The sequence below is a fragment of the Salvelinus sp. IW2-2015 genome, linkage group LG28 (genome assembly GCF_002910315.2).
Source record: "Salvelinus sp. IW2-2015 linkage group LG28, ASM291031v2, whole genome shotgun sequence".
In the NCBI taxonomy this organism is placed as follows: Eukaryota; Metazoa; Chordata; class Actinopteri; order Salmoniformes; family Salmonidae; genus Salvelinus; species Salvelinus sp. IW2-2015.
In genome coordinates this window covers 6741714-6813802 of record NC_036868.1, presented here as the reverse complement: position 1 = coordinate 6813802, position 72089 = coordinate 6741714, and the positions used below count along the sequence as shown (strand labels likewise).

Here is a 72089-nt window from a genome sequence, read left to right as displayed (position 1 = left end):
CATGTTCACAATGTAAAACCAGGATTTGTAGCTATAAATATGCACATTTTCGAACAAAACATAAATATATGTTGTTTTCGCTGTAAAACATTTTAAAAATCGGACATGTTGGCTGGATTCACAAGATGTTATCTTTAATTATGTGTACAACATGTATTTTTCATAAATGTTTTATGATGAGTATTTCTGTATTTCACGTTGCTTTCTGTAATTATTCTGGCTGTTTTGGTGCCATTTATGATCATGGCACTAATGTAAAACCAGGATTTGTAGCTATAAATATGCACATTTTCGAACAAAACATAAATGTATTGTATAACATGATGTTATAAGACTGTCATCTGATGAAGTTGTTCAAAGGTTAGTGATTATTTTTATCTCTATTTGTGGGTTTTGTGAAAGCTATCTTTGCGGTGAAAAAATGGGCGTTGTGTGTTGCGCTATTGTGGTGAGCTAACATAAATATATGTTGTGTTTTCGCTGTAAAACATTTTAAAAATCGGACATGTTGGCTGGATTCACAAGATGTTTATCTTTCATTTGCTGTATTGGACTTGTGATTTCATGAAATTATATTATATGATATTCCCTGTGGCGCTAGGCTAGGCTATGCTAGTCAGCGTTTCTGATGAGGAGGATCCCGGATCCGGGAGGGTGATTCGGTAGAGGTAAAAAAAAACTGGTTTTATTGCTAGCTTGATTTACCTGGGGTGGCATACAGTTCCATATAGTCATGGCTCTATTTAATACTGTGCGTTTCCCAGCCTTGGTTCTGAACCTGGGGACTGTGAAGCACAGGAGGTTGGTGGCACCTTAATTGGGGAGGATGGGCTTGGGGTAATGGCTGGAGCGCAATTAGTGGAATGGTATCAAACACATGGTTTCTATGTGTTTGATGCCATTCCATTTGCGCCGTTACAGCCATTATTATGAGCCGTCCTCCCTTCAGCACCCTCCACTGCTGTGAAGAGACCTCTGGTTGCATGTCTTGTGTTGTACCGATGAGTGTCTGAACTGTGTGCCAACTGCTTGAACAGACAGATCGGTACCTTCAGCACATCAATACCTCACACAAAGACCAATAGTGATGCAGTCAAGCTCTCCTCAACTTTGAGCCAGGAGAGACTGACATGCACATTTGGAAAGTTTTCAGACCCCATGACTTTTTCCACATTTTGTTACGTTACAGCCTTATTCTAAAATGGATCAAATAGTCCCCCCCCCTCATCAATCTACACACAATAACTCCTGATGACAAAGCAATAAAAAAAAGTTATTTTTCTTCCCGTTGGAAGGTGAACCTTCGCCCCAGTCTGAGGTCCTGAGTGCTCTGGAGAAGGTTTTCATCTAGGATCTCTCTGTACTTTGCTCCGTTCATCTTTCCTTCGATCCTGACTAGTCTCCCAGTCCCTGCCACTGAAAAACTTCCCCACAGCATGATGCTGCCACCACCATGCTTCACCGTAGGGATGGGCCAGGTTTCCTCCAGACATGACACTTGGCATTCAGGCCAAAGAGTTCAATCTTGGTTTCATCAGACCAGAGAATCTTGTTTCTCATGGACAGAGTCCTTAGGTGCCTTTTGGCAAACTGTAAGCGGGCCTTCATGTGTCTTTTACTGAGGAGCGGCTTCTGTCTACGAACAATTCCTTCGACCTCATGGCTTGGTTTTTGCTCTGGCATGCACTGTAACTGTGGGACCTTATATAGACAGCCTTTCCACATCATGCCCAATCAATTGAATTTACCACAGGTGGACTCCTATCAAGCTGTAGAAACATCACAAGGATGATCAATGGAAACAGGATGCACCTGAGCTCAATTTTGAGTCTCATAGCAAAGGGTCTGAATACTTGTAAATAAGGTATTTCTGTTTTTGATTTTGAATAAATTTGCTAACATTTCTAAAAACCTGTTTTTCTTTGTCATTATAGGGTATTGTGTGTAGATTGATGAGGGAAAAATATATTTAATCCATTTTAGAAGAAGGCTGTAACCTAACAAAATGTGGAAAATGTCAAGGTGTCTGAATACTTTCCGAATGCACTGTAAGTGTGATACGTGTCTCTTTGTTCTGGACCAACTGCAATTTACCTATGTCCTTCTTTGCCGCACATGACCACACACCTGGGCAGTAGTCCAGATGCTACAAAACTAGGGCCTGTAGGACCTGTCTTGTCGACTGAGATGTCAAGAAGGCAGAGCAACGCCCTATCGTGGACAGACCTCTTCCCATTTTAGCAACCATTGAGTCTATATGTTTTGACCATGACAGCTTGCTATTTAGGGTTACAGCTAGCAGTTTAGTCTCCTCAACTTGCTCAATAGCCACATTATTCAATAATAGATCTAAACAAGGTTTAGCGTTGAGCGAGGGATTTGTTGCAAAAATGAGGCTTTTCATTTTTTTGATATTTAGCACCAGCTTATCGCTAGCTACCCATTCTAAAACTGACTGGAGCTCTATGTTAAGGGTGTCAGTTATTTATTTTATTGTTGTAGCCAACGTTTATAGTGTTGAGTCGTCAGCGTACATAAACACATGATGGGTCACATGATGAAACTAATTCCATTTCAGTCAGAAGTAAATTGAAGAGAAAAGGGATGTGAGGGACCCCATAACACAAAAGCTTTTCAGTGTCCTCGCCATTTCACTTAGTTGTGTGGCTTATTAACATATAATCACAGAGTCAGAGTGGAAACGAAAGCCCCAAATTGCTTTAGATAAATTAAAACAGAATTTCAGTTCGGTGGGTGTCATGCTCTCTTGCTAAATTGAAAAACTGAATCAAGGGAATTTTTGAAGTGGTCATTTATACAAAAGGCATTTTGTGTCAGAGACAAAAACAACATAGAGCTCAGTGGTGGAGTGAGAAGAACCTTCTTATTAAGCAACCTGAACTCTCATGGACGACATTATAATTTATGACCGATTAGTGCTGTTTGTGATCTTCCAACCAAACCCTGTTTTTGAAGCACCACTGCCCACTAATTAACGACAAGAGTGGGCTAATTCCAACACATACTGCCTCTGCAACAGTATCAAAAATTTAATGGAAACATAATACACATTTTGGCAACAATGTCAAAAGTAATGCACTATATAGGGAATAGTGTTTCATTTGGGACGCATTGCCTGTTTTGTATGGGGAGCAGCAGATCATGTCATTATAACTGAATAGCAGCTGTTTCATTAGGGTCGTGATGAATCATCCAGGGAGCTTTAAAACACAAAGGTCACAAACAGGAGTGTAACAGGATGGAGGTTCTGCCCCTGCAGAAGCGCAGGGCCCAGTTTTTCAAAAGCCATCTATCTGGATTTCGTCTATCGGATATGATTAAACACATAGAAATAGAATGAATAGAACTGACAAATCATTGACTTGAATGGGCACTCTTGTTATATTCAAATCTATTTCTAGGAATTTAATCCTATCCGATAGCCGAAATAGATCATTTTTGAAAAACTGGTCCCTGGTGTATTGGGACAACCGGACATGGCAGTAAATGAGGTACAGCCACTGCAGATGTCGGAATGACTTTAACACACCAGTAAAAACGAATTCCTTGAGGCCCCCACACGTCACATTTTCCCCCTCGAGGCCCCCATTATTAACCAAATAATGATAATTCTGTGTAACCCTCCTAATTTAGGCAGGCCCACGGGGCTAAAGATGGACCAGCCCATCTGGACAGTCCGTTTCTGTAGACAGCACCAGTGCACACCATCTAATGCACAGCTCTCTGGATCTTTAGGTTAAACTAGTGCGTCACACATTACTGTCTACCCTAAGAACCTGAGTTCCATTATAAGAACACTACAATGTACAAGGTTCCAGTTTGAAAGTCATGTCAGCACACACATAGGTTGTTGAGTTTTTGTAATTGGAAGCTCATTTTCCTATTTGGTCTGTAAACCTCTGACCGGGTCAAAAGTAGTGCACTATGTAGGGGATAAGGTGTTATTTGGAACACACACACATCCTAAGAATAACTATTCTTATGAGTTAACAAAGAGAGGGTTAGAATGAAAGACGTTCTAGGACATATATTATTATTATCATCATCATATTATTATTATTATATTTCTCACAAAATATGACCTATTGTTGGAGCAGGTTTATCCCCACAACTGTATTCTCAGTAGTCCTGCTGGAACTTAATTGATCAATTACTGTGAAGAATTAGCGAGAAGATGCCAACATCTGGTTTCCCTGATCTAAATCAGTCCCGTTGAAAATCAAGATCCAAAACTAGCAAACACACTGGAAAACTCCAGTCAGTCATCATCATGGATTTTCCTTTTAGCATGACTTATTAATCATTACGTCAGATAACTGCAAACAAGCCGGAGAATCAACATTGTTCACAGTGGTGTTAAGTTCCATCCATAAATCCTCATAATGTACCTGTCCAATATGACCCATTGGAGTGTGAAGAACTGAAGACGGCCCTCATTTCCTTATATGAAGATTGATGGACATGTGTAGCTCCTCCTGAGTACTCGGACTGTGGGCACCCTAATCCCATTATAGTGCACTACTTTTGACCATGGCCATATAAAGGGAATAGGGCACCATTTGGGATGCAGACACTGTGTTCCGCTTCCACTGAGATGTCATATTTCAGAATGTAGAGGGAAAATAATGCTGTCATCTTGGCAGAGATGCCAAAACATGTAGAATTAAGACAAATGAGGATAAGTCAGCCTCAATTTACACCTTGTCAAAATACTGTATATTACATTAATCTCCCTGATTCCAACACATTCATAAGTAGGAGTGTGTGTATGTGTGTGAGTGAGTGAGTGAGTGAGTGAGTGAGTGAGAGAGTGATAGAGAGAGAGAGAAAGCGAAAGCGATAGAGAACGAAAGCGATAGAGAAAGCGAAAAAGAAAGCTATCGAGAGAAAGAGAGAGACAGAGAGAGAGGGGGCTTGCAGTTGAAATAGCAAGAGAGGACATTTAAACACTATTAACAGTGGGTTTATTTATACACTATCATTCATTATACATTTTACCGGAGGGCATCAATGACAAGTGTCACATAACAGTATTCCAGAGCACAGAAAGATGATGTACTTTTCACAATTTGAGTGTCAGCAAGAGAGTCATTCAGGGGAATACTTAAGGATTGACAAGGCCATTCTTCTTTTCTCCTATCGATAAAATTAGCAAATGGCAAACAATGGAATATGCTGAGGAGGACATTTAATCCCTCCTCTGAAATGTCCTGACATGGAGACATCTGGGAGGGACAGGCATGCTTACTAATGGCATCTTAATAATCCTTCTGTACTATATAACCTTGACAAGGTATGTGTGTGAGTACAAGAGGGGAGAGTGTGATTTCATGGGATATGCATGGTTGGGATCCTCAGTGATTTTTCACTGTCTGTATAACATTCCTGCTTTATGTGGTATTCCAGGGGCTCTTCTAACTTTTCTAAAATAAAAGTTGTAACTAAACCTGGTTTCACAAGTCAGAGAAAGAGACTTGATACTGCAACAGCATGAAGTTCAGATGAGAGTTAAAGTGGCAATTTGGGATTTCTACATCAATTTTTGGACGTTACGTTTCTCCAGCCTTCAGCTGTTCACCAAAAAAGTGACAGGGTCACTGCTTTGTTTTAGTTTGATACCCAGATTGCCCCTTCATACTAACATGAACGTAATTCCTACATACATGAACCCAGAGTAGCTCGTCAAACGTTTCATTACTTTTATCAAGCGTGAAGATGGCTCAGACACCGTCAAAGAAATTGCATTAACACTGTTACGACGGACGCATCATCGCCACAACTCAAGCGTGACATGTGGGCTGTGGGCTCAAGGGCAGTGCTGTGATCTATGACACAGACCCAGGATGACTCCAACACAACACCCTTAGGGCACTGACGTAAACCGACCGGGCACCACTTTATGACTAAGTAAGAGTGCTAACTGCTAACCATTCAGAGGCAATAAGAGGGTTGTAAGTAATATACTGCATCATCAGTAATATACTGTATAGTCAGTAATATACTGTATAGTAAGAAATACTGTATATATATATATATATACAGTGGGGAGAACAAGTATTTGTACACCTGCCGATTTGGCAGGTTTTCCTACTTACAAAGCATTTAGAGGTCTGTAATTTTTATCATATGTACACTTCAACTGTGAGAGACGGAATCTAAAACAAAAATCCAGAAAATCACATTGTATGATTTTTAAGTAATTAATTTGCATTTTATTGCATGACATAAGTTTGATACATCAGAAAAGCAGAACTTAATATTTGGTACAGAAACCTTTGTTTGCAATTACAGAGATCATATGTTTCCTGTAGTTCTTGACCAGGTTTGCACACACTGCAGCAGGGATTTTGGCCCACTCCTCCATACAGACTTCTCTCCAGATCCTTCAGGTTTGGGGCTGTCGCTGGGCAATACGGACTTTCAGCTCCCTTCAAATATTTTCTATTGGGTTCAGGTCTGGAGACTGGCTAGGCCACTCCAGGACCTTGAGATGCTTCTTAAGGAGCCACTCCTTAGTTGCCCTGGCTGTGTGTTTCGGGTCGTTGTCATGCTGGAAGACCCAGCCACGACCCATCTTCAATGCTCTTACTGAGGGAAGGAGGTTGTTGGCCAAGATCTCGCGATACATGGCCCCATCCATCCTCCCCTCAATACGGTGCGTCGTCCTGTCCCCTTTGCAGAAAAGCATCCCCAAGAATGATGTTTCCACCTCCATGCTTCACGGTTGGGATGGTGTTCTTGGGGTTTACTCATCCTTCTTCTTCCTCCAAACACGGCGAGTGGAGTTTAGACCAAAAAGCTCTATTTTTGTCTCATCAGACCACATGCCTTCTCCCATTCCTCCTCTGGATCATCCAGATGGTCATTGGCAAACTTCAGACGGGCCTGGACATGCGCTGGCTTGAGCAGGGGGACCTTGCGTGCGCTGCAGGATTTTAATCCATGACGGAGTAGTGTGTTACTAATGGTTTTCTTTGAGACTGTGGTCCCAGCTCTCTTCAGGTCATTGACCAGGTCCTGCCGTGTAGTTCTGGGCTGATCCCTCACATTCCTCATGATCATTGATGCCCCACGAGGTGAGATCCTGCATGGAGCCCCAGACCGAGGGTGATTGACCGTCATTTTGAACTTCTTCCATTTTCTAATAATTGCGCCAACAGTTGTTGCCTTCTTACCAAGCTGCTTGCCTATTGTCCTGTAGCCCATCCCAGCCTTGTGCAGGTCTACAATTTTACACCCTGATGTCCTTACACAGCTCTCTGGTCTTGGCCATGGAGAGGTTGGAGTCTGTTTGATTGAGTGTGTGGACAGGTGTCTTTTATACAGGTAACGAGTTCAAACAGGTGCAGTTAATACAGGTAATGAGTGGAGAACAGGAGGGCTTCTTAAAGAAAAACTAACAGGTCTGTGAGAGCCAGAATTCTTACTGGTTGGTAGGTGATCAAATACTTATGTCATGCAATAAAATGCTAATTAATTACTTAAAATCCTACAATGTGATTTTCTGGATTTTTGTTTTAGATTCCGTCTCTCACAGTTGAAGTGTACCTATGATAAAATTACAGACCTCTAAATGCTTTGTAAGTAGGAAAACCTGCAAAATCGGCAGTGTATCAAATACTTGTTCTCCCCACTGTATATATATACACACAGTTGAAGTGGGAAGTTTACGTACACCTTAGCCAAATACATTTGAACTAAGTTTTTCACAATTCCTGACATTTAATCCTTGTAAAAATGCCCTGTCTTAGGTCAGTTAGGATCACCACTTTATTGTAAGAACGTGAAATGTCAGAATAATAGTAGAGAGAATTTTTATTTCAGCTTTCATTTCTTTCATCACATTCCCAGTGGGTCGACGTTTATATACAGTCAATTAGTATTTGGTAGCATTGCCTTTAATTGTTTAACTTGGGTAAAATGTTTCGGGTAGACTTCCCCAAGCTTCCACAATAAGTTGGGTGATTTGGCCTTCCTCCTGACAGGCTGGTGTAACTGAGTCAGGTTTGTAGGCCTCCTTGCTCGCACACGCCTTTTCAGTTCTGCCCACAAATTTTCTATGATTGAGGTCAGGGCTTTGTGATGGCCACTCCAATACCTTGACTTTGTTGTCCTTAAGCCATTTTGCCACACTTTGGAAGTATGCTTGGGGTCATTGTCCATTTGGAAGACCCATTTGCGACCAAGCTTTAACTTCCTGACTGATGTCTTGAGATGTTCTTCAATATATCCACATAATTTTCCATCCCTCATGATGCCAACTATTTTGTGAAGTGCACCAGTCCCTCCTGCAGCAAAGCACCCCCACAACATGATGCTGCCACCTCCGTGCTTCACGGTTGGGATAGTGTTCTCCGGCTTGCAAGCCTCCCCCTTTTTCCTCCAAACATAACGATGGCCATTATGGCCAAACAGTTCTATTTTTGTTTCATCAGACCAGAGAACATTTCTCCAAAAAGTACAATCTTTGTCTCCATGTGCAGTTGCAAACCGTAGTCTGTCTTTTTTTTATGGCGGTTTTGGAGCAGTGGCTTCTTCCTTGCTGAGCGGCCTTTCAGGTTATTTCGATATAGGACTCGTTTTACTGTGGATATAGATACTTTTGTACCTGTTTCCTCCAGCATCTTCACAAGGTCCTTTGCTGTTGTTCTGGGATTGATTTGCACTTTTCGCACCAAAGTATGGTCATCTCTAGGAGACAGACACGTCTCCTTCCTGAGCGGTATGACGGCTGCGTGGTCCCATGGTGTTTATACTTGCATACTATTGTTTGTACAAGATGAACATAGGACCTTCAGGCGTTTGGAAATTTCACCCAAGGATGAACCAGACCTGTGGTCTACAATTTGTTTTCTGAGGTCTTGGCTGATTTCTTTTGATTTTCCCATGATGTCAAGCAAAGAGGCACTGAGTTTGAAGGTAGGCCTTGAAATACATCACAGGTACACCTCCAATTGACTCAAATGATGTCAATTAGCCTATCAGAAGCTTCTAAAGCCATGACATAATTTTCTGGAATTTTCCAAGCTGTTTAAAGGCACAGTGAACTTAGTGTATGTAAACTTCTGACCAAAGGAATTGTGATATAGTGAATTATAAGTGAAATAATCTGTCTTTAAACAATTGTTGGAAAAAGTACTTGTGTCATGCACAAAGTAGATGTCCTAACCGACTTGCCAAAACTACAGTTTGTTAACAAGAAATTTGGGGAGTGGTTGAAAAACGAGTTTTAATGACTCCAACCTAAGTGTATGTAAACTTCTGACTTCAACTGTAAGTGGTAAGCCATGACTTCCTGTTTCACTGAGGTATAAATATGAGGTGACACACAGACCAAGTTCCCATAGTCATCCATCACTATGGCAAAGACCCGAGAATAGAGTAATGATGTGCGACAAAAGGTTGTTGAGCTGCACAAATCAGGAAATGGCTATGAGAAAATAGCTAAATGGTTGAAAATGCCCATTTCCACTAGCAGGACAATACTTAAGAAGTTTAAAGCAACTGGAGATTTTAACAATCGGCCTGGAGGAGGATGTGTGTCTATATTGACCCCACGCACAGTGAGGAGGATGGTTTGAGTAGCCAAAAAATCTCCAAGGATCACAGCTGGAGAATTGCAGACGTTAGTTGGGTCTTGGGGTCAGAAAGTCTCCAAAACTACAATCAGATGCCACCCACATAACCACAAGTTGTTTAGGAGGGTTGCCATAAAAATGCCTTTGCTGTCATCAAACAATCTCAAGAGCCTACAGTTTGCTAAATGTTACTGGAACTTTCAATGGGACCGGGTTCTATGGTCAGATGAGACCAAAATAAAGCTTATTGGAAACAAACACCAGAGGTGGGTTTGGCGTAGACAGAAAGATAGCCATGCAGAAAAGTACCTCATCCCTACTGTGAAGTATGGTGGTGGATCATTGATGTTGGGGCTGTTTTTCTTCCAAAGGCCCTGGACAACTTGTTAGGATACATGGTATCATGGACTCTATGGTATCATGCCAGCAGATATTAAATCAAAACCTGACTGCCTCTGCCAGGAAGCTTAAACTGGGCCATGGTTGGATTTTCTAGCAGGACAATGATCCAAAACACACCTCAAAATCAACACAAAAAGGGTTCACTGACCACAGAATCAAGGTTTTGCCATGGCCATCCTAGTCCCTTGGCCTAAACCCCATTGAAAACCTGTGGGATGAGCTGAAGAGGAGAGTCCACAAGTGTGGACCTCGGAATCTGAAGGATCTGGAGAGATTCTGTATGGAGGAATGGTCTCAGATCCCTTGCCATGTGTTCTCCAACCTCATTACACATTATAGGAGAAGACTCAGACCTGTTATCTTGGCAAAGGGAGGTTGCACAAAGTATTGAATGAAGGGGTGCCAATAATTGTGGCACACATATATTTGAGAAAAATATTTGTTTCATGATAATACATTTCATTTTTATTTTACTTGAATTAAAGGTTCGATTTTTTGAATGAAAGACCAAGAGGATAAACAATAAATAAAAATTCATAGCCCGTTTTTCTCATATTTACCAAGGGTGCCAATATTAGTGGAGGGCACTGTAGTAAGTAATATACTGTATAGTCAGTAATATATGTATAGTCAGTAATATACTGTATAGTCAGTAATATACTGTATAGTAGGTAATATACTGTATAGTAGGTAATATACTGTATAGTCAGTAATAAACTATATCTCAGAGTTGACTTAAGAGTAGTACTGTACTGTATTTCTCCTTTATAATGTTGATGTATGTTGTTTATGGCCTGTACAGTAAGTTTAATATAAATGGAACCATTTGATTATTATAAATTGTATAGATTGTTTCTAACCTCATAGGTATTTTCTTGATTAAATAAAGATAAAATAAAATTGTATTCTACAGATTATTATAAAAATAAATATCTCTCCACCACTTTATATTGCAACTTTTCAAAGTAGAGAGACTTTTGATCTGCTGGTTCACATTCAACTGACATTTCCTGAGGTTCATAATCCTTTCTCTGACCCCTAATGAATGGGTTTTAATGTTTCAACTCAGGATGGTAATAGCTTTGTAGTAATTAAAGAATTACATTCAGTAAATATATTATTGTTGACATCCAAAACAGCTGCCAAATAAAATGTGTTATCTATAACGTAAAAAAAAACAAGCATATGGACCAAGCAGACATCAATGACTTGGCAATGACATCAGTCTTATAAGTTAATCAGGGTTGCAAAAAGTAAATTTTAAGTGCTTGGCCTTGGAGTCATTTTTGTCATCAACTCATATAGTAATTACACTATGTTAAATGGATAGTTCAACCAAATTACATATTGGGTTCCATACCCTGTAAGCAGTACAAAGCAAAACCAAAACCAATGTCATTTTGTCATTTGGGTGAACTATCTCTTAAGGATCGGACCTCGTAGCTCAGGACCTGAAGCAAGGATATGCATATTATTGATACCATTTGAAAGGAAAGACTTTGAAGTTTGTGGAAATGTGAAATTAATGTTGGAGAATATAACACATTAGATCTGGTAAAATATTTTTTTTTTTTTTGTTGTCCCATCATCTTTGAAATGCAAGAGAATAGCCATAATGTACTATTCCAGGTTAGGTGCAATTTAGATTCTGGCCACTAGATGGCAGCAGTGTATGTGCAAAGTTCTAGACTGATTCAACCATTGCATTTCTGTTCAAAATGTTGTATCAAGACTGCCCAAATGTGCCTAATTGGTTTATTAATACATTTTCAAGTTCATAACTGTGCACTCTCCTCAAACAATAGCATGGTATTAATTCACTGTAATAGCTACTGTAAATTGGACAGTGCAGTTAGATTAACAAGAATTAAAGCTATATGCCCATATCAGATATGTCTATGTTCTGGGAAATGTTCTTGTTATTTACAACCTCATGCTAATCACATTAGCCTACGTTAGCTCATGGGTGGGAAACCGATCCCATAGAGGTTTTAAAGATTAGTCTAATAAATACTGTACGTGAAACCTTGCTGAAAAATATGTTTTAGAGGAGTCATCTTTTTCATTATCAACATTTTAGTAATCTTATAGCCTAATTGGTTGAACATTAAACATTGATCTCACATTAGAGATGAGGGAATCATTCAGTGTCTCTTTTGTGTGTCAAGGTTAAATCCTCTACTCTGATAACAGAGTATTTGCGCCCGTCGACAGTGATCTATAAACAGAGATGTATGGTTCACCTGGAGCTGTGCATGCACCTTTAGGTGCTGTGTCCCAAATGGCACACTATTCCCTTTATAGTGCACTATCCTAGTTGTGACCTTTAAGGTACGAGGAAAATCCTCTAGGACAAGTAGAGCTGCCTGCCTGTGTGTGAGTGTGCGTGTGTATATAGGTGCTACATTGTATTTCGGTCACTTTAACCCTAGAGCTACCATTACCTCTAGGGTTAAAGTGACTGAAACTAAAAGACAAACTGGCTGGATAAAGTCTCACTATAACATGGATATAAGCTGGACATAACCTTGGCCAGGATCTGGAGTCAGATGGGGATGTAGTAACAAAGTATTATACACTACCGGTCAAAAGTTTTAGAACACCTACTCATTCAAGGGTTTTATATTTTTACTATTTGCTTAGCTCCATTCCATTAATTTATCATCCTGAAAAAATTCCCAGTCCTTAATGATAACAAGCATACACATAACATAACGTGATGCAGCCACCACTATGCAAAAAAATATTGAGAGTGGTACTCAGTAACATACCACATTGTATTCAGGACAAAAAGTTAATTGCTTTGACACATTTTTTGCTGTATTTAGTTCCTTGTTGCAAACAGGATGCATGTTCTGTAATATTTGTATTCTGTACAGACTTCCTTCTTTTCACTTTGTCAATTAGTTTAGTATTGTGGAGTAACTAGTGTTGTTGATCCATCCATTTTTCTCCTATCACAGGCATTAAACTCTGTAACTGATTTAAAGTCACCATTGGCCTCATGGTGAAATCCCTGATTGGTTTCCTTCCTCTCTGGCAAGTGAGTTAGGAAGGATGGCTGTATCTATGTAGTGACTGGGTGCATTGATACACCATCCAAAGTGTTATAAATAATTTCACTATGCTAAAAGAAATATTCAAAGTCTGTTTGTTTTTTTACTCACCTACTAATAGGTGCCCTTCTTTACGAGGCACTGGAAAACCTCCCTCGTCTTTGTGGTTGAATCCGTGTTTGAAATTCACTGCTTGACTGAGGGACCTTAAAGATAACTGTATGTGTAGGGTACAGAGATGAGGTAGTCATTAAAAATGTTATTAATCACTATTATTGCACACAGAGTGAGTCCATGCAACATATTATGTAACTTCAGCACTTCTTACTCCTGAATTAAAAATTAGGCTTGCCATAACAAAGGGGTTGAATACTTATCGACTCAAGATAATTTCAGCTTACATTTTTTTATTCAATTGTAAAAATGTCTAAAAACAGTGACACAAAATGTAAATGTTTTCCATTTAAAATTCTGGCTGTAACAACATTTTGAAAAAGAGGTGTGAATACTTGAAGGCACTGTATTCCAGGCTTTGCATCTGGTTACCTTGACATTCAGCATGTCTTAGTGCAGCATCACCTGTCCGATGACTCTACCACAGAATTAGAATGATAATAGAATTCATTATCTTTGTAAATTCTACGGACTCCACCTTCACTGCACTGTGGTTTGCTTTTGACGTATTAACGGAAGATAATGCCTCTGCACAAAGAGAGCGCCATAGAGATCATGCAGTTCAGTGTTCTATGTAATTCTAAGAAGAGTGTGTCCTAACAATGACGCAAGTAGCAACCATGTACGTCTTTTTCCCATAGAGATGTGTTTTATCTTAGCGCCTTGGTCATTGCATGTACGTATGCAATGAGATATTTCTGCCTGCCTCCTTTATATTTCTGTTTCCCTTTGAACCAAAACACATTAGATGTCTAGGCACGTAAAAGCTGTCGTTTTTTTCTCTGCAGGCGAATCCTTCCCGGCCCTGCTAGCAACAGGATATGAAAGATGAGGAGATCACAGGCAGTGAGGCAGGCAGGGACACAGAGACAGAAACAATGGGAGTAATGCCTACCAGCAGAGCCAGGGCTTCTCAGAGAGCTAGTCATTCTCCATGCACCGCCTCAAACTGCACACTATTCCCTATATACTTTTGACAAGAGCCCTGGTAGTGCACTATATAGGGAATACACTCTTAGCATCTTTTTTCCCTATCTAAGGTATTCGGCTTTCCCCTACACTCTTAGAAAAAAAGGCTTCTGAGGCTGTCCCCATATGAAGAATTCTCCCTCCTGTTGGGACAGCCCAGAACCCTTTTGGAACCCTTTTTTCTAAGAGAGTAGGGTGCCATTTGAGATGCAAATGTATTAAGTTGTACAGCCATTTGGACTCATGACCATTAATTACACACAACACGGGTTACAGCCGGGGCATACATAGCAGAGCTGGCAGTCATCACAGGCGGTCTGCCTCACCTCCCCTCCCCTCCACAGCTATTTAGATGAGGATAACAAACTGGGGAGGGTCATGCAGCACTAATATAACCTGTTCAGTCTGTTAGGACACAGCCATCGCTGCTATAGAACATGGCAGTAAATCAGACTTACTGTATCCTACCTATAGAACACTACAACAAGTCAGACTTACTGTATCGCTGCACTAGAACACTACAAGTCAGACTCTAATGTCACTGACAATCTCTATACAATCATGTCTTAAATATCAGTACATATTTCTATAAACACTTATTTAATCGATCAATCAAAGTCCAGTAACTAAATATTTACATGGACTTGAATCAAGGATGCAATCTGGAATATGAACATTTTGGGTTTTATTTATTTTCAAATCCATTTGTTAAAATACTTCACTACATCTTGCTAATAGAATCAACAAATGAAAATGTAAATGCCTAAAAACTTTCTGGACATACCTTACTTACAGTAAGATATTCCTGCTCATACAGCACTCAGTATGTCCATTCTACATTCACACAGTCTGTAAAAAAAATATTATAATAATCATAAAAAATGCAATGCTTTCCATTGTAATTCTAATGCCAGCCACAGTAGTCTATTTCACATTATAAACTGTGTGGTTCGAGCCCTGAATGCTGATTGGCTGAAAGCCATGGTATATAAGACAGTATACCACAGGCATGTCAAAACAATTATTTTTACTGCTCTAATTACCTTGGTAACCAGTTTATAATAGCAGTAAGGAACCTTGGGGGTTTGTGATATATGGCAAATATACCACGGCTACGGGCTGTATCCAGGCACTCCATGTTGAGTTGTGCTTAAGAACAGCCCTTAGACATGGTGTATTGGCCATATAATGTACCACTCCCCCTCGGGTCTTATTGTTTAATTGCCACACTTTTCCCAACAAGAATAATGACAGGCTTTGGTTTAGCGCCACACTATTTATAGATTATTCTTCTGAAGAGGTAGCCAACCTCAATGAATAACGCACCTCCCACCATCTCCTTCTCCAGTCTTGTTAAGTCCTGTCTCTTCAATCCTGTCATGTCAGTCAAATTGACTGTATCTGCACCAACTTCTGCAGCCCTTTGAAGTGGAATCATCCTGGAGGTGGAATTACACGCCTGTGTGGCCGTGGTGGCGCCATGCTCGTTCCTGGAACGCCAGTCTCGGGTCTGGGTGGTGGTGTCGGAAAAGGGGGTGAGGAGAGCCCCTATCCTCCACATGTAGAGGCTAAACAGGGGGAAGTCAGACAGGAGAAGGACGCTGTGTTCCAGGCTGCCCAGCAGGGCCCTCTGCTCCTACGTCCAGTGGTGACCTGGCCCCACTGCGGCCCCTGGAGGTCCATGTAGGAGCTGCTCCAGGAGCCAGACCAGGTAGAGGTTTTCATACTGGGACACGTCAAACTGGACAGACCCCTTGCTGCTCTCCCCCTGGGAAACACACATCACACAGGAAAGGAAAGTACATGTCTGGAATAAAGAACAAGCTAACGGCATCTCGCTCTTCATTGTTAATATTTGTACTCAACTTCCTCTCAAGCAAAGCTGCAATAAAAGATACAGTTCGGCTATATAACTGTACAGGCTAGTAAAAAGGGCAATGAAATTAATATCTACTCAACTGAAGTTAAAGGCAGAAAAACAGACAAAGAACTACAAAAAGTTGGACTTATGCAAGACGTGTACTTTGAGGCAATAAGAAGTCACTGTGTGCATATGTGTGTGTGTGTGTGTGAGTGCTATGTGTTTGTTGTGTATGTGACTGTTGTGTGTGTGTGTCCGTGGTTAGCGTTTGCGTGTGTGTGCATGTGTGTGTGTCGAGTGTCAGTGAATACATTAGCAGCCAGATGGCTGTCGGGTGCGGCTCCAGGCGAGCAGCCTCCAGAGAGCTGACAGGATGTGGCATACTTTGTCCTTCCAGGCTCACTCAGAGCCCATCAGGGTTAGAGCACGTACATACACCTCACCTCCCTGGGGTGCTAATATTTTATTCTCAATATTGCCGCCGCCATGACGTCTCCTGTCACATCTCAAGTGGTTGTCCTACTGTTAAAAGGTGCATCCCCAAACCACAACAACCTGGGAAAGTATGATCAAATGTCTACAGAATTCATAACGCTTAGAAATGTTTCACAACACAATCCATTCCCCTAATTGGTTGCATCATAGAAAACAAGATTGTACATTTGTCCATTAATATTACAGCAGGTTGGGAAACAAAATTTAGAGGAAGTCCCGAAATGTACTGCAACACCTCGATCAGTGGGGGTTCTGTGCACTATTCTGTCACTCCTCTCGACAGTTCTGCTACTGTCGTTAGTAGGGCCTTGGATTGGTCTCCTGGTGCTTCTATAAAAGGGAGCACCAGGAAACCTACCTCTCAACACAGCACTGTGAGGGGCCTTCAGTGTTGCACTGGATCCATCTGTCCGTCTACTCTACAGTAGGCTTGGTCGATACACCGTTTACTAAATCTGGATATCGCCCAACCCTACTCTACAGGGATTCTCATCATTATGTGCTTAAACCTTGATAGCATCAGAGGATTGAGGTAATGAAGTGGACTCTGAACGGAATTCAAATCGGCTCATTATCTTTAGGACAGTACATACGGTCCCTCTCTCTGATTGCAGAGCCAGCTATCAAAATCTGAGAGAGAACACGAGAGAAAGCGAGAAAGAGCACGAGAGAAAGCACGAGAAAGCGAGAAAGAGTGTGAGAGAAAGCGAGAAAGAGCACGAGAAAGAGCGCGAGAGAGAGCAAGAGAGAAGAGAAAAAAAAAGAGAATTGGTGAGACGATGGGGAAGACAGAGAGCGAACGAGACATATTGCGAGAGAAAGAGAGATACATTTGTGAAATTGTGAGCGTAGGCCTAATAATAAATGTAAAAAATGTTGATGTAATTGTATTTTCATTGTGAATTCATGCAACATATCTTGACAGGCTATATAGAATTTCCCCGTATCAGTGCATTTGTTACGATAATAAGTACAATAAATTTGTTAAATTCAAATCGTCCGTTTGATTAGACCTGGGGCTCGTTACCATTAGAGAGAGGGACAGTATGTAGTCTCCTGATTGCAGAGCCAGCTTTCACAATCTCAGAGAGAGCGAGAGACAGAGAGCTGAATAAAGACAGATTGAGAGAGAGATTGAGAGAGCGAGAGACAGAGAGCTGAATAAAGACAGATTGAGAGAGAGATTGAGAGAGACAGAGACAGAGAGCTGAATAAAGACAGATTGAGAGAGAGAATATGAGAGAGACAGAGACAGAGAGCGAATAAAGACAGATTGAGAGAGAGATTGAGAGAGACAGAGACAGAGAGCTGAATAAAGACAGATTGAGAGAGAGATTGAGAGAGACAGACAGAGAGCTGAATAAAGACAGATTGAGAGAGATTGAGAGAGCGAGAGACAGAGAGCTGAATAAAGACAGATTGAGAGAGAGATTGACAGAGACAGAGAGAAACACAGTGATGTGGGAGGCACAATAGAGCTGTGCTTAGAGGTCTAAAGGGTATAGAATGGGAAAATATATACAGTACCAGTAAAAAGTATGGACACACCTACTCATTCCAGGGTTTTTCTTTATTTTTACTATTTTCTACTTTTTATATTTGAGATTCTTCAAAGTAGCCACCCTTTGCCTTGATGACAGCTTTGAACACTCTCTTGGTATACCAGCTTCATGAGGTAGTCACCAGGAATGCATTTTAATTAACTTTGAAAGTTTCTTCAAGAGCAGTCGCAAAAATCAAATCAAAGTTTATTTGTCACGTGCGCCGAATACAACAGGTATAGACCTTACAGTGAAATGCTTACTTACAGGCTCTAACCAATAGTGCGGGGGGAAAAAAGAAGGTATGTGTGTGTGTGTAGGTAAGTAAGTAAAGAAATAAAAACAACAGTAAAAATACATTTGAAAAAAAGAGTAGCAAGGCTATATACAGACACCTGTTAGTCAGGCTTATTGAGGTAGTATGTACATGTAGGTATCGTTAAAGTGACTATGCATATATGAACAGAGAATAGCAGAAGCGTGAAAAGAGGTGTTGGCGGGTGGTGGGACACAATGCAGATAGCCCGGTTAGCCAATGTGCGGGAGCACTGGTTGGTCGGGCCAATTTAGGTAGTATGTACATGAATGTATAGTTAAAGTGACTATGCATATAAGATAAACAGAGAGTAGCAGCAGCGTAAAAGAGGGGTTGGGGGGGGGGCACACAATGCAAATAGTCCGGGTAACCATTTGGTTACCTGTTCAGGAATCTTATGGCTTGGGGGTAAAAACTGTTGAGAAGCCTTTTTGTCCTAGACTTGGCACTCCGGTACCGCTTGCCATGTGGTAGTAGAGAACAGTCTATGACTGGGGTGGCTGGGGTCTTTGACAATTTTTAGGGCCTTCCTCTGATACCGCCTGGTATAGAGGTCCTGGATGGCAGGCAGCTTTGCCCCAGTGATGTACTGGGCCGTACGCACTACCCTCTGTAGTGCCTTGCGGTCGGAGGCCGAGCAATTGCCGTACCAGGCAGTGATGCAACCGGTCAGGATGGACCATCAAGCGCTGTGATGAAACTGGCTCTCATGAGGACAGCCACAGGAATAGAAGACCCAGAGTTACCTCTGCTGTAAAGGATACGTTCATTAGAGTTACCAGCCTCAGAAATTGCAGCCCAAATAAATACTTAAAGTAATAGACATATCGCAACATCAACTGTTCAGAGGAGACTCTCACAGGGCACGTGTGAAAGTGAAACCATTGTTGAAATACTATAAAAGACTGAGATAATGGGAAATGAGAGATGGCTGATATTGCTCTGTTGGAAGATTTGGCACACACTGCATTTCGCAGAAAGCGTGTTTTTAGAGACAGGTGGGACTTTGTTGCAGAGGGTACGGATTGGCTCATAAGATACCGTTTCCCAAAACCAATCATATAGGATCTTTGTGAGGATTTCAGAAACATATGCTATTCTGGTGCACATCAAAGTGCTATCGGCATCTCACATCCCTCGATGAGCTAATGTTTTGGATGCAATCTTCGCCAAAATGAACTAACATACAATTTCCAAACACCATCGCACAGCAGGTTAAAATCAAGGGGGGTTTCTCTGCCATCAATGGGTTCCAAAATAGCCTACAAACGAAGCAACAGATGACGCCCACATCGCCATAAAAGCACCATCCCAAAACGAACAGAAAAGGCTTCCACTATGTGCAGGTTATGTGATGCTCAAAAAAATGCTGCTGAATGTGGTGGCAAGGTGACCAGGTGTAATGTACGACTCGTTTATTCTGCAGAACAGCAATATGCCTACAGCAGGGAGCTGTCTCTACAGCTGGATGGATGGCTTATTGGTGTGTTGCCTACTCATTTGAAGTATATTTGCCATTGCTAAAGCAACTTGAATTGTCCTAATGGTCCTCTCGTTGTAGCAGTTTTACTGGTCAAACCACAACTGAGCGAGCCAAATCAAACCTTTTGGTTTTACTCAATTGGATTGTGATAGCTGCAGCTGTTTCTAATCTTCAATTGTATCTGTAACTTATGACACTTTGTCTTTTGTGTGTATTTAGTATTTTATGTACATGCTGCTACTTCCCTGTTTAGTCTTCTTGCCAGGTCGCCCTCGTAAAATAGGTTTTTAACCTCGATGGGTCTTACCTGGTTAAATAAAGGTTAAATAAAAATGATCTGACACTAGCACCTCTACTACAGCCTTTTTTCTTTGTTTTTTTTCAGTTGCACCTTTGTATGGCTATTTCATGATACAGTGTTGTAAAGGGTATTAAAGGGATGATTTTGACCATATATGGTTAATTAGGCGCGTTTCGAAATGTAAATAGTCATGGTCATGCACAAGCACAACTGGTATTTATCAAAAGTTATCTCCTACCAGTGTGCTATGATGCTCGTGGGACTGTTTGATAAATCACACTTCTTCTATGCGTACGGACATTCTAAACTCTGTGAGTAAGTAGTATTTTAGTAGTATTTTAGAATAGTTCTACCCAATATTAATAAATGAGGCCCCAGGACTTTGGTCTGCATCCAAATTCCTTATAGTGCACTACTTTTGTCCCAAATGGCTGCACATAGTGCACTACCTTTGACCAGAGCCCTATTGGCCCTGGTCAAAAGTAGTGGAATATATAGCAAATATAGAGTGCCATTTCAAATCAAATCAAATGTTATTCGTCACATGCGCCGAATACAACAGGTGTAGACCTTACAGTGAAATGCTTACTTACAAGACCTTAACCAATAATGCTTTAAGAAGTTAACACTTTTTTTTCATAAGTAAAAACATTTTTTGAAAGTAAAAGTAACAAATAATTCAACAGCAGTAGTAAAATAACAATAGCGAGGCTATAAATCAGGGGGTACCGGTACAGAGTCAATGTGAGGGGGCACCGGTTAGTCAATGTAATTGAAGTAATATGTACATTTAGGTAGAGTTAAAGTGACTATGCATAGATAATAAACAGAGAGTAGCAGCAGTGTAAAAGAGGGGTCTGGGTAGCTCTTTGATTAGCTGTTCAGGAGTCTTATGGCTTGGAGGTAGAAGCTGTTAAGACCTTTGGACCTATACTTGCGCTCCGGTAACGCTTGCCGTGCAGTAGCAGAGAGAACAGTCTATGACTAATGTGGCTGGAGTCCTTGAATTTTTATGGCCTTCCTCTGATACCGCCTGGTATAGAGGTCCTGGATATGGCAGGAAGCTTGGCCCCAGTGATGTACTGGGCCGTACGCACTACCCTCTGTAGTGCCTTGCGGTCGGAGGCCGAGCAGTTGCCATACCAGGCAGTGATTGCAACATCAGGATGCTCTCGATGGTGCAGCTGTAGAACCTTTTGAGGATCTGAGGACCCATGCCAAATATTTCAGTGTCCTGAGGGGAATAATCAAATCAAATGTATTTATATAGCCCTTCTTACATCAGCTGATATCTCAAAGTGCTATACAGAAACCCAGCCTAAAACCCCAAACAGAAAGCAATGCAGGTGAAGCACAGAAGCACAGTGGCTAGGAAAAACTCCCTAGAAAGGTCAAAACCTAGGAAGAAACTAGAGAGGAACCAGGGTATGAGGGGTGGCCAGTCCTCTTCTGGCTGTGCCGGGTGGAGATTATAACAGAACATGCAAGATGTTCAAATGTTCATAAAATGACCAGCATGGTCAAATAATAATAATCACAGTAGTTGTCGAGGGTGCAGCAAGTCAGCTGGCTTTTCATAGCCGATCATTAAGAGTATCTCTACGCGCCTGCTGTCTCTAGAGAGTTGAAAACAGCAGGTCTGGGACAGGTAGCACGTCCCGGTGAACAGGTCAGGCTTCCATAACCGCAGGCAGAACAGTTGAAACTGGAGCAGCAGCACGGCCAGGTGGACTGGGGGACAGCAAGGAGTCATCATCCAGGTAGTCCTGAGGCATGGTTCTAGGGCTCAGGTCCTCCGAGAGAGAAAAAGAAAGAGCGAATTAGAGAGAGCATACTTAAATTCACACAGGACACCGGATAAGACAGGAGAAGTACTCCAGATATAACAAACTGACCCTAGCCCCCGACACATAAACTAATGCAGCATAAATACTGGAGGCTGAGACACTGTGCCCCATCGATGATACCCCCAGACAGGGCTAAACAGGAAAGATATAACCCACCCACTTTGCCAAAACACAGACCCCACACCACTAGAGGGATATCTTCAACCACCAACTTACCATCCTGAGACAAGGCAGAGTATAGCCCACAAAGATCTCCGCCACGGCACAAACCAAGGGGGGCGCCAGCGCCAACCCAGACAGGAAGATCACGTCAGTGACTCAACCCACTCAAGTGACGCACCCTCCTAGGGCGGCATGAAAGAGCACCAGTAAGCCAGTGACTCAGCCCCTGTAATAGGGTTAGAGGCAGAGAATCCCAGTGGAGAGAGGGAACCGGCCAGCCAGAGACAGCAAGGGCGGTTCGTTGCTCCAGAGCCTTTCCGTTCACCTTCACACTCCTGGGCCAGACTACACTCAATCATAGGACCTACTGAAGAGATGAGTCTTCAATAAAGACTTAAAGGTTGAGACCGAGTCTGCGTCTCTCACATGGGTAGGTAGACCATTCCTAACAAATGGAGCTCTATAGGAGAAAGCCCTGCCTCAGCTGTTTGCTTAGAAATTCTAGGGACAATTAGGAGCCTGCGTCTTGTGACCGTAGCGTACGTGTAGGTATGTACGCAGGACCAAATCAGAAAGATAGGTAGGAGCAAGCCCATGTAATGCTTTGTAGTTAGCAGTAAAACCTTGAAATCAGCCCTTGCCTTAACAGGAAGCCAATGTAGGGAGGCTAGCACTGGAGTAATATGATCAAATATTTTGGTTCTAGTCAGGATTCTAGCAGCCGTATTAGCACTAACTGAAGTTATATTAGGCTTTACGGGTAGCCGGAAAGTAGAGCATTGCAGTAGTCTAACCTAGAAGAAACAAAAGCATGGATACATTTTTCTGCATCATTTTTGGACAGAAAGTTTCTGATAGGCTTTGCCCTCTTCACGACTGTCTTGGTGTGTTTGGAACATGATAGTTTGTTGGTGATGTGGAAACCAAGGAACTTGAAGCTCTCAACCTGCTCCATTGCAGCCTCGCTCCTTGAAAGTGGGAATCATTTGGGATCAGTTGGATATCTTCTCTGTTCTGTTATCCCTCTGAATATCTTTAATAGGCCACATTTAGAAGAAAAAACGGGCCAGGTGGTGCCCTGACTAACTCCAGCAGGCTACGCTGTCACTGGCCACTCTTAAAACACAACCTTCCCAATATAATGTGGCTGTTCAAGATTTTGGCTAGGCAATCATTACAAAATGATTTAATTGCTAGAGAAGAACAGAAAAGGTGATCGACTGATGGTTAAAATGGGCGATGGTAAAACAGCCTCCAATGTGGCCTGAACAGAATGAATATGCACTGTGGATAGACCAGTGATGCCTAGATTCTAATATTTAAAGTACTCTACGTCTAGTCAACTATGAAACAATATACAGAGACTATATATAGAATGTCTGTTTTGGCAGATGTACAATATACTCAGGTAGCGTTTGCTCATTTCAGAACAGAGCCAACAACACAAAAGCAAATAGACATTTGCTCATCACAAACACTGTTAAACAAACAAACTTTACTTAAGCGCCATTTCATCAAAATGACAACGCTTGTTTCTGTGGCAGATTCGCTGTACAATCCAAAATAGTAGAGAGTTCAAATCAAATGTCAAACTAAACTTGCCCGCAGGCAGCATTATTGGAGGGTTACTCTTCCAAGCTTTTAAATCCGATTTTGTAAATTGAATAGCCTTTGGGGTCTAGGTCACTTGGCTATCAAGAAAGAATGGTTGTTAGGCTTACACTTAGCATAAGTCACCTTATTTCAGCAGCCAAGAGATAACCAGTACCCATTTCAAATCATTCAAAAAGTGAACTTTTGAACTCCCATTTCAATCATGAACATGTGTTACAATGCATTGTACTTCACTGTATTGTAAAGAATGTTATGCTCTGCTGTGAAAGTCATTCATAAGCATCATCAAGCAGATAAATGATCTGTGCAACTATGAGGCGTGAATATGATCAAAACATCTCCTGGACCATAAATCACGATAAATTACAATAAATCTCTTTCAGCCAAAACAAAACAACCGCTGCCTAAAAATGGCTTCTTCCCAGGACAGTTGGTCCTGTCTTTACAATCCCATCTTATGTCATGAGATCTGTGTAAACTGTGGAGCGCAGAGAAGAGCAGAGCAGATAGGCTTAGTGAATAAAATCCTTCCTGATAGCCATCTGATCTGGCCTATTGTAGCCAGCACTACAGAGTTGGACAACACTAGCCCACACTGCCGTCATCACCCCAGCTGAAGACAAGGAATTGATTTCTCTTCTGCCTCAGAGAAAGCCACTCGTTAGAGTGTCTTTCAAGGCGGTGGACTGACAATACAGCGATTTCTCTGACAGCTAATCGATCCCATCTCATCCACGAATGAATTCTCCGAGTTCTATATGACTGCATCTTGACCGCTTCTAGTGTGAGAACATTTACTTTTGTTACAAGACAAAAAAACACCAAGCTCCTTAAGCTTGTCTCAAAATCCACACTATTCAAAGCTAGGCTATTCTCTGTGGAAGAAAATTACTTTGCAGTTCTTTAGGAAACAGTCTCTTGAGGTCTTGGCTCAGTCAGAACCGATGTGATGTAGTGAATATCTAGACGTTGACTCACTGGATGAGTGTAACATCAACCTTCTGAGGGGCTTATTACATGGGTTGAACTGCACTATTCCATCCATTTCCCCAAACAACTGTGTATTGATAGCTAGAAACCCCACACGCTATAGCCCCCTCTGCCTACCTGCTTGAGGGCCTGACACCAGTGAGTCCAGTCCACCTTCTCCTCAGTCACCTCTCTCCCCAGCCGGTCCTTACCCAGGCACCTCTGCTCTATTTACCAGGTCTGTTTATTCCTAAAAGCCCAGAGCAGTCAGTCAGAGCAGTCAGTCTGTCTGTCCTCAACATGTCAGTCCTGCGGTTCAGCTCCCAGTCAGCCAGCAAGTGGCAGGACAGGACAGGACACAGTGCAACCTGAACACAGACTCATGTATCCAGAACCACAAAACAGATGACACATAGCTTCCTGGTCGAGTCACACCAAACACAAAGAATGGGCCGGATGGATCTCCGCACTCAGCATTAATGAGATGGATTGGGGGTAAAGCCCTGCGACTGACTAGCATCCTGTCCAGGGGGTGTACTTGTAGTCTAGACACTTCTGTGTTTTGAGAAGGCACATAGGAGACCACCAGAGAAGAGGGTATGGTAATACTCCACAGATCAGCCCGCTCTGTCCTTCAGCTTAGCACGTAGCTAAGCTGTATTGACCTATACACAGAGAAACTGGAAATGAAGAAAATCAAGTAAACCTTATGTGAGCCAGAACGCCCCACAGGGCAGATGTCTATCTACTGTTTCTGTAGCATGAGGCAGATTGATGTTGCTAGAGTCTACTGAACAGCAAGCACAGAGAAAAACACACTGTCTAACATGATAATACATTATCAGCTTCCCTAGCTCTTTTCTTTAGTTTTCAATTACAGATGTTTGGAAAATGTAATGCAAACTTTGAAATAAAAATGGCCATGTTATTTAAGATGGCTCTCAGTAAAGACACAGAAGTAGGAAATCCCTTCAGGGTCCATGATTGTGCTTCTATATATTCTCTGCAGTCTACCTAGATAGGCTGTCACATGTGTTTGCTCTAGTGCTCATCAGCAGAGTGTGTGAGAGTCTATCTAGGACTGCAGAAGGGGGTGGCAATTTACCGGCGCACCGGTGACTACGGGCTTTGTCTCCTCATAACATGACTTTGATCAAACAGCTTGATTTTCCCCCTCGGTTAGAGTTCTAATGACATCTCTGCTGCTTTGAGGGGCTGAGGACGACTTTGATCCCGGCTATTTAATGGTCCAGCAATCCCTCTGCTGCAACTCCTAATCTGATCGTTCTTCAAACCTGTCACTGGCCTGGGCGGAAAAGCAATAGGCAGGACGCACCAACTGTGTAGAAAATACATATACACACACTAATATATATATATATATATATACAGTGGGGAGAACAAGTATTTGATACACTGCCGATTTTGCAGGTTTTCCTACTTACAAAGCATGTAGAGGTCTGTAATTTTTATCATAGGTACACTTCAACTGTGAGAGACGGAATCTAAAACAAAAATCCAGAAAATCACATTATGATTTTTTAAGTAATTCATTTGCATTATTGCATGACATAAGTATTTTGATCACCTACCAACCAGTAAGAACTTCCGGCTCTCACAGACCTGTTAGTTTTTTCTTTAAGAAGCCCTCCTGTTCTCCACTCTTACCTGTATTAACTGCACTGTTTGAACTCGTTACCTGTATAAAAGACACCTGTCCACACACTCAATCAAAACAGAACTCCAACCTCTCCACAATGGCCAAGACCAGAGAGCTGTGTAAGGGACATCAGGGATAAAATTGTAGACCTGCCACAAGGCTGGGGGCTACAGGACAATAGGCAAGCAGCTTGGTGAGAAGGCAACAACTGTTGGCGCAATTAATTAGAAAATAGAAGAAGTCAAGATGATGGTCCAATCATCCTCGGTCTGGGGCTCCCATGCAAGATCTCACTCGTGGGGCATCAATGATCAATGAGGAAAGGTGAGGATCAGCCCAGAACTACACGGCAGGACCTGGTCAATGACCTGAAGAGAGCTGGGACCACAAGTCTCAAAGAAACCATTAGTAACACACTACGCCGTCATGGATTAAATCCTGCAGCGCACACAAGGTCCCCCTGCTCAAGCAGGCGCATGTCCGGCCCGTCTGAAGTTTGCCAATGACCATCTGGATGATCCAGAGGAGGAATGGGAGAGGTCATGTGGTCTGATGATTCAAAAATAGAGCTTTTTGGTCTAAACTCCACTCGCCGTGTTTGGAGGAAGAAGAAGGATGAGTACAACCCCAAGAACACCATCCCAACCGTGAAGCATGGAGGTGGAAACATCATTCTTTGGGGATGCTTTTCTGCAAAGGGGACAAGACGACTGCACCGTATTGAGGGGAGGATGGATGGGGCCATGTATTGCGAGATCTTAGCCAACAACCTCCTTCCCTCAGTAAGAGCATGATGATGGGTCGTGGCTGGGTCTTCCAGCATGACAACGACCCGAAACACACAGCCAGGGCAACTAAGGAGTGGCTCCGTAAGAAGTATCTCAAGGTCCTGGAGTGGCCTAGCCAGTCTCCAGACCTGAACCCAATAGAAAATCTTTGGAGGGAGCTGAAAGTCCGTATTGCCCAGCGACAGCCCCGAAACCTGAAGGATCTGGGAAGGTCTGTATGGAGGAGTGGGCCAAAATCCTGCTGCAGTGTGTGCAAACCTGGTCAAGAACTAAGGAAACGTATGATCTCTGTAATTGCAAACAAAGGATTCTGTACCAAATATTAAGTTCTGCTTTTCTGATGTATCAAATACTTATGTCATGCAATAAAATGCTAATTAATTACTTAAAAATCATACAATGTGATTTTCAGGATTTTTGTTTTAGATTCCGTCTCTCACAGTTGAAGTGTACCTATGATAAAAATTACAGACCTCTACATGCTTTTTAAGTAGGAAAATCTGCAAAATCGGCAGTGTATCAAATACTTGTTCTCCCCACTGTATATATATATATGTGAGAGCGAGAGTGAGACGGCAGTTTGTTATAGCCTACACACACACACACATAACGTCTCGTAAATGTACGAGGCAGAAATGTATAATGAAAGACATAGCTCAGTCAGAAGTGCCAGAGTTATAATGACCATCAGCCTCATGAAATGCTGGGAGCCATAAGTCAAGTTCCCTAGCAGCCTCGTAGGCTTGCTGGATAGGAGGGGTCCCCAATTACATTCAGCTGTGGGCTGCTTACAGGGTAAGGAAACCAATATGCTTCAGCCACGTAGGCTTGCTGGATACAATATATGGGGCTTCAGCACAGTGCATGTCAGCTGGGAAAATAATCAATGCCAAAATAACTTGACTTTTATGCAGAGACAACCACACACGCATGCACGCAAACATGTACACGTAAGCATGCTTACTCATGCTCACAAGCTTGCTGGCACAGAGACATGAACAAACACACACTTTTTCTCCTGACCAACAGGAGAGGACAAATTGGCAGAGGACGGCGTTTTCCCTCAGGTGCACTGCACACCATGCATTACTAGGCTATACGAGTTTGATATCCTCACGCAGTCTACTCGTCAGTTTTTCTCCTTTTAGAAGTCCCCAGAGCAGATAAAACAACTATTCCTTACAGATGTAGGATCTTAATTTGATCACTCTTTTGTGGCTACAAATTTTCCTGCACAGTACAAAATGCAAACTTGTAGTGTATTCAAGGTTTAAAAAGGCTAATAAAGTTTGTAATTTCCGATTTAAAATGTCAGACTTGATTTGCCCTAAAGAAAAATGTGCGTCACTGGTACGGAAACTGTTCCTAAACAACGGCGTCTTTCTTCACTTATTACACTACTGCTGACTCAGACGTGCTGGAAATCACTGACCTCACTGTCCTTTGTATGAGTTTTACAGTGAGTGAAAAGCTAAAATGACGACCAATTGTTTTAGTACAAAAGGACTCTTCTTAGTTTTTTTCTGGTAAGAATAATGTACCTAGAAAGAGGAGTTTGTCTTTGTAAAGGTTTCCGGTCTTGCAGGACACCCTCAGAGTGTGTGTGTGTGTGTGTGTTCATGCGCATGTGTGAGAGAGAGGAATATTTGTCCTGACAAGTCTCTTTGCAGTAAACCCAGGGCATAGGCAGGGTCTGTGTCCCCCTCTGAGGGTGGCTATATTTATATCCTGATGTACTGAGGGTATGGCATGTCCTAAGCAAGGTTTCTGACTCGATCACTAACTAATGGAGGATGTGTGTGTGTGTGTGTGTGTGGTTAGAGTCTCAGCTGCTGACTCTGTCGTGGTATGGCAGGCAGTGTCCCTCAGCTGAAATATCTTATGCACATGCATAACTGCACATTAGCCTTCAGGCTGCCATGGCGACATGTACAGCATATTATGATGAAAGTGCTTGCATCAGAAAGAGTCATTGAGAAATGCAACGGGAAGTGGGCTGCTCTTAAGTCTATAAAAATATCTCAAAATGACACATCTCAAACTGACAATGACGACATATAATTACGCTCTCAACTTTCAGAGATTGGGGCAGTCTGAATCCCCCCCAACTCAGGGAAGATTATCCTACTCAACTTTCTGTGGTCATCCTCCCCAACTCAGGCAAGATTAGCCTAATCTATCCCAGTAATGAAAGGGGAAGCTAATAACTGTGTGGGCTTTAAGGCTTTGGTTAAAAAAAAAAAAGTGTTTGAAGTACAGATATCGCGCTGGTGACATTTAGGGATGAAAACTAAGAGGTCTGCTTACTGTTTTCTGGAGCCAAATAGAACCGTTTTTAGCTGCCATGCATTGCCCTTTACAAGAACAAGCTCTGACGCTCATTTCCTCCAGCTCTTTGCCTGATGGCTCAAACTGAATTTTTCCGCTGCTCTATCGTTCACTACATACTTCAGTCTGAGACGGCCATCATTGAAGTAATTTGCGGTGATGTCAAAATGTTGTACAAAACAAAGTCATCAGCAATTGGATCATCTCTAACCAACCAGAGTATCAAAGCCAATGCAGAATTTTCAACACCAGTCAGGGTTTCTGTTAGCCGGTAATAGTCGACTATTTGCCTATGAAAAACAAAGTCATCAGCAATTGGATCATCTCTAACCAACCAGAGTATCAAAGCCAATGCAGAATTTTCAACACCAGTCAGGGTTTCTGTTAGCCGGTAATAGTCGACTATTTGCCTATAAAAAAATTCAGCCGATAAATAAAACTGGTGCCAGCCAATTACCTGAACTAACCGGTGCCTCCGCACATTAACTCTGTACTGGTACCCCCTGTATATAGCCTCACTATTGTTATTTTACTGCTGCTCTTTAATTATTTACTTTATTTCTTAAGTTATTTTTCTTAAACTGCATTGTTCCAGACTTAAGACTGGGCTAGCTAGCACTAATTAGACCAGGGCTGTCCCCGGCTAAAAATAAATCTTGGCCGACCGAGAGTCGTCTGTTCCTTCGACCAATCAATTGTGATTGACTGCTCGACTAAAGACATTTTGGTCGACCAACAGCCTATCGACCAAACAATCGACCAGTCGACTAAATGGGGCCTAAATTAGACAAAATACAGAGGTTTGCTGCTTGGACCCCAAGTCTGATAGATCATATTCAGGCAATGGGGTCTGTCCTTGGAGTAACCCCTGTTTTAGTAAGAGGAAAAAGACAACCATCAGTAAATAGCAGAGCCATATATCTAAATACATGGCTCTGGTAAATAGTGTTTGTACTAATTACAAAATGACAAGGCCAGCCACTGAACCATGATTTTAACTTTACATAACGCACAGTCCGACCCCCTGTGCAGGGCAACAGGACAACAGAGGGTACACACACAGTTATGCCTACACTCAGTGTTCTAGTGCTATTGAAGAAGTGGAGAGTGAGTGTTTGTACTGTTTGTCCTATGGGCATTCTGTACTGTGTGTGACTGTCATGGCCTGTTACAAAGCAACACGGGTCCCAGATGGCTGGGCTTATTTGTATGCTACACTGGTTGAAGGGTAGGGGCAGCCCGCCCACCCGCCACCGTGGGGGCGCACTTAGGGTTCACGTCCGACAGACAGCCCTCCACAGCGCTCTGCCTGCAAACTGGAGCCTGACTGCTAAACTTTGTGATGGAACAACCCTACTCCCTTTTTAAATCTGCCAATGAATTAATAATGTCTTAAAGAAGAGTAATCATTCTTCAATTGATTTTCATTACTAGAGACCTACGGCAAACCCACTCTTTGGGTCAGTATAAGGCTAGATATAGTAGCCTACGGCACATACTTGTAGAAAAACCCATTAGAAACGCTATCATTCTCATAGTAATCATGTTTACAATGTCCACCGGGCAACAAAACATTTATCCAACAATTTTATCCCAAATGACTTCTTCTCAGAGTACAACCAGATCATGTAGAGCTCCGACTCATCGTTGAAACAATTTGAAACATAATTGAGCATCATCTCCCTGTCGTCCTGAGAACTGTGTTATAATTAGGCGTTTCTAGACAGCTACATTAACAGAGAAGCAACTAGTGACATGGTTTATAAAAGCATTTTTTTTTGTCCCTGGGCAACCTTTACCCAGCCCTGCCTGTGTTACCATGGGAAGGGTCTAGCCTAACAGACAGATGGGGATGCCTTGCCTACCTCCCATTTCTAGTGGCCAGGGGGATGGTGCATTCACTGTAAAAAAAAAAGATAAAAGAAAGAAAAGAAAAAGCCAACTCAACCAATTGCTTAATCAGCGTTATTCTGTGGGGTGGACTTACAAAAGGACAATAATTGGAGCTGTTCTAAATATCAGAGTAAGAAATTGACGGACACCATGAAAGCGCCAACCAAGTTTACTCACCCCAAAGGATCAAACCGCTGAACTGACAAATATTACTTCCCCCAGTGGTAGTATATATATACACCCCACTTTGGGTGGAGTCTCCTCCTCCTCTCTAAACATTACATCTTTATTGCTAGGCAGGAAGTTAAGTGAAACAGGCAATAAACTGTTCCTTCTCCCTTAATGTGACCTGACCTCAACCCCCTTCCTCACTAATCCACAGCTCTCCACCTTTATCAGTGCCTGCCAACATGTGATTGTCTTCCCTACATTTCAAGCTTAACTGCATCCACCATATACATTCCTCCTACAGATAACCATTAACTTCTGGTGTAGACCCAAGACTACGGCACCCCTCATGTCTCTAGTATAACTAATGGTGAATAATATTTAAAGTTGAGAAATCCGAACCCATCAGAGCTAATCTGTTAAAGTTTGTTTACTCAACTTGTTTGTTAAGTAAAATTCAAAATTCATGTTTGCTTTTGAAGGCAACAAACGTAAAAAGCCAACTTAACCCAAGGCTTAAATCAACATTATTATGTGAATTCAGGACTTCAAAAGGCCTAGAATTTGAGCTAATGTGTTAAAGTTGGTAAATTACAAATTCATGTTTGCTCAACCATGCTCATCATTATCATATTACCCAGCATGCTCTATTGCTGGTTGATTTTTCAGAATTGTTTGTTTCAGTACTTGTGTTTTTGCATGTGCATTGATTGATTGATTTTTAATCTTATGCTACAAAAAAAGATAAAATACATTTTCTAAAGCAATCCAATCTGTTATTTGGACATTTTGCAGCCGTTACTGAGATGGCTGTTCTACTGAGATGGGTGTTCCAGTTTATATGATTTAGGTAGTTTCCTTAGCCCAGCTGTCATTCTCAATGCATGTTGCAGGTGATTAAAAATAAAAAAAGGCCCTGGTCAAAAGTAGTGCAGTATATAGGAAATAGGGTGGCATTTGGGATAGATACTAAGTCTGGCTCACATTTCTATGTTCTCCATGGCCTGGCCTGGACACAGAGTCCCTGTGGCCAGAGCTAGAAAATAGAGCTTGCTTGCTAATGAAATACTATGGTGTTGTTTGTTCAAATGTTTCCACCCTGGAATTCAGGTGTGATCTCACTGCAGCTGGGTATTTCAGTGATTTTAAATGTCTTCATTACAGGAAATCCAAAGTCATTTTCAAGCAGCCTAAATGTCCAATAAACTGGACTCTATCATATTCTAGTGAGAGTGATTTCAGACTGAATTTCAAACAATAGAGAATAGACTGATTCTGAGGACTTTGTCAAGAGGAAGACAGTAAGTACAGTCTGTTTTCTGTTATTGGTTTAAACAAAAAGGTAAGAGGATTTTGGGGTGGACAGACTGAGACAGATGGGCTCTGGGCTTAGAGCCAGGGCTAGATTCGAATGTGTTCAGTCTTCAAACTTTATTTCCCAGGACTCAAACACAGCTCTACATAAGTAGGATCTTAATTTGATCACTCTTTTGTCACTGAGAATGTTCCTATAGAGCAGGAAATGCTAACTTGTTGATAATTCGAGGTTTAAAAAGACTTCAAGTTTGTAATTTCCACTTTTAAATGTCAGATTTGATTTGCCCTAATGAAAAATGTATCAACCCCTACAATAAAATTCCATTAATTATAATCCACATAATAATTCACGATTCCTGTTGCTGCAGGATTATATTCCTGCTGTAGCAAACTGGCTCAAATTCAAAATCAAATCAATGAAACATGTTTTTAAATATATTTGCCACATGGGCCGAATCCCAACAATGCAGTTTATAAAAATTTATTTCACCTTTATTTAACCAGGTAGGTTAGTTGAGAACAAGTTCTCATTTGCAACTGCGACCTGGCCAAGATGAAGCAAAGCAGTGCGACAAAAATCACAGTTACACATGGGATAAACAAAAGTACAGTCAATAACAATAGAAATATCTATATACAATGTGTGCAAATGGAGTAAGGAGGTAAGGCAATAAATAGGCCCTAGTAGCGAAGAAATTACAATTTAGCAAATTAACACTAGAGTGATAGATGTGCAGATGATGATGTGCAAGTAGAAATACTGGTGTGCATAAATTAAAACAATATGGGGATGAGATGGGTAGATGGATGGGCCATTTACAGATAGGCTGTGTACAGCTGCAGCGATCGGTGAGCTGCTCAGATAGCTGATGCTTGAAGTTAGTGAGGGAGATCTAAGTCTCCAACTTCAGCGATTTTTGCAATTTGTTCCAGTCATTGGCAGCAGAGAACTGGAAGGAAAGGCAGCCAAACGAGGTGTTGGCTTTGGGGATGACCAGCGAGATATTCCTGCTGGAGCGTGTGCTACGGCTGGGTGTTGTTATGGTGACCAGTGAGCTGAGATAAGGAGGAGCTTTACCTAGCAAAGACTTATAGATGATCTGGAGCCAGTGGGTCTGGCGACGATTATGTAGAGAGGGCCAGCAGACGAGAGCATACAGGTCGCAGTGGTGGGTGGTATATGGGGCTTGGGTGACAAAACGGATGGCACTGTGATACACTGCATCCAGTTTGCTGAGTAGAGTGTTGAAGGCTATTTTGTAAATGACATCGCCAAAGTCGAGGATCGGTAGGATAGTCAGTTTTACGAGGGTATGTTTGGCAGCATGAGTGAAGGAGGCTTTGTTGCGAAATAGGAAGCTGATTCTAGATTTAATTTTGGATTGGAGATGCTTAATATGAGTCTGGAAGGAGAGTTTACAGTCTAGCCAGACACCTAGGTATTTGTAGATGCCCACATACTCTAAGTCAGAACCGTCCAGAGTAGTGATGCTAGTCGGGTGGGCGGGTGCGGGCAGCAATCGGTTGAAGAGCATGCATTTAGTTTTACTAGCGTTTAAGAGCAGTTGGAGGCCACGGAAGGAGTGTTGTATGGCATTGAAGCTCGTCTGGAGGTTAGTTAACACAGTGTCCAAAGAAGGGCCAGATGTATACAGAATGGTGTCGTCTGCGTAGAGGTGGATCAAGGAATCACCCGCAGCAAGAGCGACATCATTGATATATACCGAGAAAAGGGTCGGCCCAAGATTTGAACTCTGTGGTACCCCCATAGAGACTGCCAGAGGTCCGGACAACAGGCCCTCCGATTTGACACACTGAGCTCTATCTGAGAAGTAGTTGGTGAACCAGGCGAGGCAGTCATTTGAGAAACCAAGGCTGTTGAGTCTGCCGATAAGAATACGGTGATTGACAGAGTCGAAAGCCTTGGCCAGGTCGATGAAGATGGCTGCACAGTCCTGTCTTATATCGATGGCGGTTATGACATCGTTTAGTACCTTGAGCGTGGCTGAGATGCACCCGTGACCAGCTCGGAAACCGGATTGAACAGCGGAGAAGGTACGGTGCGATTCGAAATGGTCAATGATCTGTTTGTTAACTTGGCTTTCGAAGACTTTGGAAAGGCAGGGCAGGATGGATATAGGTATGTAACAGTTTGGGTCTAGAGTGTCACCTCCTTTGAAGAGGGGGATGACCGCGGCAGCTTTCCAATCTTTAGGAATCTCGGACAATACGAAAGAGAGGTTGAACAGACTAGTAATAGGGGTTGCAACAATGGCGGTGGATAATTTTAGAAAGAGAGTTGGAGTTAGAGCTGCAGGATGCAAATTTATCTTTGAAAGTTTCTGGTTGCTAAATAAAAATAAGGAAATAGTAACACAAAATAACAATAATGAGACTATATACAAGGAGTACCGGTACCGAGTCAATGTGCAGGGGTGTGAGGTAGTTGAGGTATGTACATAGGGGAAAAAGCGAGTAGGCAATCAGGATAGATAATAAACAGAGTAGCAGCAGTGTATGTGAAGTGTAAAAGTGTCTATGTGTGTTGGAGTGTCAGTGTAGTATGTGTGGGTACTCTAGTGAGTGTGCATAGAGTTAGTGCATAAAAAGGGGGTCAATGTAAATAGTCCAGGTAGCCATTTCATTAATTGATCAGCAGTCTTATGGCTTGGGGGTAGAAGCTGTTCAGGAGCCTTTTGGTCCCAGACCAAGATCATACATCTGTAGATATTCATATAAAACACAAACTGCCCAACTGCATTGAGAGGCAAGGTGCAGTAACGGAGGCTTGATGTGTTATGCAATCCCCTCGCTGTGTTCTGAAGTGCAAATCACGCAGCTCAGCTCTCAACGTACTGGCCTCTTCTCCAAAGCATTCGTATATTATTGCATAGAGAGCATATTCCAAGCCTCTTAATCAACCCACAAGAGGCCTGTCCTTGGGTTATGTCTCCATTTTCATGCAAACGTTCAACAACAACACAGATAAGCTTGTAAACCAAATGAAGCCTGTTGTAGTTGTAATGTACTACAGTGCTAATGCAAGCCAACAGCCCATTCAAGGTCTTCTGTTGAGCGCACCTCAGCCCTCTCAACCCCATTACAGGGTCTGTGTCCCAAATGGAACCGTATTCCCTCCATTCTCTATATAGTGCACTACTTTTAAAAAAAAATTCACCTTTATTTAACCAGGTAGGCTAGTTGAGAACAAGTTCTCATTTGCAACTGCGACCTGGCCAAGATAAAGCATAGCAGTGTGAACAGACAACAACACAGAGTTACACATGGAGTAAACAATAAACAAGTCAATAACATGGTAGAAAAAAAAGAGAATCTATATACAATGTGTGCAAAAGGCATGAGGTAGGCAATAAATCGAATAATTACAATTTAGCAGATTAACACTGGAGTTGATAATCATTCAGATGATCATGTGCAAGAAGAGATACTGGTGTGCAAAAGAGAGAAAATAATAAATAAAAGCAGTATGGGGGGTGAGGTAGGTAAATTGGGTGGGTAGTTTACAGATGGACTATGTACAGCTGCAGCGATCGGTTAGCTGCTCGGATAGCAGATTTTTAAGTTGTGAGGGAGATAAAGTCTCCAACTTCAGAGATTTTTGCAATTGTTCCAGTCGCAGACAGCAGAGAACTGGAAGAAAGGCGTCCAAATGAGGTTTGGCTTTAGGGATGATCAGTGAGATATACACCTGCTGGAGGCGTGCTACGGGTGGTGTAGCCATCGTGACCAGTGAACTGAGATAAGGCGGCACTTTACCTAGCAAGCCTTGTAGATGATCCTGGAGCCAGTGGGGTCTGACGATCTAACATGTGCGAGGGGCAGCCGACAGGCATACAGGTCGCAGTTGGTGGGTGATAAGTGCTTTGACACAAAACGGATGGCACTGTGATAAAACTGCATCCAGTTTGCTGAGTAGAGTATTGGAAGCTATTTTGTAGATGACATCGCGAAGGTCGAGGATCGGTAGGATAGTCAGTTTTACTAGGGTAATGTTTGCGGCGTGAGTGAAGGAGGCTTTGTTGCGAATAGAAGCTCGACTCTAGATTTGTTTTGGATTGGAGATGTTTGATATTGAGTCTGGAAGGAGAGTTTGCAGTCTAGCCAGACACCTAGGTACTTATTAGAGTCCACATACTCTAGTCGAACCGTCCAGGGTGTGATGCTAGTCGGCGTGCGGGTGCGGCAGCGAAATCGGTTAAAAGCATGCATTTGGTTTTACTAGCGTTTAAAGCAGTTGGAGGCCACGGAAGGAGAGTTGTATGGCATTGAACTCGTCTGGAGGTTAGTTAACACAGTGTCCAAGGAAGGGCCAGGAAGTATACAGAATGGTGTCGTCTGCGTAGAGGTGGATCAGGAATCCCCGCAGACAGAGCGAACATCATTGATTATCAAGAGAAAAGGTCGCCCGAGAATGAACCCTGTGGTACCCCCAAGAGACTGCCAGAGGCCGGACAACATGCCCTCCGATTTGACACACTGAACTCTGTCTGAAAGTAGTTGGTGAACCAGGCAAGGGCATCATTAGAAAAACCGAAGGCTACTGAGTCTTGCCGATAAGAATATGGTGATTGACAGAGTCGAAAGCCTTGGCCAGGTCGATGGAAGACGTGCACAGTAATGTCTTTTATCGATGGCGGTTATGCATATCGGTTTAGTACCTTGAGCGTGGCTGAGGTGCACCCGTGACCCGCTCGGAAACCGGATTGCACAGCGAGAAGTATCGGTGGGATTCGAGATGGTCAGTGATCTGTTTGTTGACTTGGCTTTCGAAGACCTTGAGATAGGCAGGGCAGGATGATATAGTCTGTAACAGTTTGGGTCCAGGGTGTCTCCCCCTTTGAAGAGGGGGATGACCGCGGCAGCTTTCCAATCCTTGGGGATCTCAGATGATACGAAGAAGAGGTTGAACAGGCTGGTTAATAGGGGGTGCGACAATGGCGGCGGACAGTTTCAGAAATAGGGGGTCCAGATTGTCAAGCCCAGCTGATTTGTATGGGTCCAGGTTTTCCAGCTCTTTCAGAACATCTGCTATCTGATATGGGTAAAGGAGAAGCTGGGGAGGCTTGGGCGAGTAGCAGCGGGGGGGGCGGGGCTGTTGGCCAAGGTTGGAGTACGCCAGGAGGAAGCATGGCCAGCCATTGAGAAAATGTTTGTTGAAGTTTTCGATTATCACGGACTTATCAGTGGTGACCGTGTTACCTAGCCTCAGTGCAGTGGGAGGCTGGGAGGGAGGTGCTCTTGTTTTCCATGGACTTTACAGTATCCCAGAACTTTTTGAGTTAGAGCTACAGGATGCAAATTTCTGCTTGAAAAAGCTGGCCTTTGCTTTCTGACTGACTGCGTGTATTTGGTTCCTGACTTCCCTGACAGTTGCATATCGCGGGGGCTCTTCGGCTATTGACAGTTCGCCACAGGATGTTTTTGTGCTGGTCGAGGGCAGTCAGGTCTGGAGTGAACCAAGGGCTATATCTGTTCTTGGTTCTGCATTTTTGAACGGAGCATGCTTGTCTAATATGGTGAGGAAGTAACTTTAAAGAATGACCAGGCATCCTCAACTGACGGGATGAGGTCAATATCCTTCCAGGGTACCCGGGCCAGGTGCGATTAGAAGCGGCTGCTCGCAGAAGTGTTTAGGGAGCGTTTGACAGTGATGAGGGGTGGTCGTGTTGACCGCGGACCCGTGGCGGATACAGGCAATGAGGCAGTGATCGCTGAGATCTTGATTGAAGAACGCAGAGGTGTATTTGGAGGGCAGGTTGGTCAGGATAATGTCTATTAGGGTGCCCATGTTTACGGATTTAGGGTTGTACCTGGTGGTTCCTGTATGATTTGTGTGAGATTGAGGGCTAAGCTTAGATTGTAGGATGCCGGGTGTTAAGACATTCCCAGTTTAGGTCACCTAACAGAACAAACTCTGAAGCTAGATGGGAGCGATCAAATTCACAGATGGTGTCCAGGGCACAGCTGGGAGCTGAGGGGGGTCGGTAGCAGGCGGCAACAGTGAGAGACTTATTTCTGGAAGAGTAATTTTTAAAATTAGAAGTTCGAACTGTTTGGGCATAGACCTGGAAAGTATGACAGAACTTTGCAGGCTATCTCTGCAGTAGATTGCAACTTCCTCCCCCTTTGGCAGTTCTATCTTGACGGAAAGTGTTATAGTTGGGTATGGAAATCCCCAGAATTTTTGGTTGGCCTTCTAAGCAGGATTCGGACACGGCAAGGACATCAGGGTTGGCAGAGTGTGGCTAAAGCGGTGAGTAAGGCAACTTAGGGGAGGAGGCTTCTGATGTTTGACATGCATGAGGCCAAGGCTTTTTCGATCACAGATGTCAACAAATGAGGGTGACTTGGGACATGCAGGGCCTGGGTTTACCTCACATCACCCGAGGAACAGAGGAGTAGTAGGATGAGGGTGCGGGCTAAGGCTATCAAAACTGGTCGCCTAGAGCGTTGGGGACAAGGAATAAAAGGAGCGCAGATTTATGGGCATGGTAGAATAGATTCTGGCATAATGTGGCAGACAGGGTATGGTGGGGCACGGTACAGCGGAGGCAAGCCCAGGCACTGGGTGATGATAAGAGGGTTGTATCTCTGGACATTGCTGGTCTCAATGGGTGAGGTCACCAGCATGTGTGGGGGGTGGACAAAGGAGGTATCAGAGGTACGGAGAGTGGAACTACGGGGTGCCATTGCAACCAAAACAATGATAGCTAGCCTGAACAACAGTATGCAAGGCATATTGATATTGAGAGAGACATACAATAAGGCATAAAGTGATTGCAGGTCTTGATTGGGAGAGCTAGCTAAACAAACAGGTTAAGATAACAGCAGCTAGTCACTAACACAGCAACACAGGTAAAATGGCGACGACTAGGCAGAGAGGGTCGGATTAACTCACACAAGATCCTGAGTTAAAGCACAGAGCCGACAGATAAAACACAAATAAACAGAATGGAGTACCGTGATTAATGGACAGTCAAGCAGGCATCAGCTATGTAGCCAAGTGATCATAGTGTCCAGGGGGCAGCCGTAGATGGAGCAGGGAGGCCTCCACTAAGCTAGCACGCGGCGTTTAAAGTTAGTAGCCCGGGGGGTGGTCTGCTCAGACGGAGGGGGTCTGCTCAGACGGAGGCCGGTTGAGGGCACAGCGGATGGGGTATTCGTCTGCAGACCAGACGTGGTCGTGTCGACAGAGAATCCAAGCCGGATGGCGATGGCGAAAGAGAGGTTGTGAATTGTAGAATTGTGTTTGCTAACTGGTGCTAGCTTCGTGGCAGTGGCGCTAGCTGCGCTAGCTGTGCTAGCTGCGCTAGCTGCAAGCTAGCTGTGAGGATCAGAAGTAGTGGCTCAGGGATTACGGCAGGAATCCGGCGTTGTTGTCGAGAGACAGTCCGATGCTGGTAAATTGGTGAGTAATATCCAGGCTAATAACAGGGCTGGTGTCTGTGCAGAAGGTAAAAGCTGCTAGCAGCGGCAAAAAATGGCTAAATTAGCTTGTAGCTGATTAGCTGGTTAGCTACTGGGGGTTCTTGAAAGTGTTCCAAAGTTAAAAAATAATAGCGATTCCGTATCACATTGGGTGAGGTAGGTTACCGGAAGGTATAATCGATTTAAAAATCGAAAAGAGATAGAAAAAAATGTTAAAATATATACAAGAAATACGAAAAAATACAAACGTACACGAGAGGACTAAAGAAACACGTCTACACTGCTACGCCATCTTGGATAATCAGAGCACTATGGGCCCAGGTCAAAAGTGGTACAATATAAAAAGGTAATAGCGAGCAGTTTGGGACCTACCATGGAATTCCATACTCCCAGGGGGATGTACTCATTAGCCAGTCTGATGGCTAAAGGGCTAAGGCACAGCAGTAGCGTTTGCTGACCCGAGAGTACTTAGCACCTCTGAAACCTATTCTGCAAACAGAGTGGGCACCGATTTTACTTGTGGAATCGTGTGAAAAATGACGGGCAGTCAATCGTCTACAGCGAGTGGTCCCTAAAACACAGCGGCGCTGAATGATCTGCAGATGAACTCTAGATCCACATCGTTCAGCGCGCTGTTTTATGGACCACCCGCTGTAGACGCTTGACTGCCGACATTTTTCATGCGATTCTGATGTGAAATCAGTGAGGACTCGGTTCTCAAATTACACTCAGAAGTGCTAACTATTCTCGGCCAGCAAACGCTATTGCTGTGTCTGAGCCCTAAGTCTTCAAACGGTAGAAGTCTTCACAAGCAATTTAAGCCTCCCCTTATTTTGCGATGAGAGCAGGGGGGTCAAGTGCTTACAATTATCCAAGGGCACAATGGCTTTAAAGTGCTTTGAAGTATCAAGACATCAATGTTAGAGGGGTCCGAGGCAAGTCAACAATACCGAAAATTAAGTGAGCAATTACAGATAATCTGAATACATTATCATTAGACCAAATGACAGTGGTTTGTTCCTTATCAGGAAGTTCAGTTTGCAGATTAATTCTTCAGTGTATTCCATAAATGTTCTCTTATACCTCAGGCCTGCTACAGCTATAGTAGCAGCCAGTGTACTTAAATAACCCAACATCAATATTCTCGGCAGAGAAAAGGTTGTTTTTATAAAGAAATCTGATGTGACAGAAATTATATTTTCTCATTCACTTGATGCAGCAGCAATGTGTGTTTTGCTTTTGCTCAGGGCTGCTTCAATAAGGGCTGTTCTGAATGGGGTGTAGGAAAGACCCACGAACATGCATGACTGACTATCTCTCTACTGTGGGAGTAAAGGGACAAGGGAAGGGAGAATAATCTGCTTTCCTTTCCCCATTCACACATTAAAAATCCCCAGGACCGCTGGCGGCTGGGCTGTCTGTATACACTAGCTTTCAGAGGAAATGCACCCACCATCACACCATGAAGGCTAGGATAATCAAATTTTATCAGTCACATGCACCGAATACAACTGTGAAATGCTTACAAACAAACCTTTAACCAACAATGCAGTTAAGAAAAATAAGAGTTAAGAAAATATTGACTAAATAAACTAAAGTAAAAAAAATACAAAAGTAACAACAACGAGGCTTTATACAGGGGGTACCGGGTCAGTCAGACTAGCGCTGTGGGGACCACTGACAACTTTTTCTTCAACATTTACTTCAAGGAACTTACCTGTGTGTGTGTGTGTGGTGTGGTGTGTGTGTGTGTGTTGTGTGTGTGTGTGTGTGTGTGTGTAGAGAGTACTCTACATGTACATAATAAGCAAAGGAGATGATTGTGGACTTCAGGAAACAGCAGAGGGAGCACCCCCCTATCCACATCGACGGGTCAGTAGTGGAGAAGGTGGAAAGTTTTAAGTTCCTCGGTGTACACATCACGGACAAACTGAATTGGTCCACCCACACAGACAGCGTTGTGAAGAAGGCGCAGCAGCGCCTCTTCAACCTCAGGAGGCTGAAGAAATTCGGCTTGTCACCAAAAGCACTCACAAACTTCTACAGATGCCACAATCGAGAGCATCCTGTCGGGCTGTATCACCGCCTGGTCCGGCAACTGCTCCGCCCACAACCGTAAGGCTTCTCCAGAGGGTAGTGAGGTCTGCAGAACGCATCACCTGGGGCAAAACTACCTGCCCTCCAGGACACCTACACCACCCGATGTCACAGGAAGGCCATAAAGATCATCAAGGACAACAACCACCCAAGCCACTGCCTGTTCACCCCCTATCATCCAGAAGGCGAGGTCAGTACAGGTGCATCAAAGCAGGGACCGAGAGACTGAAAAACAGCTTCTATCTCAAGGCCATCAGACTGTTAAACAGCCACCACTAACATTTAGCGGCCGCTGCCAACATACTGACTCAACTCCAGCCACTTTAAAAATGGGAATTGATGGAAATTATGTAAAATGTACCACTAGCCACTTTAAAACATGCACTTAATATAATGTTTACATACCCTACATTACCCATCTCATATGTATATACTGTACTCTATATCATCTACTGCATCTTGCCATCTTTATGTAATACATGTACCACTAGCCCTTTAAACTATGCCACTTTATGTTTACATACCCTACAGTACTCATCTCATATGTATATACCGTACTCTATACCATCTACTGCATCTGCCATGCCGTTCTGTACCCACTATCATTCATATATCTTTATGTACATATTCTTTATCCCTTTACACTTGTGTGTGTGTGTAAGGTAGTAGTTGTGGAATTGTTAGGTTAGATTACTTGTTGGTTTATTAGCTTGCAATTGTCGGAACTAGAAGCACAAGCATTTCGCTACACTCGCATTAACATCTGCTAACCATGTGTATGTGACTAATAAAATTTGATTTGATTTGAAGCAGTACTATAAATGATTTGAGTCATCCTATACACTTGTAACATCCACCCCCCGTGTGTGTTCTGGTCCTTACCTGGCAGGTGATCCAGACGTGCTCTGCCAGCCGGTTGATCTCAGACAGGACATGACGGATGAGCAGGGACCTCAGCAAGCTGTTCCCTCCCAGCAGGGTCAAACACTCTGTCAGCCTCTCCTCAACCTGGAACTGACAGAGGCCAGACGGACACACGTTAACACACGACACAGTAACACTCACACCACCACATACCCCATCACTCAACCTGGAAACTGACGGAAGACACACGTTAACACCACCCATCATATCCGATCACTCAACCTGGCCACTGCTGATCCACACGGGGTTACAAAGACCTAAACGCCTGTCAATTCAGTGGATTTACTTGTGCCAGCTGTCACCTACAGTATGAGTCAAACCAAAGAGTAGTTAGTTTGGTTTGGCCTTAGAGAGGGGGGTGAGATTATGGATTAGATGATGTTTTGGGAGATACCATCACCTTTTCTTTTTTGAACCAAGGCCTGTAGGGATTACATTTTGTTTGGAAAAACCCAGACATGTAGTAGCATGAGGTGGGAGCAGCGATTACAGTAAACAAGACTGCATTGATCAACACAGAGTTGCACCATCACTGCTAGCTAGCTCTAGTACAGTGTGTAGGATCTTCATCAGGGTGGGAAATGTACTTTTTGGTCTAACAAATCTATAATGAAGATAAATCACAGAAAACACTGTACCCCCAACCTGCTTTTAGCACTGTAGTGTTGAGATTCTCTCTCCCAAAGCTGACAGACACACACAAATACATCTGTAGGCTACTGAGGATTTGTTTGGAACAGCAGAGATGAGAACGGTGATAGTATAACAATCTCTACACAGTGTGGATGCTATACAATAGGCTACTGTAAACACTATGATACAAGACATATTCAGATCAGACTATAGGTCTAAGGTTCCACATCGCCAAGAGAATAAACTAGACCTAATGTAAGCCTTCACATAAGAGACAGCCAATAACTGAGCTCCCTCAGAGAAAAAGGGGGACGTGATAAAACAGTAAAAGTGAGACTAGTACGTGACCAGACAGAAAACCAAGCTGGGTGCTATTCTCAAAGACTGAAATGAAATACAGTCATGAAATAAAGCTAGTATTGCTATGAGAGTGACATTTGGCTGACGCCTCTGGGGAGTCAAGATATGCAATTTCATTGTCTGGGCGCTTCACTTCGGCTTCACCTCCACGACTATAGTACACTGGCCTGTCTCTGGTCCTCTAGTCCTCAGCCCCAGACAGCTGTGGAGCCATTACAGACAGACAGAGGGGGCAAGGAATCCATTCAGACACAAGAGCCCCAGCATTGCCATCATCATCACCAAGGCTGGGGGCTGCAGTCAGTGTAAACGATATATAGGCTATGAGTGTTGCCTATTGAGAGAGGCCTCTATAACCTAATTTCATCATCATGATGGAAACTGTCCATCTGTATTTCCATGGATAGAGAATACATTGTGTATTCAAAGACAATGTAGAGATTTGATCAACATATCAGGCAGATATTCAGAAGCAGTAAAGGAAGACAACATGCTCAACTCTAAATCCTTGTGTAAACTAATGAAAACGGTGCTTGGAACCAAAAATCGATCACATGATACATTCAAATTCTAAGAGGCCTAAAGCACAATATAGAACAGGAATAGTAACACAACATAAACTTAAATTAAGGATTTCCTCCATCCATGCCCCATGTGAAGATGCTGATGAACATGAATACTTGTGTTAGTTGGGTCATTCCACTGAATTAGTGCTGTAAGAATATTTTAAGATAATACACAACGCAGAGGACTAGAGGTCAATAGGGAATTAACGATCAATGGAAATAGCTGTTTTTCAGTTCAACATCTGGTTAGAATCTGTGTAGGGGTTTCAGTCCTGGACTCCTAGCTACATGTGGCAAGATCTCATTGGTCTGAATCGTCTATACATTGAGCATGAAACAGGATACTTGTTATTTGGCCATTGGCCCAATTTTACTGCAAGGAATTTTAATTGATCAACGACAGGCTAGGGTTGGGTGTTATGAAGTACATCCTGTCACTTTGTTCTGTGGAGAATCATTGAGGACAGGGAAGAATGAACATTGACCATCTACTTTCTAGCATAACATCTATGATTTGTTATTTTTGAATAAACCTATTTTTCTCCCCCTGATTTGCTTTGGGGTCTGTGTTATTGAAGAATAACATCAACTGATAACAGTGCCTTTTGCATCCCTTTGATATTTTGTGCACAAACATTGAAGTTTCCCCGTTCATCTTTCCCTCGATTCTGACTAGTCTCCCAGTCCCTGCCGCCGAACAACATCCCCACAGCATGATGCTAACACCACCATGCTTCACCGTAGGGATGGTGCCAGGTTTCCTCCAGACGTGATGCTTGACATTCAGGCCAAAGAGTTCAATCTTGGTTTCATCAGACCAGAGAATCTTGTTTCTCATGGTCTGAGAGTCCTTTAGGTGCCTTTTGGCAAACTCCAAGTGGGCTGTCATGTGCCTTTTACGGAGGAGTGGCTTCTGGCCACTCTACAATAAAAGCCTGATTGGTGGAGTGCTGCAGAGATGGTTGTCCTTCTGGAAAGTTCTCCCATCTCCACAGAGGAACTCTGGAGCTCTGGTAAAGTGACCATCGGTTTCTTGGTCACCTCCCTGACAAAGGCTCTTCTTCCCTGATTGCTCAGTTTGGCCGGGTGACCGGCTCTAGGAAGAGTCTTGCTGTTTCCAAACTTCTTCAATTTAAGAATGATGGAGGCCACTGTGTTTTTGGGGACCTTCAATGCTGCAGAAATGTTTTAGTACCCTTCCCCAGATCTGTGCCTCGACACAATCCAGTCTCGGAGCTCTACGGACAATTCCTTCGACCTCATGGCTTGGTTTTTGCTCTGACATGCACTGTCAACTGTGGGACCTTATATAGACAGGTGTGTGCCTTTCCAAATCATGTCCAAGCAATTGAATTTGCCACAGGTGGACTCCAATCAAGTTGTAGAAATATCTCAAGGATGATCAATGGAAACAGGATGCAGCAGAGCGCAATTTCGAGTCTCAAAGCAAAGGGTCTGGATACTTATGTAAATAAGGGATCTTTTTTATTTTTAATACATTTGCAAAAATTTCAAAAAACCTGTTTTTGGTTTGTCATTATAGGGTATTGTGCATCGATTTGAGAAAAAAACAATTTTATATAATTTTAGAATAAGGCTGTAATGTAACAAAATGTTGGAAAAGTGAAGGGGTCTGAATACTTTCCGAATACACTGTAGATAGGCTAGAAATGTTTTTTTAAATAATTGAAATGTTTTAGTGAAGCTTGCATTAATTTCACAAGGGGATTTATGTCTGAATTAAGATTAAGTCGTCAACCTTGTTACTTTATTTGGCACTTAATAGACACTTACTATAGTCTATTTATACCCCCACGTTTTTAATTATATTTTTACACAATTTTAAAAAAGGGCACCAAATTGGTGGATCAACCCAGTTGTTACAAAACCACCATTCCCTAACATGGTAAACACATAGTTAACCAGCAGAAAGGCAAAGCTACTGTACAATGTGCTCTAGCCAGCAATAGGACTGGATCTGGCGTAATTTCCCGGGGGGAGGGGGTTTAATTTAAATGAATCAACTTTAAATTAAATGAGGGGTAAAAATAGAAAGTCACACAGCACTGGTGGATCCCACTACTTCCACGCCCACAATCGCAAATGACATCAACAAGCCCCAGCAGCAGCTATTACGCTAATTACAGGATGGAGCTGGAAATCATTTCAACAACTCCTACGGTATCTACGATGACTCAATCTCCAAAAAGAATTCCCAGCAGCAGTGACACTCCTCCGGCATACAGCGTATTCGAGCGCCACCTAGAATCTACTGTAACAGGCCGGAACTACGAGGCCCCCTCCATCTGTGCCACATCTCCCCTCCTCCATCTCCAAAAAGAATACTCAGTAGTGACACTCCTGCTGAAACGACATAAAGCCTACCCTAATGTCATCGCTATGTGGCCACTAGAATGGCCCTATAACAGACTGGTACAAAACTATCTGGCTCCATATGTGCACAGTGAGGTCAAGGAAGGTGTTTGCATCGTAACGGTGCAGCAACAAAACTGTTAGCAATGACTAAAACCATTACCCTTCCTCAGTCAATCAAACAAACTGTGAGCTTTTGGTCCTCAGCTCATGGTCCTCCTGGAATCAGAAGTTTTTTTGACTTAATGGAGGAACGTAGGCAGATAAATGCTGATGAATGTCTTTCTCGAGCTGTGTATGTGACTGGTTCACCTCTGATGCTCACAGGCAATGTGTATTGGAAGAGATTTCTGAATGTTCTTCGCCCAGCATACACCCCTCCAACCAAACATGCTTAATCTACTCATTTGCTGGATGCAGAGTTCAACAGAGTTCAAGCGAAGGTCAAGCAAATCATAGAGAAAGCAGACTGTATTGCAATCAACTCTGATGGGTGGTCAAATGTTCATGGGCAAGGAATAATTAACTACATTATCTCCACCCCTCAACCAGTATTCTACAAGAGCACAGACACAAGGGACAACAGACACACCGGTCTCTACAGTGCAGATGATCTGAAGGCAATCATCAATGACCTTGGACCACAGAAGGTATCTGCACTGGTGACAGACAATGCTGCGAACATGAAAGCTGCTTGGTCTAAAGTGGAGGAATTCTACCCTCATGTCACACCCATTGGCTGTGCTGCTCATGCATTGAATCTGCTCCTCATGCATATCATGGCACTGAAACAATGGATACACTCTACAAGAGAGCCAAGGAAATGATTAGGTATGTGAAGGGTCATCAAGTTATAGCAGCAATCTACGTCACCAAGAAAAGTGAGAAGAATAAGAGCACCACATTGAAGCTGCCCAGCAACACCCGTTGGGGTGGTGTTGTCATCATGTTTGACAATCTCCTGGAGGGGAAGGTGTCTCTCCAAGAAATGGCCATATCACAGTCTGCCGATATGGACAGCCCCATCAACAGGATCCTCCTGGATGATGTATTTTGGAAGAGAGTGGTAAGCAGCCTGAAACCTATAGCAGTAGCCATTGCGCGGATTGAGGGAGACAATGCTATCCTGTCTGATGTTCAGAATCTGCTCGCAGATGTAAGAAAATAAATCCGTACTGCCCTGCCCACTTCACTGTTGCTCCAAGCAGAGGAAACTGCAGTTCTGAAACACATCAAAAAGCATGAAGACTTCTGCCTGAAGCCCATATACGCCACAGCGTACATGTTGGTCCCTAAGTGTAGTATGCTGGCAAGAGCATCCTGTCTGGTGCAGAGATCAACAAGGCCTATGGTGTCTTCACTACCGTGTCTCGCCACTTTGGCCTGGATGAGGGCAAGGTTCTTGGCAGTCTGGCGAAGGACACTTCCAAGCAAGGGCTTTGGGATGGAGATGCAATATGGCAGTCGTGCCAACATATCTCATCAGCCACCTGGTGGAAGGGACTTTGGGGATCTGAGGCTCTTTCCCGTGTTGCCTCCATCATCCTCCAAATCCCACCAACATCAGCCGCATCAGAGCGCAACTGGTCCTTGTTTGGGAACACACACACCAAAGCATGCAACAGGCTGACCAATACAACTGTTGAAAAATTGGTGTCCACCTGGGAATATGTGAGGCTTTTTGAGCCTGACAACGAGCCATCCTCAACAAGGTTGGAAAGTGACAGTGAAGATGAGGGCTCAGAGTCTGATGTTCAAGAGGTGGACATTGAGGAGGTCCAGGGAGAAGACATGGAAGCCTGAGAGGAAGACAACCAAAGCTTTAGTTTCTAGACTATCATTTTACAGATATATGTTGAAAACATTTTTGGGAGATGCGAGGGATCATTCAATATTCCCTTTTGTTGTTCAGTGAAATCATCCCATGTGAAGAGTCAACTCATTTAATTAAAGTTCAATTCGTAACTACATTTTTTTTTTTGTATTTCTATTGGAATGATTTAATCATTTGCAATTATGTCTACTTATGATAAGGTAAAAGATCTCTGTCTCCATATGATATAGTAAATATATCCAATGCAAAAAACATCTACATTTAAATGGTATTAATATTAATTAGCATATATTTCCGCTAATTCCCATATATTTCTGTTAATTCCCATATATTCCCACGGAAAGTTTCCACCTCTGAATATTCCCCAATGTGCAACCCTGTTTTGGTTCTGTATTCTAGCACTTTGGATTTGTAAATGATACATAGACTATGAGGTTATAGAGCAGACTGCCAGCTTTAATTTTAGGGTATTTTCATGGTACCAAATCATTGGATTCTACCATGATTACGGATAGGCCTGAATGAATCGTGAATAATGATGAGTGAGAAAGTTAGACCCACAAACATCATACCCCCCCAAAAAAGCTAACCTCCCCTGTTATTGTAATTGTGAGATGTTAGCATGTCTTGGGGGTATGATATTTGTGCATCTGTAACTTTCTCACTCATCATTATTCACAATTCATTCAGGCCTATCCGTAATCATGGTAGCATCCACATTAATGTTGAAGTGTTTAGAAACATATTACATTCTTATTTACAATAAAAGTGACTCCAAAATGACACAATACAATATTTACCATTAATTTCTACTTGCCACAAAATAATCTGGAACACAACCAAAACAAACAGCAAATGCATCCAAGAAGCTTGTTGAGTCACAAGCTTGATGTAATATTGCATGCTAGGAATATGGGACCAAATACTAAACTTGATTACTTTAATACAAATTTAAGTGAATTTATCCCAATACTTTTGGTCCCTTACATTTGGTACAAAAAGTGCTGTAATTTCTAAACGGTTCACCTGATATAGATGAATACCCTCAAATTAAAGCTGACAGTCTGCACTTTAACCCCATAATCATTGTATCATTTCAACTCCAAAGTGCTGGAGTAGAGCCAAAACAAAATCGAAGGATTGTCACTGTGCCAATAATTATGGCAGACACTGCGTTTCCTCCCACCTATTAATCTTCATTTAGAAAGGGACAACACGCCCTTCACAACTCATCTGTGACAGCCTTTATTCAAGCCTATTGACACTAAGGTGATTGTCTGTTCCCTCAAAAGCTAATAAGTATTGGTACTGCCAGTCATAACGCATTAGTCATTACACACAGCGGGTGGGGTGCTGTTTAAAATGCCAGGTCTGTTCCCCCATTTCATATCTCACATCACACTTGTTCTCCATGCACTTCTTTACTTCCTCCTACAGTATCACCAGTCTGGGAGGAGTTATACATTACTGTTACGTTAAAATAGAAAAATGCATTATCTTATAAACGTACACCATTCTCCCCTCAATATCCCAGTGGGACAAATGATGGCTGTCTATAAACTGTGTGTGGATCATTAGATTTTAGTGTCAAGGGTCAAAGCAAAGGCCATTTCATCAGTTACAGCTTCGGTGGGCTTTGAATGAAGGTTAACAGCTGGCGATAAAAGCACCTATAAACTTCAATGCCACTTGATGACCGTCATTTCTTTCCGAGGGTCATGATTTTATCGATCTCAGGTCAACTTGATGTTACATTTAGTCATGCGAAGATCATACACATTGAGATTAAAATGAGAACCCGTCACTTTGGAATAAAAACAATATAGGTCTACAGTTTTAGAATTAAGAAATAAGGCACGAGGGGGTGCGGTATATAACAAGGCTAACTACACCGCTCGCGTTCTAAAATAAATAAATCTATTTTATTCAATTATTGCGCGCGCCAACGAGCGTCTGTGTTGCCAAGGGCTAAAATAGAAGTCAGTTCTATTTCTGACGCAAATCGCGCTGCAAGTCCTGCCTCTCCCATCTCCTCATTGGTTTATAGAAGCCAAATTGTTAGAGGTGGCGCCGACAGATATGGCTGCCTCGCTTTGCGTTCTCAGGAAACTATGCAACAAAACAAAGGAGATGATCGTGGACTTCAGGAAACAGCAGAGGGAGCACCCCCCTATCCACATCGACGGGACAGTAGTGGAGAAGGTGGAAAGTTTCAAGTTCCTCGGCGTACACATCACGGACAAATTGAAATGGTCCACCCACACAGACAGCGTGGTGAAGAAGGCGCAACAGCGCCTCTTCAACCTGAGGAGGCTGAAGAAATTTGGCTTGTCACCAAAAACACTCAAACTTTTACAGATGCACAATCGAGAGCATCCTGTTGGGCTGTATCACCGCTCCGCCCACAACCGTAAGGCTCTCCAGAGGGTAGTGAGGTCTGCACAACGCATCACCGGGGGCAAACTACCTGCCCACCAGGACACCTACACCACCCGATGTCACAGGAAGGCCAAAAAGATAATCAAGGACAACAATCACCCGAGCCACTGCCTGTTCACCCCGCTATCATCCAGAAGGCGAGGTCAGTTCAGGCGCATCAAAGCTGGGACCGAGAGACTGAAAAACAGCTTGACAAGGCCATCAGACTGTTAAACAGCCATCACTAACATTGAGTCAGTATGTTGGCAGCAGCCACTCAATCTCTAGTCACTTTAAAAATTGGATGTAATAAATGTATCACTAGTCACTTTAACTATGCCACTTGATATAATGTTTACATACCCTACACTACTTATCTCATATGTATATACTGTACTCTATACCATCTACTGCATCTTGCCTATGCCATTCAGCCATCGCTAATCCATATATATTTTTACATACATATTCTTATTCATTCCTTTACACTTGTGTGTATAAGGTAGTTGTTGTGAAATTGTTAGATTACTTGTTAAATATTACTGCACGGTCGGAACTAGAAGCACAAGCATTTCGCTACACTCACATTAACATCTGCTAACCATGTGTATGTGACAAATAAAATTTGATTTGAAGCAGGTACCCACGTGCTATCTCCTCATTGGTTATACCCACGTGGGTGACTGAAAGACGAACGAGGTCAGTGGCAGTAATGCACCTAATTTATGAAAGTTGCCAAACGCATTATAAAGTCAAGAGAAGAAAAAGCCTGGAAGGAGGAGAGATGACTAGAAACGATCCGGTTGACCGTTTTATGTGTGGATTAATTGTCGGAGTAGAGGACCTTGTGCATTTCAGGTAAAATAACAACTCAATGTTTATATCCCAGGACAAATTAGCTAGCAACAGCAAGCTAGCTAAATAGGACAGATTACCGTTAGTTAGCAAGTGCAAGCTAGCTAGCTAAATTGCCATACATGTTCAATGCTTTTCGACCTGTCCCCAAATTAATATAATTGGTTCAGAGTTTGTTTTGATATTTTAACCTGCGTGTCGTGATCGCGTTTGGTGTGGGGGGACAAAATACATTTATACACGATGGCGCACCCGCGCAGCCTGTTTGGGTTCCGTGTAAGGGCTGTTCTTAGGCACGATGCAACGCGAAGTGCATGGACACAGCCCTTAGCCGTGGTATATTGGCCATGTATCACAAACCCCAGAGGTGCCTTATTGCTATTATAAACTGGTTACCAACGTAATTAGAGCAGTAAAAATACCTGTTTTGTCATACGGTCTGATATACCACGGCTGTCAGCCAATCAGCATTCAGGGCTCGAACCACCCAGTTTATAATGTAAGAATAATGCATTTCAAACACCTACACACATATCACTCTATAAAATGTATTCTCATGAATTCACTACGATATGCTGTGCACTATGTTCTCTTACCCTATTGAGCTGGTCATTGCATAATAGCAGCTCGGTGAGCTCTTTCAGGGCATCTTCCATGTGTGCCACAAACTTCAGGGAGGGCTGTCTGTGGGAGAGCCAGTGGTCCACTGCCTGAGCTGCCACTAGGGACACCTGCAGGAGCAGTGAGTGAGGGGGCAGGGCCCTGGCATCCCTACTAGCTGCCATCACACAGGACAGCAGCTGGCACACTGAGTCTTCCACCACCAACCTGTCCCCATCCCCACCCCTGTCCAGGCTGAGCCCTCCAGCCTCTGCTCCCATCACCTCTCCCTCCACCCTGTTCAGCCAACATAGGCTTTGGAGGAACTGCATACAGAGCAGCATGGCCTTTCCCCGAGGGCTTAACTCACACAGACTGGAGAATGGTATCTGGGGAGCCATGGTGTTGACAGGTGGGAAGGCTGGCTGGGCACTGGGTGGTTCTGCAGAGTCTTGAGTGGGTTGCAGTGTCTCTTTGTTGTTTTCTGTCCCACAGCCAGAGTCCATGTCTGAGTTGAGCTGATCTTTCAACGAGCCTGGCCCCACAAGGTCCTGAGAGAGCAGGCCCATGAAACCATCTCCTGCAGGTTGCACCAAGTCAGACAGACATGAGCTTAGGATCACCATTCACATCTCATTGTCAGCCTCATTATATTCTGTGACACTGAATGAGGCATTGTATCTAAAACATTGCTGTTTTCACCCAATTAGCTATGTTATTAAACTTCATTAAATCATGTCTCTCTCACCTTTATAGCAATCCACTGTCACCTTGTGTAATTTCATATAGCTGCATTCTTAAAATGTGTTTTGCACATCAAAGGACGAAGGGCCTTGTTTCCAAAGCAACCTTGTGTGTCCATAACCTCATTAATGAGCTAGATGCATTAGCCACAATGCCCTTCAGTTCAATAATACACCCGGCTAATAGCTAGACTCTGAAAACAGCAGCTTGTCCACTCCTCACATAGACATTGTAATCCAATTACCATCCATGCCAGACATGCAGAGCAGTCCTTTACTAACTGACAATGAGCTACATTTAATGAGCATGAATTAGGTTGTTCATCAATTGAACAAAATAATAAACTGGAGGGAGGCTATTTACCGTGGCAGTAGAAAGCTGTAGAGCCACTGTCGCTCTGGGTATCTCCAGCAGCTCTAAAGTACAATGGGCCTACTGTATTGTATATGTGATTGACCAATCTTGGTGACACATTTTTAAATATTATGAGGTGTACTATGAGTCACACTTGGGGAGAGGGGGTTAGCTAGCAGGGGGAGAGGATGGATGAAAGAGACCCACCAGCATCTGCGCCACTGGTGTTCTTCGGCTTTGAAAGCATCTGGGTGAGTAGGAGCTCTTGTCGCAGTCTAAGCATTGCCTCCTGGTTGCCCAGAGCAAAGATTTGCATAATTAAACCAAGATAGACCACGGCCTGTCGTTTCCAATGGGAACAAATGAGCCATAGTGGGCAGAGCACGCAAGGAGGGGGGCTGAGCCAAGCACGATCTAGCGAGATCCTATTGGTGCGTTCTAGCATCATCTGCATATTTCCGTTAGGGAACGCCTACCCTGTGAAGTGTGCAATAACTACATTTCGCCTTTGCACCCCTTCTAAACAACTTTTGCAAAAGGGTCAAGTGTACAAACATCAATCTACTCTGTTCATAACAGATTCTAGTTTTGGGAACAGAAAACTGTATTGAGATCAAATGTTTAATCTATGAGAAAATGTGCAGAATGTTGGCCAATATCTATCTCGTTCCATCTTCTCACTGCTCGCCAGTGGGCTTTCTCAATTCAATAGACTTCATTGACATGGCAAGTTAAATTACCTACATTGTCAAAGTATACATATAACAAAAATGGTGGGACCAACAGCAATAATAATAGTAGTGAACACCAAGCGGATGCTTCACATTTATACATCCAGTGAAATATCTGTCTCATTGTTCTATACGTGCCCTGGGCTTTGGTTTTCCAGGCCTCATCCTGACAAAATGTTCTGTGTGCTGTCGACCACTTCTCCTGGAAGACTTAACGTTACTCTTTATTAGGACAACAGCCACTGCATGTTGAGCTTTCCGAACACCCCATTCCGCGATGTCTATGCCTGAAAGCAACCGAAAACAATTATCTTGTCAAAGTAGCTATGTGATGTTGTTCTGTTACCTAGCTAGCTATCTCCTAATCGTGTTCACTACTAGACACATCCCCCTACACTAACTAGCTCAATTAGCCTGGGCCCCAGGCTGGGGACGAGATTATTAGCCATCTTCGACGACAAAGCTAGCAACTGTTAGCGCAACGTTTGCAAGAAGTCGGCTACTAGCCCAGCAATGTCACGATAAATTGCTGCACAACCCTCGAAATTGTAAACAAACCTTGGTTAAAACAAACAAACGAGTCATGCTACAAACTACCACTAGCTAACCAAACGCTAGCTTGCTCACCATCGGTACGTTAGCAGGAGGACTTTGCTCCATTTTGTGATCCATCAAGCCGAGTTCATCAACACCTGATGAGGCAGAATACCGCAACGATCATTTTAGCTAGCTAACGTTAACCATGTCATGCTGAAAATATCAGATATTGACACCTGGACTGTCGGTTTGTATAGGAGCACATTAGCTGGCTAGATAGATCATTGGTAGTTGGTTAGCCTCTCGCGCATGATGATCGCAGTCAATAATTTCAGAGCGCGCACACATGTTATTGATCTTAACTGCAATCGTTTTCACTACTGAACATATCCACTACAAAAAAAAAATGTCCCTCCCCCAAAATATTTTTTTATTGATGAAATAGTGCAGTGCAGCTGCCTTTTAGCTTCACAAGTAATCGCGTGTAAGCACTGGGTGAGCTTCAGGGCTTCCTCACTTTTTTTCAATTTGAGAAGACACGGAAAATGTATTCTGATCAATTCTAAATAAATTATATTTAATAACCACAAAAATTCCATGAAAAACGATAGAATGACAAACCAAATAAATATGTAGGCTACAGCAGCCTAGAGGTAGGTAAATAGTGGTTTATTCCCTGTCTTCTCTCGGCTACATGTGTGCACTGCAGAGGCTGGAGGCTTGAAAACTTCAGAACGTTGGGGGCACTTGTATGCCTTGATGTTCATAAAACTCCACCGACCTTCTCTAGCGCACTGGAACCCAGAATGATATGTGACCACTTGGTTAATTAAAGCGACACCGATCTGCCGAGGACACCCAAACCAGAGTGGCTTTCGTAAAGCCCAAGAGCCTTACCGTCTCTGGAAGTTGGTGCAGCCTTGCATGGGATCTTTAGCCTATGTTGACTATTGGTTGAGTCTGACTCAGGGTCCGTTAGGGTAGGCTACGTCAGAGTTGAAAATTGGAAATGTGAATTGGGCAAAGTTGGAGGTAAAAATGCATTTAGGTTATAGTTTATTGAGATGAATGAATACACCACACCTAAATATTTTTGTTTTAAAACGAATTTCCTGCAATTATACATAGTAATGATTAATGTTCATTACTTGGTCAATTTATTTGTTGATTACATATATGCAAATACATTATATGAATTCAGAGTTAAGCCCTCTGTTTCCTTTCATTCTTTATTCTGTAATAGGTACACTACAGTACCAGCCAAAAGTTTGGACACACCTACTCATTCAAGGGTTTTTCTTTATTTTTTACTATTTTCTACATTGTAGAATAATAGTGAAGACATCCCAATTATGAAATAACACATATGGAATCATGTGGTAACCAAAAAAGTGTTAAATAAATTTAAATATATTTTATATTTGAGATTCTTCAAAGTAGCCATCCTTTGCCTTGATGACAGAATTGCACACTTTTGGCATTCTCTCAACCAGCTTCACCTGGAATGCTTTTCTAACAGTCTTGAAGGAGTTCCCACATATGCTGAGAACTTGTTGTCTGCTTTTCCTTCACTCTGTGGTCCAACTCATCCCAAACCATCTCAATTGGGGTGGGGCCGAGTGATTGTGGATGCCAGGTCAGCTGATGCAACACTCCATCATACTCCTTCTTGGTCAAATAGCCCTTGCACAGCCTGGAGGTGTGTTGGGTCATTGTACTGTTGAAAAACAAATGATAGTCCCACTAAGCACAAACCAGATGGGATGGCGTATCGCTGCAGAATGCTGTGGTAGCCATGCTGGTTAAGTGTGCCTTGAATTCTAAATAAATCACTGACAGTGTCACCAGCAAAGCACCCCCACACCATCACACCTTCTCCTCCTCCTCCATGCTTCACGGTGGGAACCACACATGCGGAGATCATCTGTTCACCTACTCTGCGTCTCACAAAGACACACGGCGGTTGGAACCAAAACTCTCAAATTTGGACTCATCAGACCAAAGGACAGATTTCCACCGGTCTAATGTCCATTGCTCGTGTTTCTTGGCCCAAGCAAATCTCTTACACTTATTGGTGTCGTTTAGTCGTGGTTTCTTTGCAGCAATTCGACCACGAAGGCCTGATTCACGCAGTCTCCTCTGAACAGTTGATGTTGAGATGTGTCTGTTAATTGAACTCTGAAGCATTTATTTGGGCTGCGATTTCTGAGGCTGGTAACTCTCATGAACTTATCCTCAGTAGTAGAGGTAAGTCTTCCTTTCCTGTGGTGGTACTCATGAGAGCCAGTTTCATCATAACGCGTGATGGTTTTTGCAACTGCACTTGAAGAAATTTTCAAAGTTCTTGAAATGTTCCAGATTGACTGACCTTCATGCCATAAACAGTAATGATAGACTGTCATTTCTCTATGCTTATTTTAGCTGTTCATGCCATAATATGGACTTGGTATTTTACCAAATAGAGCTATCTTCTATATACCACCCCTACCTTGTCACAACACAACTGATTGGTTCAAACACATTAAGAAGGAAAGAAATTCCACAATTTAACTTTTAAAAAGGCACACTTGTCAATTGAAATCCATTTCAGGTGACTACCTCATGAAGCTGGTCCAGAGAATGCCAAGAGTGTGTAAATCTGTCATCAAGGTAAAGGGTGGCTACTTTGAAGAATCTACAATATTAAATATTTTGACTTGTTTAACACTTTTTTGGTTACTATATGATTCCATATGTTATTTCATAGTTGGGATGTCTTCTGTATTATTCTACAATGTAGAAAATAGTAAAAATAAAGAAAACCCTTGAATGAGTAGGTGTTTCCAAACTTTTGACTGGTACTGTATATATACAAAAGTATGTGGACACACCTTCAAATTAGTGGATTAGTTTATTTCAGCCACACCGGTTGCTGACAGGTGTATAAAAACGAGCACACAACCATCTCCATAGACAAACATTGGCAGTACAATGGCCTTAGTGAAGAGCTCAGTGACTTTTAACATGGCACCGTCATAGGATGTCACCTTTCCAACAAGTCAGTTCGTCACATTTCTGCAGCGGTCAACTGTAAGTGCTTTTATTGTGAAGTGGAAACGCATAGGAGCAACAACAGCTCAGCCACGAAGTGGTAGGCACCACAAGCTGACAGAACGGGACCGCTGAGTGCTGAAGCACGCAGCACGTAAAAATCATCTGTCCTCTGTTGCAACACTCCCTATCGAGTTCCAAACTTCCCCTGGAAGCAACGTCAGCACAATAACTGATAGTCTGGAGCTTCATGAATTGGGTTTTCATGGCCGAGCAGCCGCACACAACCCTAAGATTGCCATGCGCAATGCCAAGCGTTGGTTGGAGTGGTGTAAAGCTTGCCGCCATTGGACTCTGGAGCAGTGGAAACGCATTCTCTGGAATGATGAATCACGCTTCACCATCTGGCAGTCCAACGGACATATCTGGGTTTGGCGGATGCCAGGAAAACGCTACCTGCCCGAATGCATAGTGCCAACGGTAAAGTTTGTTGGAGGAGGAATAAGGGTCTGGGGCTGTTTTTCATTGTTCGGCCTAGGCCCCTTAATTCCAGTGAAGGGAAATCTTAATGCTACACTATACAATGACATTATAGACAATTCTGTGCTTACAACTTTGTGGCAAAAGTTTGGGGAAAGGCCCTTTCCTGTTTCAGTATGACAATGCCCCTGTGCATAAAGCGAGGTCCAAACAGAAATGGTTTGTCGAGATCGGAGTGGAAGAACTTGACTGGCCTGCACAGAGCCCTGAACTCAATCCCATCAAACACCTTTGGGACGAAATAGAACGCCGTCTGCAAGCTAGGCCTAACTGCCCAACAGTGCCCGACCTCACTAATGCTCTTGTGGCTGAATGGAAGCATGTACCCGCAGCAATGTTCCAACATCTAGTGGAAAGCCTTCCCAGAAGAGTGGAGGCTGTTATAGCAACAAAGTGGGTACCAATTCCATATTAATGTTGCATACGCCTAATAGTCCTACTCATCACTTATTATGATTATTATGATTACAAATAGAAGATTATCATTCCCACAATGGTGCTTGTTTAGTAGAGTTAGATCAAAGCTGAATCAATATCTTGCAAGATCACATAACAGTTCATTAGTATTTTATAGAACAGAACCGAATAGCATAGCAGGCCTATAACATTACTGTTACACCAAAAACACCACATTTTTTATGAGATTTTAGGATGGTTAGCTGAAGATGAATAGTCAAAAAATATATATAATGTGCCAAAACTCAGTGCCACTATGCAGGATAAATGCTTTGATTGAAACAAAATACAAGAAAGGCTAATATCATCTGCTTTAATTCGCTCACGAAACAGTAATTCAACAAGATCTAAATGCATATGCTATTCCCATGACACTGATTGAGATCAATCAAATGATTGGCATGGAGATGCAGTTTCACCGGTAAAACGTGAATAATTATCATTCCCGGTGGACATTGATGATGGCCTATTTTGAAATGAGGTATGCCTAACTTGGTGTTTGAGGGTATTAAAATAGAACATGTTCTTGAGACAATATGTGTGGGCATAGGCAGGCGTTGCAATTGGAGGATGCATTTTATGCATATTTTATAACAGGAATCTCCAACTCTGTTCCTGGAGAGCTACCATTCTGTATGTTTTGCATTCCAACCCTAATCTAGCGCACCTGATTCTAATAATTAGCTGGTTTATAAGATGAATTGGGTTAGTTACAACTGTGGAGTGAAACCCTACAGGATGGTTGCACTCCAGGAACAGGGTTGATGGGCTATTCAATAGGCTACATCTGTTGGTACAAATGTTTTCTGCTACCTCATATAAAAAAAGAACACTACACCATTGCAAGTAAGATCTGTGGTAGGTCTGTAGCCTTGGTGTCATGTGCTGCATGTGGTCCCGCTGGCTTCATCCATCTGAGCAGAAGCCAAAATAAAACCGTTCCGTTCTCCTTATGAACAGGGTAAATAAAGGACCTTGAACCATGGACCACTCCCCTGTTCACTCCGAGACTTAGTGCCACTATTTTGATCTGCGCTGACCACGTTTTAACCTTCTCCATTTACAGTGCATTCGGAAAGTATTCAGATCCCTTTTTCCACATTTTGTTACGTTACAGACTTATTCAAAAAGTTTCTCCCATTCTTCTCTGCAGATTCTCTCAAGCTCTGTCAGGTCTCTCCATTTTCAGGTCTCTCCAGAGATGTTCGATTGGGTTCAAGACTAGGCACTGGCTGGGACCCTCAAGGACATTCAGAAACTTGTCCCGAAGCCACTCCTGCGTTGTCTTGGCTGTGTGCTTAGGGTTGTTGTCCTGTTGGAAGGTGAACCTTCACCCCAGTCTGAGATCCTGAGTGTTCTGGAGCAGATTTCCATCAAGAATCTCGCTGTACATCTTTCCCTCGATTCTGACTAGTCTCCCAGTCCCTGCCACTGAAAAACATTCCCACCGCATGATGCTGCCACCACCATGCTTCACTGTAGGGATAGTGCCAGGTTTTCTCCAGACGTGAAGCTTGGCATTCAGGCCAAATAGTTCAATCTTGATTTCATCTGACCAGAGAATCTTGTTTCTCAGGGTCCGAGTTCTTTAGGTGCCTTTTGGTAAACTACAAGTGGGCTGTTATGTGCCTTTTACTGAAGAGGGGCTTCCATCTGGCCACTCTACCATAAAGGCCTGATTGGTGGCATGCTGCAGAGATGGTTGTCCTTCTGGAAGGTTCTCCCATCTCCACAGAGGAACTATGGAGCTCTGTCAGAATCACCATCGGGTTCTTGGTCACCTCCCTGACCAAGGCCCTTCTCCCACGATTGCTCAGTTTGGCCGTGTGGCCAGCTCTAGAAAGAGTGCTGGTGGTTCCAAACTTCTTCATTTAAGAATGATGGAGGCTACTGTGTTCTTGGGGACCTTCAATGCTGCAGAATTTTTTTGGTACCCTTCCCCAGATCTGAGCCTCGACACAATCCAGTCTCGGAGCTCTATGGACAATTACTTTGACGTCATGGCTTGGTTTTTGCTCTGACATGCATTGTCAACCGTGGGGCCTTACATAGACAGGTGTGTACCTTTCCACATAATGTCCAATCAATTGAATTTACCACAGGTGGACTCCAATCAAGTTGTAGAAATGTCTCAAGGATGATCAATGGAAACAGGATGCACCTGAGCTCAATTTTGAGTGTCATAGCAAAGGGTCTGAATACTCATGTAAAGAAGGTATTTCTGTTTTTTATTTTTAATAACTTTGCAAAAATGTATAAAAGTCTGTTTTCACTTCATTATTATGGGCTATTGTGTGTAGATTGATGAGGATTTTGTTTATTTAATCAATTTTTGAATAAGGCTGTAATGTAACAAAATGTGGAAAAAGTCAAGCGGTCTGAATACTTTCGGAATGCACTGTATATACATTGTGTCATAGCCTACACTTGGATTAGTTTACACTGTAATTCATTAATCTGCACTGGATTATTTTACTGCACCAGCATTGCAATCCAATGCATGCACGATTTCTGCAAAAAAACGAGATGTATTTGGGCGCTGTACATTTTTTGGGTCTGTGCTACAGAAGGCTATATCGGTCTTCTAATACAGGACTAGTAAAGGCTCAGTGCACTACTTTTGTGAAATGTTGTTTTTTAATAAATAACTCAAATCTGATTTTCAGGGGGTGCTGCACCACCCTGAGTACTCCTTCTTCCCCCTGCTATTCTCAAGGCCATCTCTTGACTCACAGTGACAAAGGTGTGACAAAGGAAAGCAGCAAGGACACTGTCACTGTCATACCAGCCATGATGGAACAAGACCTTGGCCAGCGTCAGATAGACCTACAGTCAAATACTTTAACATAGTAAACCACTGATCAAAGAAGGCCTTCTCAGTTACAACAGAGAGTGGGGAGAAGTTGTGTCCCAGTCATAAAATGTATTTGAGTCTAAATTGATCTGATTAAAGAAACTAATTGATTTGACAACATGAATTAACCCATGATATTCAGGATTCTCTTCATAAAGAAACGATTTTCAGAACGGTCATGTTTCTAGCATCCAATCTACGTTCAATAAATAGGCTAGTTATGATTGACATCCTCTATTGATTACATTTAATAGGTTTACACATTGACATGATTATGCCTATTAGTTCCATTTGTGAAGATGTTGGTGATAATCTACTAGGTCAATCCCCACTGGGGACACAGACGTCAGTTCAATGTCCACTTCTGATTTATATTTGGTTGAGTTGTCAACTAACGTGAATTCAATGTGAAATCAACAAACAATTTCACCATGTCATTAGATTTAGGTTAAAGGTTGTGTGAAAAAATGCAAAATTCTCTTAATTTGATGACTTTTTGCATATCCAATCAGGTTTCCACATTGATTCAACTTCACCACATTGCGTTATTTTGTTGAAATTACTTGGAAACGTTGATTCAACCAGTTTTTGCCCAATGGGTCATGATGAGCATTTAAGCTCGCCTCCCTGATGCTGATGCAAATTCCACAAGATTGCAGAAAGTGTGTCTGTCAATGGAAATCCAATAAGAAACTGCTTGACCTCATTTCTCACACAAACAGATGATGATGATTATTATCTATTCTCTAAAGCTTGACTCTGTGCAACACCTGGGTGGAGAAATAGAATGAACACCAAATCAAATTTGATTGAAAATGACTGCCTAATAAAGATTCATAATGCCCCACCTAAAAGTGAAGTTTAAGAAGAGTGAAGGCAGAAAATGGAGCTAGACATAAAATCTCCACATGATAGGCTATAGAGACTTATTGGCTTCAACTTCTTTACTCGAAAGGGAACCAAAAAATGTTCAGTATGCTGTGCACAATTGATTTCCTCTATGATAGAGTGACTTGAGGGATTGTGAGGATGTAACTAATTTTAACGTTAATAAGAGATTGGCTTCCCTTTATATTTGCACCAACATATTAATAATTTACAAAGTTAATCACGAAGTTCACAAAACCCATCTCAGTCTCAACTCTCAATTTTCAACATGTGGAGATACAAAAAGACAGGCTATATATGCCATACAAAAAGACAGGCAGCTGAATCTAATTGATCATCTCTGGGCTATGCCATTGTGGTTTTACATTGATTCAGCATATACATAGGCCTGCACCTACAGCATGAACTTTGGAGCCCTGCAGGTCTGACTGGAGCATTGTAATCATTTGTCCAGTGGCTCCCTAAAGGCCTAAAGCAGTAGGCTATAGTGCAGAGAGGTTGCCACATTGGCATTCATTTATACAGCCTGCAACGTCTGTATGTTTGATTTCTTGAGAGAACAGAGCACAACCAGTATCGCATAATCTAAATACACTATAATACTATCACCAACAACATAATAAGCAGAATAATCACAAATCGTGACTTTCCCTGTTAAACGAATGACCTAAGAAACGTTCAAGAGGAGCTGTCTGTGGATTCCCGGAGTGGAGCTATCCAAGGTTCTGATTGACAGTTTGCTGGCGTTGGACTGTATCCCAATGCTATGTGGCCGAGTGCATTGTAAATGTAGGTTTAATTTTTGAAGATCTTAGTTAGGCCTATTGCAGATATCCTACCATAACAATATCTGCATGTCATATAGTTTTTCTTGCTATGATGTATACTAAACCCAAGGGCATTAAGACCTGGTGGATGAAACCACTTGCTCAGCCTGGAGAGAGAGGGAGAGAGAGGGGGGGGGGGGGGGGGGAGTGCGATCGATGATATCTGTAGGGTTCTGACAGCGCGAGCGTTCTCTATAAAACCAAGTGTGAAGCCTCGCCCGCTCCCAACTTCTGAAGCGCAGCAGATCCAACACAGTGCCTTGGAGAGCAGATGAACAGACTCAAAGAACAACGAATATAGATCACAAACTACTATAGATCATTATCTTTCGTTTTGATTATTGAAACTGTGATACATAATTCGTTTAATTGTTTAATTGTGCAAACTAACGACAATCAGTATTGGATATAATGGAATTGCTCTTCTCATATTTACATTTAATTGAAAATCTGAATATACAACCAACAATAAAGTAAATAAATGGGAAGTCAAGACAATAAGGATATTTCAAGAAGAAGGGTTCACATTTTCTCCCTGTGGTTGTTGGATAATCAACGTGCCACTGATGGACACCGATGGGGATTGAGCTGCGTTTAACCTGGAAAAGATGAAAAGAAATGCAACGTTTACTATGGTTAAGCAGTCCTAGTGCTCCCTTTTTGAAGGGTTTTCTTCAAAGCTCGATGACATCTGTCAAAAAAGTGTCGAGGAATGGAGCGCGCCAGTCAGTTGAAGCCAATGTCTTTTATTTATGGAGAGTTCTGGAATATGTCAACCAATGATACCAATGTCAATTTAACGACACGAGGAGAGGAGGAGAAGGATAGTTTGACTTTTCAAGCTGGTTTAGCAGTTACATTATCCCTAATAACTTTTGCAACAACATTATCAAATGCATTTGTTATTGCTACTATTTATCAATCCAGAAAACTGCATACGCCTGCAAACTTTCTGATAGCATCGCTCGCCCTGACAGACCTTCTGGTGTCGGTATTGGTGATGCCAATCAGCGCGCTATACACGGTGAGTCAAACATGGACTTTGGGCCAAGTTATGTGCGACATATGGTTGTCTTCAGACATAACGTGTTGTACCGCATCCATTCTTCATCTGTGCATAATTGCGCTGGACCGTTACTGGGCAATAACAGACGCGGTTGAGTACACCAAGAAGCGCACATCAGCGCGCGCAGCGGGGATGATCGCCACTGCCTGGGTGATTGCCATCTCCATCTCACTGCCGCCCTTCTTCTGGCGTCAGGTGAAAGCGGAGGAAGTTACCACTTGCAATGTGAACACTGATCACATTTTCTACACAATTTATTCCACTTTTGGAGCCTTCTATATTCCCACGTTGTTACTCATAGCCCTTTACGGTAGGATCTATGTGGAAGCCCGAAAGAGGATCTTGAAACAGTCGTCTAATAATAAACCGGGGAAAAGACTCACCTCTGCCCATTTGATAACAAACTCGCCAGGTACAAACTCTGTAGCATCCACCGTCTCTCTAAATTACGGGACGAACGAAATCTCTTCTTGTGAAGCTAATAGCTCACCTGCCAATGTGAACTATGTGAAAGTCACTGTATCCGACGCGCTCCTGGAGAAGAAGAGGATCTCAGCTGCCAGGGAAAGAAAGGCGACTAAAACTTTAGGGATCATTCTCGGAGCTTACATCATATGTTGGCTACCGTTTTTCATTTACACCTTAGTGGTTTCAGTCTGTGCGTCATGTCTCTATCCAGAATTATTTGACATATTTACTTGGTTGGGTTACCTTAACTCTTTAATAAACCCCATCATATACACCATGTCCAATGAGGATTTCAAAAAGGCTTTCCACAAACTAATACGCTTCAGATATTGCAGGTCCTGAAAATAGGCTACCAGACATAAAAGGCTGCCAATACCATTACATTTTGTTCAGCTATGTCAAACTGCACCTCGCCAATAATTGCAACATGTTAACTCTCAGTCATCATCAACCAGTAAACATGTGCAGTATTGTATCTTGCATGCTTTCGAAACGGCTAGCAACATTATTATTTTAATTACATTATAGCCTTCATAGTCATACAGTACATGGCCTGCAGTCATATTGTGTACACTTGATTATTTAGCAAAACCAGAATGTATTGATCTATCACTGCTAGAGACATTATTATAATACTTATATTATAGCCTACTTCACAGGCATGCAGTACATGGCCTGCAGTCATATTCTGTAAACTTGATTATTTTGCAAAACAAGAATGTATTGATATATCACTGCCATTATTGAACAATCTATCCAGAAATCATAGGCTATAATCTCTGCTGCCTTCTTTATGATCGGCAGTCATGAGATTACAACCCACCCTATACAATTCATATTCCAACCTAAATCAACATTTTGATAAGGACTTTTCCCATTATTGATATCAAAGGTTAATATTAAGGAGTACGTGTTGGAAATCAGTAGACTTTGCCATGGAATCATGTAGCTTGTTCTGGGGGGCAGAATGTCTGAACAGGCACAGTGGGAACAGCAAGGCTTGATATAAAGTTTAATATTTAAACATGCATGGAAAGCCTGCTGTGTGACCAACGCTGTATGACACACAGAGTTACTGTAGGCTAACTGGTATGAGGAAATTATAAGCACAAGATTCTGAGCCCTCTGGGAGGGCACCCCCCCCCCCCCCCTTAGACAAAATAACTTTGTCCCAATAAGATATAATTTCTTCTGAAGTGTACACTTGTTCACTACCTCCCACAACTCTAAAATCATTGGACTGTTGGAGGCATGGGCTAGTCGGATTCAATCAATCCACCATATGTCTTATACCATTACTTTCCTTTCTTATACCCAGTAATTTCCCTGCATACTTTAAGAGGAAGGAAATCAAATTGGGACACAGAGATCATTTCTGTTCCATTTGTTATATGTTTTCTATTGGTTCGACTCCTTAATGAGATCAGTATGAATTTTATGATAAAAGAACATCTCTAATTTCATCTCATAGTCAATGTAAATAATCGTTACTCTATTACTTTATTGTGGGTAATGTTGTTTACTTCAGACTGGACTATAAGCTGACCTCTTGTTGTTAAACAAGCCTCAATCAATGTATTTATATCTGTATGCATTGTAACATATATGTATGTGTGTATGTGTGTACGTATGTGTGTAAATGTATTTATTTATGTCATTTTCATTATATTTTGCTATGGAGCTGCTTAAATTGCCTGCGGGTGTTCACTCTGCTGCAACCTTATTATGGCCATTAGCCTACAGAATACTGTTGGTAGAATTATACAAATCAAACTCAAATATGACAGACAAGAATACAGACAACTAACACATTTATTCACCTACAGTACCATTACTCATATTGATCATGTTTCACAGATGTCTCAGCATGCTTGCCCTTTATATTCCACGCAAGACTGCATGTGTTAAGTGCAAGATCAAATAGCAGAATTAACAGAGATAATAAGCTGTTAAAAAGCCATTCAAATTTGATTGGTAAACATAACTTTTTGAAGAATACAACCACTGTAAACTACAGAGATGCAATAGTAACAGCCAAGAAGATAAACGACTCAAAACAGCCACACACAGATATACCATCTTGATCTACAGTACTGGCTTTATAATGGCAAACTATGTTCATGAGGTACTACTGTATACTATTGCAGTATTCATGTAATGGAAATTCTATACCGAACAAAAGTATAAATGCAACATGCAACAATTTCAACGATTTGAATGATTTACAGTTCATATAAGGACATCAGTCAATTGAAATACATTAATTAGGCCCTAATCTATGTAAATCACATAACTGGGCAGGGGCGCAGGCATGGATGGGCCTGGGTGGGCATAGGCCCACCCACTTGGGGGCCAGGCCCACTCACTGGGGAGCCAGGCCCAGCTAATCAGAATGAGTTTTTCCCCACAAAAGGGCTTTATTACAGACAGAAATACTCCTCAGTTTCATCAGCTGTCTTGGTGGCTGGTCCCAGACGATCCCGCAGGTGAAGAAGCTGGATGTGGAGGTCCTGGACTGGCGTGGTTACACGTGGTCTGCAGTTGTGAGACCGGTTGAACGTATTGACAAATTCTCTAAAACGACGTTGGAGGTGTTTTATGATAGAGAAATGACATTCTGTTCTCTGGCTACAGCTCTGGTGGACATTTTTGCAGTCAGCATGCCAATTTCACGCACCCTCAAAACTTGAGACATCTATGGCATTGTGTTGTGTGACAAAACTGCACATTTTAGAGTGGCCTTTTATTGTCCCCAGCACAAGGTGCAGCTGTGTAATGATCATGCTGTTTAATCAGCGTCTTAATATGCCACACCTGTCAGGTGGAGGGATTATCTTGGCAAAGGAGAAATGCTCACTAACAGGGATGTAAACAAATTTGTGCATAACATGTTAGAGAAATAAGCTTTTTGTGCGTATGGAACATTTCTGGGATCTTTTATTTCAGATTATGAAACATGGGACCAACACTTTACATGTTGCGTTTATATTTTTGTTCATTATATTTCATCCAAATTTGCTACTGCTGTACAATAAAGCTTCTCTGCTCATAAGGAATGCACAGCTTTTGCCTTGATCCTGTGGGTAAAGGTCTATCCCAATGGAATACAAATCACTGCTGCTGTTGTGAAATACAATAAATAAAAAGTTAAATGGAATCTAAGGGTACGGCCATTTTCCTTGGAGAAAACAAGATGGTAGAAGGGTAATAATGAGTTCGCACTTCAAACAGATGGAAGTGCAATTAAAAAGCTAACATTATTAGACAACAGCAGGTTATAATTCAGAACAGACTGTGTTACAAATTGTGATTCGGGTCAATTGCTATATTCCAGCCAAAAGCTTGTAGAGGTGTGATATTGTTAAATCATGATGTGGAAATAGTTATAACATTTGTTTGCTGTATCATTTTCTCATCATTGTGGAGAGGAGATAAAGCCATGTTCTGAATGCTAATATATTTGAAGGGCTAGTAGAGTGTGTTATGGCATATGTCAGGTGTGAACATTGAACAGGCATTTTGTCAGAATGCTACTGAGTTAATAATCGAACACGACTTTAAAGACCATGTGAATTATTGAACATCACTGTGGAAAATGCTTCCGATAGCAAGAGAAATGTAATGAGGCTCATTATCAGTGGTGCTTTCAAAGTATTTCCATTTCTCATTCCTTCGAGGCACTTCTCAGTGTTGCAAATCTTACTTAGTATAGGCTATTATTATTTCATGTGAAATTCAGAGACCGGATGTGTGGATGATGGTGTGGCTTATTGTTTTGGCAGAAGACGCCCACTGTGTATACAAGAATTAACAGATGCTGTGGGCACCTTCTAAATTTACCCATTTAGAATCACACTGGGATTATAGAGGCAGGGTGTCTTTTGTACTTCAGATTCAGTTGACTCATACTGTGCTATGATATGAAAAATGTGCATGGGTGGCAGGTAGCCTACCGGTTAAGGTCGTTGGTTTGAATCCCAGAGCCGAATCCCATGAGTAAGGCACTTAACCCTAATTGCTCCAGGATTGCAGTCAATAATGGCTGATCCTTGGCCGTGAGATATGACATGCAAAACACAAATTTCCAATTCACATGCATATAATACAGACTTCTCGGACAAATGTAAGCACAGACCTAATTATTATTATGAAGGAGGGATGGACTTGTGACATCATTTTCGATCTATAAAATAAGCAGATAATCAATTTCAGGCTCCTAATGAATCAAGGCCCGATTCCCAGCCCAAAGGCTAGAGTCCAGTGGACTAACTGACTGACTGATTGACTGGCTGGCTGACTGACTGGCTGACTCATAACTGACGGAGTGATTTGCTATCTGACTGACTGACTGATGACTGACCAATGGACTGACTGACTGACTGACTGATGACTGATGGAACAATTAACTGACTGACTGACTCCTTGACTGACTGACTAATTGGCTGACTGACTGAATAATTGCCTGACTGACTGACTGGTTGTCTGACTGCCGTTTAATCATTCCTGTATTACATGACACCTTCGCCTGCAGTCCCCACACTCAGAATCCTATTTTCTGCCTTTTTACTGAGCTCTATGTTCTCTCCTAAGCGATGCGTGCTAACCTGAATACTATACCGCCTGTGTTGTCCAAAGCTTCTATTTTAGCTGTTGGTCTGTATGTAAGCTGTTATCGTGCATGGACAGTATCTACAAAATCCCACTTGGCCTCATTCTATGCTTATGGGAGCCTATGTTATAGAGACGTCATTATAGACATCACTTTATAACCCCCCCCCGCAGAGGAGGAAGGGGAGGAAGGGGTGGACCATCCTCCTCAGTGAATTAGATAAAACTACACTAAATATATTCACTCGACCAAATAATTGATGAATACACACTGTTTTGCAATAAAGATCAGTAGCCTTAGTAGCCTCTAGCTTCTGTCCTCCTGTGGGTACATTGACTTCAATCCAAAACTAGGAGGCTCGTGGTTCTCACCCCCTTCCATAGACTTACACAGTAATTATGACAACTTCTGGAGGACACCCTCCAACCTATCAGAGCTCCTGAACTGACATGTTGTGCACCCAATCAAAGGACCAGAGAATTAATCTAGTACTGAAAGCATAAGCCACACCTAGCTAGCACTGCAGTGCATAAAATGTGGTGAGTAGTTGACTCAAAGAGAGGGAAAGACAATAGTTGAAAAGTTTTGAACAAATGAATTTCTTCCAAAATTAAGGAGAAGAGAGAGAGAGAGCTATATTTTGCTGTATTAAAAACGCAACAAATGCAACTAGCTAGTTTAGTCTACTCAAACACCTGGCTCAAACAGAGAGGGTTAGCTAGCTGACTATGACTATCCAACAATGGAACTCTTCCAAGTTAAGGTAAGCTTTTGGTTTTATAAATTTATTGCCACCGGGCCTGCCGGTGTAACTGCTAAGTTTCTTTCTGACTGTACACAGTCTGCATGATTGTAGTGGGTTTACTATGCTTTAGTTCTAGTAGTTCTAGTTGACTATGATATGACAACGATGTAGGCTGTGTGTCGCGATTAGCGGTCATGATATGAAGGTTTGGCTTGAAAAGGTTTTTTCACCTGGTCACAGACAGCTGATGTGTTGTGCACTGAAGTCCACAAGCGAAGGAAAAAGGTGAGGGGAGGAGAGCGCTTAAATAGTTGCAAAAGGAATATTATATACAATGAGCAAAGTGATCATACTGTTTTTATGTGGCTGCTATGAAAATGAACTGTTTGCATGTGATCAGGGGTGTATTCATTCCACCAAATCTGTTGAAAAAACGTTTCATAAACGGAAGCAAACAGAACGAAACGAGAATAAACATACCTGAATTTGTCCAATAGAAACTCTCATTTGCAACTGTTGGACTAATGAGTACACCCTAGATCAGCTAGATGCAGGCAAGAGCGTGCAAGGCAGTCACCTTGATTACTCAAAATTCTCTTGGCCTGTGCACCTACGTTGTACACTTTCATTCATAGGCTAGGTTGTAGCAATATCACTTAGTAGCATAAACCTATCGATGTTACATTGAGCTGGGTGAATATGACAGTCATCCAACATGCTGTAATAGAAATAAGGCCATGTTCATAATTAAAAAAATAATCATCCTCCCTCTTCTTAAACTGTACCCACCGCCACATACATACTGTATTAAGTGCTTTGCTCAAAGGAAACAACAGCAGGCAATGGCATCTAGGATTTGATACCAGCAACCCTCCAGTTGCCAGAGCATTTCCAGACAGATTTTTCCCTTCAGACCTGGGATTCAAACTGGCAACCGTCCAGTTGCTGGCTCACCTCTCTAAACGCTAGGCTACCTGCTGCCCCATAGCTTGTATCTCATATAATTTATAAGTCAGAGGGGGAAAGGGAAGCTCAGAATGCATTTTTATTTATCTTTATTTCTGTCATGTGAATTTAGAGTAGCTAACCTATTCCTCCTTTGAAGATAATTACAAAGCAAAAGAAACACATTTTAATGTTTCCCGTGGTGGCGTGTAATGAGAAAATGTATTGAGATATTGAAGGTTT

At 42.4% G+C, this 72089-nt stretch overlaps 2 protein-coding genes across 2 annotated transcripts; one reads left to right on the top strand and one right to left on the bottom strand.

Moving 5' to 3' along the window:
• Positions 1 to 14868: 14868 nt before the first annotated feature.
• LOC111954155 (meiosis-specific protein MEI4-like) lies at positions 14869 to 55834 on the bottom strand. The gene is made up of 4 exons (XM_023973661.2): positions 54358 to 55834; positions 53049 to 53632; positions 43372 to 43503; positions 14869 to 15968 (listed from the first exon to the last, which is right to left on the bottom strand). The coding sequence occupies exons 1-4, from the start codon at positions 54602 to 54604 to the stop codon at positions 15837 to 15839; spliced, it is 1095 nt and encodes a 364-aa protein (XP_023829429.2). The 5' UTR covers positions 54605 to 55834; the 3' UTR covers positions 14869 to 15836.
• An 8427-nt stretch (positions 55835 to 64261) lies between these two features.
• On the top strand, positions 64262 to 68678 carry LOC111954198 (5-hydroxytryptamine receptor 1B-like). The gene has a single exon (XM_023973731.2). It carries the CDS (start codon positions 64726 to 64728, stop codon positions 65887 to 65889), a length of 1164 nt encoding a protein of 387 aa, XP_023829499.1. The 5' UTR covers positions 64262 to 64725; the 3' UTR covers positions 65890 to 68678.
• The last annotated feature ends 3411 nt before the right edge of the window (positions 68679 to 72089 follow it).

Excerpts from the sequence above, each read along its gene's own strand:
- LOC111954198 (XM_023973731.2), top strand. The coding sequence starts at position 64,726 with ATGGAGCGCGCCAGTCAGTTGAAGCCAATGTCTTTTATTTATGGAGAG.
- LOC111954155 (XM_023973661.2), bottom strand. The coding sequence starts at position 54,604 with ATGCAGATGATGCTAGAACGCACCAATAGGATCTCGCTAGATCGTGCT. Across the intron at positions 53,633-54,357 it reads CACCAGTGGCGCAGATGCTG|GAGATGGTTTCATGGGCCTG; the intron begins GTGGGTCTCTTT and ends TGCAACCTGCAG. Across the intron at positions 15,969-43,371 it reads ACGTCTGGATCACCTGCCAG|GGGGAGAGCAGCAAGGGGTC; the intron begins GTAAGGACCAGA and ends TGTGTTTCCCAG.